Source organism: Rutidosis leptorrhynchoides, chromosome 7 (assembly GCF_046630445.1).
Source record: "Rutidosis leptorrhynchoides isolate AG116_Rl617_1_P2 chromosome 7, CSIRO_AGI_Rlap_v1, whole genome shotgun sequence".
In the NCBI taxonomy this organism is placed as follows: Eukaryota; Viridiplantae; Streptophyta; class Magnoliopsida; order Asterales; family Asteraceae; genus Rutidosis; species Rutidosis leptorrhynchoides.
This window is the reverse complement of record NC_092339.1, coordinates 109,217,047-109,289,135: the sequence shown is the minus strand read 5'-3', so window position 1 is coordinate 109,289,135 and position 72,089 is coordinate 109,217,047. Positions and strand designations below refer to the sequence as shown.

General features: G+C 33.9%; 4 protein-coding genes, 1 non-coding gene and 2 pseudogenes across 5 annotated transcripts; 6 read left to right on the top strand and 1 right to left on the bottom strand.

Annotated features, from left to right (window-relative positions):
• The first annotated feature begins 6,159 nt into the window (after nt 1-6,159).
• Nucleotides 6,160-9,710, top strand: LOC139858260 (monosaccharide-sensing protein 2-like). Its single transcript, XM_071847126.1, has 5 exons — nt 6,160-6,241; nt 6,319-6,885; nt 7,528-8,402; nt 8,501-8,688; nt 9,275-9,710. Exons 1-5 carry the CDS (start codon nt 6,160-6,162, stop codon nt 9,708-9,710), a joined length of 2,148 nt encoding a protein of 715 aa, XP_071703227.1.
• Nucleotides 9,711-12,693: 2,983 nt separating this feature from the next.
• On the top strand, nt 12,694-16,639 carry LOC139858261 (protein PIN-LIKES 7-like; annotated as a pseudogene).
• A 1,567-nt stretch (nt 16,640-18,206) lies between these two features.
• LOC139858641 (serine/threonine-protein kinase/endoribonuclease IRE1a) lies at nt 18,207-24,340 on the top strand. Its single transcript, XM_071847473.1, has 7 exons — nt 18,207-18,679; nt 19,335-19,566; nt 19,643-20,991; nt 21,092-21,264; nt 22,383-22,629; nt 23,617-23,920; nt 23,998-24,340. The coding sequence occupies exons 1-7, from the start codon at nt 18,540-18,542 to the stop codon at nt 24,139-24,141; spliced, it is 2,589 nt and encodes an 862-aa protein (XP_071703574.1). The 5' UTR covers nt 18,207-18,539; the 3' UTR covers nt 24,142-24,340.
• A 1,098-nt stretch (nt 24,341-25,438) lies between these two features.
• Nucleotides 25,439-48,696, bottom strand: LOC139859512 (uncharacterized). Its single transcript, XM_071848294.1, has 4 exons — nt 48,414-48,696; nt 26,101-26,271; nt 25,913-25,998; nt 25,439-25,852 (listed from the first exon to the last, which is right to left on the bottom strand). The coding sequence occupies exons 1-4, from the start codon at nt 48,694-48,696 to the stop codon at nt 25,439-25,441; spliced, it is 954 nt and encodes a 317-aa protein (XP_071704395.1).
• A 2,680-nt stretch (nt 48,697-51,376) lies between these two features.
• Nucleotides 51,377-52,481, top strand: LOC139858440 (uncharacterized). The gene is made up of 2 exons (XM_071847287.1): nt 51,377-51,491; nt 51,813-52,481. The coding sequence occupies exon 2, from the start codon at nt 51,842-51,844 to the stop codon at nt 52,307-52,309; it is 468 nt and encodes a 155-aa protein (XP_071703388.1). The 5' UTR covers nt 51,377-51,491; nt 51,813-51,841; the 3' UTR covers nt 52,310-52,481.
• A 1,854-nt stretch (nt 52,482-54,335) lies between these two features.
• LOC139860793 (U2 spliceosomal RNA) lies at nt 54,336-54,511 on the top strand (annotated as a pseudogene).
• Nucleotides 54,512-56,069: 1,558 nt separating this feature from the next.
• LOC139860792 (U2 spliceosomal RNA) lies at nt 56,070-56,269 on the top strand. The gene has a single exon (XR_011763410.1). It is a non-coding gene; the product is annotated as a U2 spliceosomal RNA (small nuclear RNA).
• The last annotated feature ends 15,820 nt before the right edge of the window (nt 56,270-72,089 follow it).

Here is a 72,089-nt window from a genome sequence, read left to right as displayed (position 1 = left end):
TTTTCAATAAAAAACTTTTTTTTCGATTTTTTTTTTTATTTTTTTGTTCAAAGAATAGGTGCATATAGTAGGTGCGTGTACATTAATATGTGAGTTCTCTAGGTTCTCTCCTTACCTAAGTTCTCCATGGATCCTGATCCTATATTAATATATGAATATGAATGAGAAAAATTAAATCGATATCATATAGATACTCGATAGGGATGCATATTACCATACTATCTATTAGACAAAACTTATGAATAGTGTCAGGGGTATTTTCGACTTTTCACCTCTCTTTTTTTCCCTTCTTTCTTTCAAGTAACACCACAAAAGCCACCCACACTTTGTTCAAAAATTAAAATCGGCCTCCACTACAAGGGGTTAAAGCGTCAAATCAAAATTTTCATAAAATATCTTAAATAAACTCCACTCAAATATTCAACAGGTCATATCTTCTCGCTCGCAACGAGTTAAATTTTTCCGACATCATCCTTAAACTCGAAATAATTTTATGAACACAATGTCACTAACTATACGCAAAACGGACACTTTTAAAAAAACGCTAAATATTTAGGGTACTTTTCATATAGGTTGATTTTTCACTCGCAGGCTCCGTAACTAAACACAATAAAATACATTAAAAATCGAACCCCGCCGCGAAGTGAGATTCGAAAACTAGTGTTATCCATTGCATAAAACATAATAGCATCCCTAAACTAAAGTTCCGTTTGATTCACGAAGTTGAATGAAATTTTGGTGAAATTAAAATTGAATTTGAACGACGCATGTGTAAATTTAATTTCATACTGCCGGAATCCAATCCGTGAGACAAAACGGGCGTAAAAAACAAACACCACCACCTAACTATATCATCATAAAACAATTTCTTCAACACTTTGTAAAAAATTAGGGTTTATATATATGAGTAAGAGTTTAAGCTGAATAAAATGATCAGGAATAATGTGATGAGAAGGTTCAACAATCTCAAACAATTTGCGATTATCGTCATACTCAATTGATGGAATAAACCTAGGGGCCGGAAGCAGAAATGACGTAGAAAGTAGTAGTTTTCTAGCTATAATGACGTCATGGATCGAAGGAAGTGGTGATGCTGTAGCGAAACGGAAGAAAAGAAGGCCGAAAAAGTATCCACCTGACCCGATGCTTCTTTGTTGCCGGAAACGATGTTTCATCCGGCTGCTGGACATTATTGGCTTATCGTCTCCGGTGACATTCTCTCCAGGGAAGAAACCTAGGGGTAGACCACCTGGTTCTTCGAATAAGCATCAGCATGCTGCTTCAGGTATCAAATTGATCACATACAGTATATGTTTATATAATTACTATATTACTATACATATTATTTAACTACTAACTACTCCGTATTATAATGATATACAATTGTTTAACCAGCTAGTTGAATTTGATTAATGTTAAAGAGGACTATTAGAGCACCAGGTGTCCGTGTTTAGTTGTCAAGGTCGATTTCGGTGTTAAAAATGGACATCGAAATCAATTAAAGCGGGGTGTCGTTCATAATTTAAAAAGAAAAAAAAACATGGAAAAAAAAAAACATAAACACACCGTCGCCCCGACGACATTGGGCAATGACGGCGGAATCGACTTCAATCGACGGTGGCGCGGTGTCCAGCTTCTCTGGCGTCAGTGAGATCGACGAGGTGGAACGGTGCAGATACCGTGAGCTCTTAGGGTTATGTTTTATCTCTAACAAGTCAAGTGGCTAAAACTATTGTTCTAATTTGCTAATAAGGAATTGGGTGAAATAGGTCGAAATTTGCTCAGAGTGTACCTGTAATGCATAAATCTCTTAAAACTATTTATCCAGAAAATCAAGAGTATCAGTTAAATTTGCTCAGATAGTAAAAATAAATTATTTTGAACAAATATGGTTTGGGTCAACTTGACCCATCGTTCGGCCCGTCACTCAACCTGTCTGTCCCTACATGCTATGGCCCCTTAAACATAGTTCAGTTCTTGTCAACAGTATGTACAGTGCTAAAGGCATATGTTTTTTAACCTAATCTTTCGGTAAGTAATACTCGGTAGTTATTTGAATTCTGCTAATGGTTCATTTAAGACTTCGGAGATGACTGGTCAACAAAGCAGAGCAGTTGGAAAAGTGTGGCGTTATCTGGTCGAGATGGTTATGTCTTAGGTTTCGGGTTTGTCTTCCCTGTTCGCTTTTCCAGTAAACGCTCTGAGAAGAAGTATCAGTTTGGATACATTTACTTTTGATGGTCAATTTGGGTTATTTATCATCTCTAACAAGCAAAATGGATAAAAATAAATCTTATTTAGCTAACAGGATTGAAAGTTTCTTTACCTCTTTGACCAAAACCAGCTTTATTCCGCGCTTGCTCATTAAACCACATGTACCTATGAAGTTATGATATAGTTCTAGAATGCTAATAATATACTTTTGCAGTGATTTTAATACACGTTGGGTTCAAAGTGTAGGCATGTATCTTCATTTCATTTGTAGGTAGTTATTTGTGGCTTTAACAAACAAGAAGAGTAGGTAATAACGAACCAGAAGTTGTGAATGCTCCGAAAAGTGAATCTTTAGGTGGAGGACTCGGGAGCCCTTTCGACCACAGCAACAACAACAATTCACAAGGTATGGCCAATATGCCGCGGAGATAAATCCCTCACTTTTTTTTTTCTTTTTTTTTTCTTTTTCTTTTGGGTAAGCAACAGAGCTTCTGTTAGGAACCTTTTCAAATAGTTTTTGAATTTTAATTACATAAGCGTGCTCGGCCAAAAATGGTTCCTCCTTTATTAGTTATGTGTATGAGACCTTATACATTGTATGCTTCTAATTTAAGCTTAAAAGATAGTTTAGATTCGAAATTTTGACGTTGACAGTGTTTCTATTTTGAAGGTACCAGTCATTAACTGTCTTCTACTTCTTATGGTGGTTCTTTAGGCATAGACCACACTCCAATTGTTTCAAGTTTTGAGCATGCTCAACTTTAGTTTTTCGCATCACGCTTTTGTGATGAGATGAGGAGCTCTTAATGAAATCACCAACAGTTCGTTATAATAAATGTGTAAACGGATAAGGTTATCGTGGGATAATGTCTGTAACTACTTTCTCCTCAGGGATATGAGGATGAGTTTGAATATTATGTTCCTTGCAACCGTGTATTTGATCAAGTCTTATATTTCAATAGTTTCATGTAAATCAATAAGGGGTTGTTTACTTTTTTTAATGTATTAAGTCTTGTTTTCGTATGGATCACTTTGGGAAGGGGTGGGTGTGTGATTCTATGTCTCCTAGAAAACACAGACCAATTTTCGGGTTAAATGATAAATTAATTGGGAAAGAAACAACAAACTTAGTTATTCAATTAAGAGCTATACGTAAACTTTATAACGCTTAATGATTTCATATGTGCAAACCCATGATTACTTTATTCAAAATTTCATAGTACAAAAACTTTATAACGTTTAGACAAAATTGCACCGGGGGTCCCTGTGGTATGTTCGAAATAACAAGTGGAGTCCAAAAGAATTTTTTCACTTTGGGGGGTCACTGTGGTTTGTAATAGTTTCACCGGGGGTCCAACACTCTAACGTCTGTCTAAATCTAACGTTTTTGAACCTCACGTGTTCATCTTTTTAATTCTTGTTACCCTTTTTAAGTCTTACCTGCACCATTTCTTTTTCTCTCTTTCCAAAACCCCACAAAATCTTCATCTCTTCTCCCCTCTCTCAAAATTGTTCCTCAATTCTTATTCTTATAAAATTAAAATTCATGTCTTATATGAAATATATATTATAAATATAAATATAAATTCAGTAACATGGGTAGGGTTATGAATCATATTGCAAATGGAGAGTCATACTCCAATACATCCTCAAAGATCCGTAACACAAATGAAATTAAATCAAAGATTATTGATGGCTGTTAGAAAACAATTTATTCTTCTTCCTTTTTCCCTCATTTGTAGTCTCTCTACTCGGTTACCATGAACCCCAAATTCAGAAATCAACTGTAACTCGGAAGGGAACCGTTAACGGAATTTGTGAACGATGCGTGTGAGACGGCGTTTAGCGGCGGCGACAGAAGCAGTGGAGGTGGAGCTCGGGTGATTTACGAACAGAGCTCAGATCTATTTGCGAACAGAGCTCGGGTGATTAAAGTTTGTTTTGTTTTGATAATTACTCACCGCCATTCATGATTGTGTGGAAAAAATCAATCTTTAGGTGAAGTATCAATCAAATCTATTTAGGTGAAGTATCAATCAGATTATAATGATTTTTACATTTAGATATTTGTATTCGTTGATGATGATGGAATTGTTGATTATTTTGTTATGTATTGTAGTTCATGTTTGTTAATGGTGTGCAATTTGTTTTGCAAAAGAAAATTAAAGAAAACAAAAGGTTTTGTTGCCATCTTCTCAATTAAATCTACTGATGCTTTATTTGTGTGTAAGAGAGATAGGTGAGGTGAAATTGTCACAAAAAATGGTGGTGTTGGGGTAATTAATTAAAATATTGCAGGTGATGTTATTAAAAGGAGAATGAAGAAGATGTGAACATGATTTGCAAGAAGATAGTTAAGCAGGTTAATTACCATTTGTAAAACATTAATTAAAATATTGCAGGTGATGTTATTAGTGCAAGATTTTTTTATTTTATTTTTTTTTGTTTTAAGTAGAGAAGGATAAAAAGACGAAATTACCCTCATGTGCAAGTCATGTGAGGTCCAAAAACGTTAGATTTAGACAGACGTTAGAGTGTTGGACCCCCGGTGAAACTATTGCAAACTACAGTGACCCCTCAAGGTGAAAAAATTCTTTTGGACTCCACTTGTTATTTCGAACATACCACAGGGACCCCCGGTGCAATTTTGTCTAACGTTTAATGCATACATTTAAAACCCCATGGGTTTGTACGTATGAAATCATGATCGATTTTATAATCAAGAAGATAAGTGGATTCGCTTGTCAAATAACGAGTTTTTGAGTACGTTTTAAAGCCTATACTTCTATAATATAGAGTTAAGATCATAAACGTCTTTGTCCAAAAAATCAAAATTTGTTGTAGATTTATGTTAGCCACAAAAATTCCTTTTTTACACTCCAAATGTCCTAATTACAAGGACCTAAAGAGTCATACCCACCCTAACCTAATAATTAAACCATGTGATTTATTGCAACAAACTTTAGGTACAAATCATAACGCCAAATTATAAATTGGAAGTTTGTTCTTAATTCCGTTTAGATATGTCCCATTTCCATGTTTATGGGAAAATATCATTAAATTTAGGATCTTGATGTTAAAACATAGGACCCATTAACCTCCATTGAGATCATATTCACCATTTGCATGCCATGTTCTTTGCTATCCACATGCAAACCCTCAAGAACTGGTATTCATTTTGACCCCCTTTTTTTCTCCCTCCATATTACTTTCTTTTCACTCTTAACAAATCACAAAATACTCTCAACTTTTATTGGTCTTCTCATGCATTATTACATTTTTCATGAATCTTTAAGATTATTTGTTTAATCAAATATGATTCTTTACAACATTGTTTAATGAAATTCATCATGAGGATGCTTTAAATACCTCATCTGTCCTTGAGGTATCCTTTATTTATCTTCAAGTAAATGGAAGAATTGTGTGTGTATATGTAATAGACATGGGAAAATGATTATTTTGTATGTGATTTTTTTTTTCTGTCACTTGAATTATATAACATTTGCAGGAAGAAAACTTTGATTTGTAAATTATGTCCATAAGGTATCCTTTATAAAAAAAATTTCTATATTTTATGTGATGTGATATTGTTTGATTCCACTCTGATTTATGTTTCATTACTAAAATTGGTGAGTTTAATGCATAAACAGGATATACAAAGATGGTATGTGTCTAGAAAAATTCTTTAAAAGAGATACAAAATAATACTAACTAATTCTGTTTTCATGTTTAATGCAATGCAAAAATAATGCAGTACAACAAGAAACAAAATGTTAGTATATGCACCTGATTCATACGGTAACCAAAGTGTCTGAACGCACATGTGGAATGGAAATTTTTTTTGACTCGTATTATGTTTAACTGTAATGATGAAGGTACAACGATTGGATTAAGTCGAAGAACTCTTATTGATATCAATACAATACTGAACTCAAGTCTCTGAAAATGGCGAAAGGAGCTGTGTATGTAGCCATTGTTGCGGCCATTGGCAACATGTTGCAAGGATGGGATAATGCTACAATTGCAGGTACAAAAAGGGTTCATATAACTTACACTATGTTATTTTTTTAGCTTAACAATATTTACCGTAATCTAATGGTACAGGAGCTGTTCTTTACATTAAAAAAGAATTCCATTTAGAAACGCAACCAACAATCGAAGGGCTAATAGTAGCCATGTCACTAATCGGTGCAACAGTGATCACTACATTTTCAGGATCTGTATCTGACGCAATAGGAAGGCGTCCAATGCTAGTAATTTCGTCGGTGTTTTATTTCGTTAGTGGTCTAGTAATGTGTTGGTCACCAAATGTTTATGTTTTGCTAGTAGCAAGATTACTTGATGGGTTCGGAATAGGTTTGGCTGTCACACTTGTCCCACTTTATATTTCCGAAACTGCCCCTTCGGATATTAGAGGATTGTTGAACACTCTTCCACAATTTACGGGTAGTATTGGAATGTGTTTAGCATACACTATGGTGTTCTTTATGTCGTTAAAATCGGATGCTAGTTGGAGAATGATGCTCGGGGTCTTATCGATACCTTCTATAGCGTACTTTTTATTGGCGGTTTTTTTCTTGCCTGAATCTCCAAGGTGGTTGGTTAGTAAAGGTAAGATGGACGAAGCTAAAATCGTTCTGCAAGCGCTTCGTGGTAAAGAAGATGTCTCAGGTTCGTTTCTTTAACTCAATCGTTACACCGTTGTAAAAAACCCAATTACTCGATTAATCCCCGATTACTCCTGTTTAAAAAATAGACTGATCCAATTTTTTAAAATCTGTGTTATTAGTTGGTCATTACACTCCTGACTACTCTCGATTAATCACCTACTCCTTTTTAAGAATAGACCGATTCGGTTTTCCAAAGTCTGTCAACATCAATTAATGGGTCAAAAAAAATCAGATTTGTTGGTCAAAGTCAAAATTGGTCAACATTTCAATATGAATTTAAATTAAAATTTTAGAGTTTTTGAACAAATGAACGATTATATTCATGTTTTTAGACATTTATGTTAAAGTTTATGTTTATGGTTTTCTTCGATATTTACACATATAACTTTGAAATTTATTATTTATAAGTATACAAAAATCCGATCCGATTAATCCCCGAGTTGCAGTCCTGACTACTTCCCGAGTAGCGAGTTTTGTAAACTTGGATTCAGACGAGAACCATTCAATCTTTATGTTATACAGAAAGCTGTGTTTGTTTTTTTTTGGTTATCAGATTATTATAACTAGTTATCTTATTCTCAATTTTTATTATTCACACATAAACTTTTGGATCAAGAATTTGTTAAGAAATCTTGTTTTACAGGTGAGATGGCATTACTAGTTGAAGGTCTAGAAGTGGGAGGTGAAACATCCGTCGAAGAGTATGTCATTAACGCAGACAACGAGCTTAGCGAAGATCACGTTGAAGAAAAAGATCAAATCAAGTTATACGGTGCAGAAGAAGGTCAATCATGGGTGGCTAAGCCAGTTCGGGGCCAAAGTTCGTTATTCGTAGCTTCACGCCAGGGAAGCATGGCGTCAAACATGATGAATCCGATGGTAACGTTATTTGGAAGTGTTCACGAGAAACAAAACGATATAGGAAGCATGAGAAGTATGATTTTTCCGAATTTCGGAAGCATACTTCATGAACAAAATCAACAACAAAATAAACCCGATAATTGGGATGTTGAAAGTAATCAAGATAAGGAGAATTTATCAGGAGACGAATCGGATGATAATAATTTAAAAAGTCCATTGTTATCGCGTAACTCAACGGGTGTAGATAAAGACATGATTGCACCAATTTCGAAAAGTAGTATGTTACAAAGTGAAACGACAAATGCGATGGGGATTGGTGGTGGGTGGCAGTTGGCGTATCGAAAAACGGACGACGGGAAAAAAGCGGGCGGGCTTAAGAGGATTTATTTGCATCAAGAGGGTGGTGCTGCTATTGAATCGAGACGTGGGTCTATTGCATCGTTACCTGGTGCAGGTGATGGTGATGCGGTTCGAGCGTCGGCTCTTGTGAGTAGGTCGGTTCTTTGTTTAGATGATGCAACGGGTCAGAACCCGATTCAGGGGGGTGTGATTAAGCCACCACCCTCTAGTAAACAAGGGACGAGTTGGGCTGATCTTGCTGAGCCTGGTATTAAACAAGCATTGATTGTTGGTGTTGGTATTCAAATACTTCAACAGGTGAATCGTTCGTTATACTTATCTACATACAACTCGTTTCGAAGTGTTTGTGTTTTAATTTTTGTTTATTTTAATTTTTGTTTATTTTATTGAAACAGTTTTCTGGTATAAATGGAGTTTTGTACTACACTCCTCAAATTCTTGAACAAGCAGGAGTAGGACTTCTTTTGGCTAACATGGGAATTGGTTCCGAATCGGCTTCTTTTCTCATTAGCGGCGTTACAACCTTATTAATGCTTCCTAGCATCGGTGTTGCCATGAAGCTTATTGATATAGCAGGCCGAAGGTAAACTGTTACATATTCATTAGGTGTCAAGATAGGCGGGTTGGGTAATACATCGAAACAGGTTCGCCTTGAAATGCATCCTTTTTCAATACGGGTCAAAATGGGTCATGGCGGGTTGGACTGGCCCACAAACATTTTTCCCAATTTCTGTAAAGATTTTGGTTCATAATTAATATATTATGAAATACTATGGGCTAAAATTGTTTGACCCATTTGACTCGTTCCTATCTAGCTACAATTTTTTATATCCTTGCAAAACGTCTTAGGTTCGAATCTTGTGATGGCTAGGGAAGAGTTGGAAATGGCCACGGAGTAATCCGGTTGGGCCGCGTACATTAGATTATGGGTTGGAATACTAGCCTTTCCGGATAACCCGAACAGGGAAACCTTATAACTTTAACTCATTAATAAGTAACTGGGTTGAAATTGCCACCTTTGAGCTTTTTCAACATTTAGGGTATATTTGGTTAGTATTTGGGTCATTAATTAGTATTTGGGTCCTCGGTTGATTATAGACTATACGAATGATAGACCTTAGTTCGTTACATCATGGTGCACTTGATGCTTTTTTCTTGATTATGCGCAGGGCATTGCTACTAGGTACGCTACCTATTCTTATCTTATCGCTCATTGTGCTAGTTTTGAGCAATACGATCCATATGGGGTCCGTTACCCATGCAGTCGTTTCAACCATAAGTGTTGTCGTTTATTTCTGCACGTTCGTGATGGGCTATGGACCGATTCCAAACACACTTTGCTCAGAGATATTTCCTACTCGCGTTAGAGGTCTTTGTATCGCTATTTGTGCGCTTACGTTTTGGGTCGGGGATATTATCGTAACTTACACACTTCCAGTGTTGCTCACTACTATTGGACTTGCGGGTGCGTTTGGTATCTACGCAGTCGTTTGTACCATTTCGTGGTTTTTCGTTTATTTCAGAGTGCCTGAAACAAAAGGCATGCCACTTGAAGTTATTACAGAGTTTTTCGCTATGGGTGCTGCTAATAAGAAGGCAAATTGATCAAGTTTACTAACCTTGAAATGGTATGATGGAGCTCAGGTCAAGAATATGTGCTAAGATGCCGGAAAAAAAAAATTAATAAACCTGTTATGTTTCTCATGGCTATCTGTAATTGTTTTTTTGCATTTAAGCTTCGTTTTTTCAATGTTGCAAACTTTGAATCATTATTAGTATTGCATATCTTCAAGAATTTTAATTGATTTATGCTCATTATTTCAGAAATATAATATGTTGTTTAGTTTCAATTATTGTTCATCTGTCAATTTGACATCCACAGTCCAAAAAGGTGTATGTTTGGCAGGGACGTTCCGACCTTGTGTTTTCTTTGGAAACCCGCCAGACCCACTTCGAAAGAGTCGGATGCTGGAAAATTACCTCCACCGGGTCTCCACACATGTGACGGGAGCAATCATCATCCCACTGCCACAAGAGTTGTAAATTCATGCCGCGAGTGAAGATTAAACATGCGTCTGTTTTAAGTCCAAGCTTCCACATGGTGGGTCCAGCTTCAAAGGTACTGGGTACCACTCAACTATTGGGTGACCCTTTTATAGGACAAAATATTCAAATTACATAATTGAGATGAGCTACTATTACAAAAGAAAGATAATGCAACACTATGAAATATGAAAAACGTAACTAAAAAACATTAAAAAACAATGGCTAGAGCTTGTGTTGAACACAATTTTCTTAAAACATATGCGAGCCTGTTTTCGAGGGTACGGTGGCCTAAAGCTGCGTACAGCCAGAGTAAACTACTCGCCTCAAAATGCGGAGGTTATAGAGAGTATTTGTTGTGGCCTTTTGTGTGTGTTCAATGGGTGAAGATTATGTCTATTTATACACCAAAATGAACCAAAATGAACCAAAATAAATCATGAATCACCTTGATTTCCTTACTAAAAATAAGACCCATGGAATTGATAGAGAGAAAATTCTGGATCAACCAAACCCACTTAAATTGATGGGTTATGTGTCAAATACAGCCCACGGGTCGGATGCAAAGTTAACCCAAATTAGCCACATTCTCTCTTCATTTCCAGCACTAACCACCTCACTTTGACACAATATATCTCATTCACCACTTCATAACTTTGGACACATAATATATCGTTGCAAAGCTCTTGTCAAGAGCTACGTAACCAAAGAAATTATCACTCGTAAATACGTCATATACATATACATATTTAGGTTCAAAGTTTGAAAAAAAAAATTCAAAAAACTTATATTTTTCCAACACCTTTTGTAACTGGAAAATGTTTAATCTTAACACTGCAACACAAAAAAAGATTGATTACAAATATTTTTATTTACGGCTAAATCGGATTATGTGTTGACCCTTTTGTAACTGGACTGTATTTATTTATTTATTTATTTATTTAAATACTAAAAGGCCAACTTTTAAAATATCTGAAGAGTTGGCTAGAGAGATACTGATTAACAAAGTCATGACTCATTTCCGGTCAATATTCACGTCTCCAAAATCTTTTTTAATCTTTATTTAATGTTTTTGACAAGATTCATAATTAATTAAAGACAAAATTGCTGAAATAGTCCCTGTGGTTTGTACTAAAATGTTGATTTAGTCCCTGTACTTTTTTTTCGACTGATTTCATCCTCGTGGTATGTCAATGTTGCTGATTTAGTCCCTATAACTGACGGTCGTTGATTATTGCCGTTAAGTCAAGTCACGTGCAAAACATGTGAGGGTAAAATTGTCATTTTAAGTTTTCTTCATCTTTTATCACCTCCATCTTGTTGTCCCTAAACTAAAACCTGATTTCTTTATCAGGTGACATTTTCACAAAATCCACCAAATCTACAGACTAAATCAAAACCCATTTATGTATAACCAAATCACAAACCCATTCATAACAAATTACAAAACCCTAACTCTTGAATTAAATCTCATTCATTAATCGATAACTACATGTAAAGAACCAAACAAAGAACAAGTTTAACCAAATTGACACCATCGTTAAACTCCAACAATTTGTTCACAATCTAACCATATACACATCTGTTCCTTATCTTTTTCAGTAACAATGAAATAAATTAGAAACATAACAATAACAACATCATGACCCTGTGGGCAATTCTAAATTAGAATAGCTGTAAAAACATAGAAACATAAGAATAGCAGCAGCAGAAACATATAAACATTAGAAACATAAATTAGAAATATGTGAAATAAACAAATTATAAACAAGTTTAACCACAAAATCGTTACTAACATCGTAACCCTAAATCGAGATGAAAAAACACAAAATCGCTATTGTTCAAACCCGATTGTTCTTCGCTTCAGATTCGATTCTTCAGATCCGATTCTTCAGACCCGATTTTTCAAACCCGATTGGTTCTCAATTTTGAATAGTCGGAGTTTTGAGTCTCACCGGAAATTACGCTGCTGTCTCTGTCTAATCTCGCCGAAATTACGTTTATAACGATGGTTCGCCGGAGTTCGTTTAGAAAAAAACCACCACATCAGATCTGTTGAAATCGATGGTCCCCGGTGAAACAAACCACCACCACCCAAGTTCGAAGGCCCCATCGTTGATTATATATCATTGATTTTTAGGTTTTATTTCAGTATTTATGGTTGAATGTGTTTATCATTAGATTCAGATGAGTTTTTAAAATGGTAAAGATAAAAGATCAGATGTGTTTATAGATGTGTTTATGCTCTACCTTCAGCATAGGTTTTTGAAAGGAGTAAGAATAAGAAAAGAAAATAATAAAAGAAATAAAAGGAAAAAAGATAAATAAGGATAAAATGACTAAATTACCCTCACATGTTTTGCACGTGACTGGGTTAACGGTAATATTTAGACGTCCGTCAGAAATAGGGACTAAATCAGCAACATTGACATACCACGAGGACGAAATCAGTCGAAAAAAAAGCACAGGGACTAAATCAGCATTTTGGTACAAACCACAGGGACCATTTCAGCAATTTTGTCTTAATTAAATCTCGAGGTAGTGAGTCTTCTTTCTGCTGCACACGAGATGTAGTAACATTTTAATTTAATTATACGATTATATATGATTTAATTATTTGGAAGAAGAAAAGAAAAAAAGACAGAGAAATGGGATTTTGGGGGCTGTTGGAGGTGGCATCGATGCCGGTACTGCAGCTATTGATGGTAAGCGCAATTGGAGCTTTCATGGCTACTGATTATCTCAATCTTCTTTCCGATCACACTCGCAAGTCCCTTAATCAGGTTCTTCTTAATTACCTATTTTTATTATTATTATTTTCATTTTCTACTGGTGGAATTATTATTATAAACTAGTTGTAATGGAAATGGAAATGAGTATAAATATTTGTTTATTTTTTTTAATGTTGAAATTATATTTCGTTAGATCTTTATCATTTGCAGATTGTGTTTGTGGTATTTACGCCCTCACTTATATTTGCAAGCCTTGTAGAGACTGTCACCTTTCAAGACATTATCTCATGGTATTGAAATGATATGATAACAACAGTGACCGTGTCAATTAATGGATATTTAGGCATGTTTTTAGGGCTATGTTTTTGGCATATACCAGTATAACATTGCTCGTATGTTTTTTTTTTTTTTTTTTTGAAAGGCAAGTTGTTGGCATCGAATACTCTCATTTGCCACGCACGCACGTACTTTCGGGCGGAAACCCGTACCGCATTACATAGATCCAAACCTTAAACTATCCCGAGGGGCAAGCGAGTCGGACCTGAGTCCTGAATACGGGTCGGTAAAACCTCCCCGGGGCAATCCGGTTTTTAGGAAATAAATCCCACGGATATTTTTAAGGGGAGGGACTCGAACTTTAGACCTCCTCACCTCCATCCCAATACACAAGTGTAAAGGGGGTGAACCACTGGACCACTAGGGTGGGTTCACATTATGTTAGTGAACCACTGAACCGCATTACATTGCTCGTATGTTAGTTATACGTGTCAAAATTATGTTAGGTTTTGTTTAAAAAACAGGAATCCTAAGCAAACAAATGATTAAAATGTCTGGGTATAGTAAAAAAATATATAACCTTAACCCTTTATAATGGCCAACTAATATTTCGTCTAAATTTAGTGTTCATGTGTATGTTGTATATCCCGTTAATGTGATAAGTTTTATATTATAGGTGGTTTATGCCAATAAATATTGGAATAACATTTTTATGTGGCGGAATATTGGGATGGGTGGCGGTGAAACTAATTAAACCAAAGCCTCATTTGGAAGGCCTCATAATAGCTATGTGTTCAACAGGTAACTCTGAGGGTGGTATCATTTAATCTAACCATTTCGCATCTTTTATTGTTTTAGTTGTTGTCTTTATTGCTCACTTGAATTGAATTTTATATGTTACTTTTAGGAAACTTTGCAAACCTTTTGTTAATAATGGTTCCTACAATGTGCACCGATGACGGAAAACCATTTGGAGATCGTAGTGTTTGTAAAGCTAAAGGACTCTCGTATGCATCCTTCTCCATGGCGGTAAGCTAAATATATATATGTTTTTTTTTTTATATTAGTCAAATGTTAAAATAGACTTCAACAGTTATTTTATGAATCTTACTACGAAATTTGAATTGTTTGTTATGTGGTTTTGCATAGTTGGGTAGTTTCTACACATGGACATGTACATACCAGATGATTCAAGGTTCGGCTTTGAGGTATAATGCAATGAAGGTTGAAAGTTTGTCAAACGAAGCATATAAGCATTTGGACGCAAATCAGCACACACATCTTCTATATCGAGAAGATAATGATCATATCGAAAGCATTGTGCCATCAACAAACTCAACTAGTGATGATACAGAAAACCAAAGTGTAAGCCCCTTTTTCATGTATATTGTAGAGTGTAACAGTAACTCGTCATCAGTATATACAGTCAATGTAAATTAGAGGGGACAATTTCAACCCATGTACTTGTTATTGTTATTTAATAATTATCTACACTTTGATTGTTTATAATATGTAAAAAAATTGACAATTAATGTTTCGTGTCAAGCTGACCCATTTTGACCCGTAATCTCCACATGACCCACTGCTGTTTGCCACCCCTAAGTTGTATATTTTTGCAAATCCGTCTTCATGACCCAAATCCTTGCCAAAAGCGATCTTATCGTCCTCCCTTTTGTTTGCAGATTTTAATCAAAGAATTGACGGGGAATAAAGAGAAAAATGATGAAGGGTCATTTTCGGATCAATAAGTGGATATAATAAAGAAAATATCAGAGCAACTACTTTCTCCCCCAACTCTTGGCTCTGTAAGTATAACATTCTTATAAGTGTCTTAGTTCAATAGTTAACTAGTGAGTTTATTGATTTGGTTTAAGGATTTACAATTGTACCAAAGATACTAAGAATGACAATTATAATACCTTTTTTTGGGTTTCTACTTCACATGGGCAGCAATTTTGACCCATTTACTTATGGGTTCATTTCATGTTATATTTATCTCTAACCAGTCATGAAACTGGCTAGAAAGAAACAGGTCAAACATGGTCACGTGTGTATTTTAATCATACAACCTCCTATCTTGTTATATCTAAACTTATATATCATTACTGAAATAAAGTATCTTGGGTAGTTTTAGTTAATGTGTATATACAATCTTATAAAGTATCAAACCGAGTTTTGAATTAAACAATATAGGAGGTTAGACAGTTTGAATATACTTACGACCGTTTGTCAATATGACATAACCCATATTGCAATACATTTTCATATAAATATGTTAAAATGAGCGCCTCAAGCATTATGAAAATATAATTATGATACTTCGATAACCTTTCATTAGTTTGCAGGGCTTGTGCTTGGGGCAATTCCTTGGGTAAAGAACCTTTTAATCGGTGAAAAAGCTCCTCTACGAGCAGTTCAAAGCTCCCTTACATTACTCGGGTACCCATAATTGTTTTGTACATTACAATATTACATTAAGCCTAAACAGCCAGGGAGTAATCCTGCTGGGCTGCATACGTCTGAGTATGGGTCCGGATTACTCGCCCTCCCGGGTAGCCCGAACAGGGAAAACCTTCTACCTTTCATATTACATTAAGCCTCTACCAATATGATCTTTAAAATATTTGATTTGCGTGTTGCTGCAATAGGGACGGAACCATACCTTGTCTCACTCTTATACTTGGAGGCAACCTCACACAAGGTACAAAAAAGGCACACTTCAAAAGTAAATCGTTTTCGAGTGCTGGATTCTAACTGTTAGATCTTTGATAGGTTTAAGAAAGGCAAGTTTGGGTCCCACAATCATCGTCACGGTTATGATTGTACGTTACTTGATTCTTCCCATCATTGGCATAAGTGTGATCAACATGGCAGAATTTCTAGGATTGCTTCCAGTGGATCCGCTCTTCAAATTCGTATTGTTGATTATGTTTGCTCTGCCCCCTGGTGTAAATATCAGTAAGCATTTATGACTTCGACTTTTGAAAGTCAAACAAACTAGTATTAGACTCATAAGTTGGAGGATTTGTAGTAGTTACAAAAATTTATTGGATGTATGATATGTTAAATGTAGGTACAATGGCACAGTTGTTTAATGTTGGGCAAGAGGAGTGTGCAATGCTTATGATGTGGACTTACCTGGTTGCTGCTTTTGCACTAACAGCTTGGTCAACCATCTACATGTGGATTTTGTCATGAAACTTTTGTTACCTCAACCTATACCACATTTATGTGTCATGTGCTATATTTTAGTTACCTTGCATTTGTGGATTTGTACATTGTTTCGAATTTTGTCCCAGACAAATATTTAGTGGTGGTCAAGGATGGGTTGAAAACAGCCAACGAGTAATCCTGTTGGGCTGCGTAGATTAGAGTCCAGAGTCGGATTATTTGTCTTCCCGGTAGCACGAACAGAGAAAACCTGGTGCCTTTTACATTATTGTTGTTGGTGTGATATATTTTTGTTGTATTATCATAATTTTAAATGTCAAATCAGCTTTGTTTTAAAATTGATCATAATCATAATAGTAAGTCATGTCTATAGATGAGATGTCAACATTGCCATGGTTTCCAACTGGAAAGTGGAAACTAATTATATTCAAACAATGTGAGCTCCAACTTTATATTTTTAGCCCTTAAAAAATAATAATACAAATTTACACTTTTAACTTTTGTCCATCAACAAATATGTTAACCTTTTTCTTTGGAATTGATATCGATATAAACTGGAGTAGTTTTTCTTATAGTCCGCACTTCGAGAATGGGGTATGTAAGCGCGTGGAGCTCGGCTTGTTTAAAATGTGATGAGCTCGATCTCCACTCGTTTGAATATAAATATATAAATATAAATATAAATATAAATATAAATATAATTATTATAGTATATTTATTGAATAACAGATATTATATAGTATCAAATTGATTTTATCAAGTAAGGTTTTAAAAAAAATTGATTACATTCATCATAGTAGAGATTAGAAGATTAGATATATATCTATCTATATACATTATTATAAAGTGCGTGCCAATAATCCTACGTGTCAGTCTGTTATTAATTCTGGTTAAATTTGCTTATGTGGCGACTTGTGATCAACTTATAATATAAAAGACCAAATCGTATACGGATTATTTATTGTTTATTACTTTTTTATAAACATATACTTAAATTAATTAATTAATTAATTAATTAATTAATTAATTATGCTTATATATGTTTAAACTACAATTTAAGTTTTTACTATGAATATGTTTGCCCAGTAATATATAAGTATGTTGTTCTGTCATTGCCATCGGTTAATAGATAAAAATAACTGTTTACGGGCTCATGTTTGATATTTTATCAATCATTTGTTAATTGAAGTTAAAATGATTATTTAGTAATTCCAGAGCCGTCCCATTAAGTTTTTGGGCTATGTTCAAGTAAAAGGTTGGCCTTTCCTCTATTCATTTTTTTCCAACCGCATGCATTAATTTTAACAAAATTTTGTAAACTGACGAGCAACACATGAGCTCAAATATCTGTATTAGTGTTTTATATTATCTTGAAATTCTATTTTAAAGTATGGTTTTCCCCATTTTATTTACGTTTCCACAATCTTATTTATAATCTACGTTTGACCGATCAAATGTCTTTAAATCGTCAATAATAACAATTGGTAAAAGCAATTTTCGTCCAATGGACGAGCTCATAAAAATTTAATTTTTGTGTTATCAAATATTAGCTCTAAAAATACTCCGTAATTGTTTAATAAACTCCATTGATTTTGCACGGTTATTTACTCACCCGTGCAGGGCTCTAAAACCTAGTAGATAATATATAGAGAGATATATAGATAGATATAGATTTATAGATATATAGATATATACATAGAATAGAATATAGAAATAATAATTATCACGTATAAATTATAAATTTTAAATTATTATATTATATCATAAATTATATTTTCAATGTCTCTATATATGAAAGATTCGTTTATATATTGTTAAACCAACGAGCTTTTGATGCCTTAAAGTAAACCAGGCATCGGATATGAATAAAACAATAATCAGAGGGTCCGAAGTGAAAATAGACACAGAACGCCTCTCCGGTGACGTGTGATGGTCCCTTTTCTATGGTTCCTCCGGTTGACTGCAATCAAGACCAATACAACAACGATCAAAACACGGCTCTGAAAGATGCTTGATTTGTTTGCACATCAAAACTTCGAATCTCTCTCGTAATAACTTACCTAATCTTCAAACATCAAGTTATCTTTCATCTCCCTAAATTATAACTATAATTTGTTATTATGATTAGCAATTTCTGCTAGCAAATTGAGGGAGTTCAGTTCACAATCAGTCATCTCAATTTGCTAGCAGCCATTAATTCATCCAGAATTAAATGAATCATCACACTTTATTTGCCAATTTCTCGCTGATATTATTGTTGCTGTTCTTCGGATCGAGTCAAAGTGTTCATAATTTGGATATCGCTAAGGTCAATCAACCGCCAGCTAGACGCTCTCTTTTATCCTTTCCGGAGTAAGTTTTAATTTCTATTTTGTATCAATTATTATTTTTATTTTGTAGTTTCAGACATAAACCCTAGTTTTATAAAAGTGAATTAATTGTGTATCGTATATTGGTCCTCACTACTGCTGCTTGGTATATTAGGGTTTTATACATTAATGTTAGTTTAGAAATATGTAGTTATCAGATCTCTACCAAAAAAATCAAATAAAAAATCACTTGTTAGAATGCATAAAGTATGCTAGCGTAAGCGCAATTGTACGATATCGAATGATTATGTTGTAATAGATGTATATATGATGATTAGAATTTCGTAATCTGACTTATTCTGTTTGGATTATCACAAGTTGAATGGTTAATTTGCAACAAAACTACACGTACATTGGTTTAAATGTTCGTCCACCACCATTTTTGATTAAGGTTGACCGCCAGATAGTAGTTTATGATCCAACATACGGTTAACAGTATGGTAATTGCAGAACTCTACAAATTATGTGCAATTTAATGATATCACAATATTGTCTAAAGGCTTGATCGGGTCTGGTATGATCAAACATCATGATTTATTTGAGTCACTAGGTATACATAAATGTTACTTTCAAGTGTGTTGATCTGTAATCTATACATAATTGTTTTTATACACTCATTAACTGGTTTTTTTAACCAGTAATCATGACACTGTTCTTGTGGCTGCCTTGGATGGTACAATCCATTTGGTGTATCGGGATTCTGGGAAGATTATTTGGTCATTTGCATCAGGAGCCCCAATTTACTCTTCATATCAGGCTCCAATAAACCATGATGACAATAAGGACGGGGCGTTTGTATCTGGAGGTAGCTTTTATATAGACTGTGATGATGATTGGAAGTTATTTGCACATGCAGGTCCCAATATAGAGGTAAATTTCTTACAGTTTTATACAAGTTAATTTACCTTTTTTCCCTGCAACTAAATACTTGTACCGTCTCTTGCAGCCTAAGCATATTAGTATGGAGCAATTCATTAGGGACATGCCACATGTATCAGAGGATGGAGGAGTTCTTCTCGGGTCCAAAAAGACAACTGCGTTTGTGGTTGATGCTAATACAGGCAAATTAATACGAGTTCATCATAGCTCGCCTGATATAAGACATAAATCATCAACTAATGAAACCTCAAATCCTATCGTTAAAAAAATAAAAAACGAGAAGTCTGTTAAGCAGTTATCGTTCACTAGAACAGATTATTTGCTGACATCAATTGCTGGCAACTCAGACAAAGTTTTATGGAATTTGACAGTATCAGACATTGATGTTGCTTTGTTTTGTCAAGAAAATCCAAAATCAGTTAACAGTCCATCTTTGTCTCTGCATAACGATCTTCGTTCCAAATCTGGCGATAGTTTTAATTTGCCCTTGAAGTGTGAATCGAAAGAAGCTGTTTATCGGCTGCGTACCCCTCTTATATTGGAATCTCTTAAAATGCTTAATAGGCAAGTTGAACACAGAATTCCATTGCAGTTACTCCCTTCAAACGAGCCTTTACCACCCAATATTAAGACCCGAACCGTGTTTTCTTTGCCTAACAATGAACAGAACCCTGATATCCCGGGCCCACAAGATGTAACAAAGCCTAAAGTGAGTGTACTTACTGAAAGACGAATAGCATTCATCATAATATCAGTTCTTGTTATTGCCATTGGTGTTCTTATGTATCGCCATCATACGCTTAAGGTTGCAATGTTAAATAAGCAAACTGATGTGTTAAGTGTAAAATCTTCATCTTCTAGAAGAAGAAGAAACCGTAAATCAGTTAAGAATTATGGAAACGAGGAGGGAAATACAGAAGTTGAAATTGAAAAACGTTTGCCCTTAAGTTTTAATCACTTAATTGAATGTGATATGGAAGGGCGTTCAATAGGTAAACTATTTGTTTCTACCAAAGAAATTGCAAAAGGAAGTAACGGGACAATTGTTCTAGAAGGAATTTATGAAGGTCGTAAGGTGGCGGTTAAACGTCTTGTTAGGGCACATCACGATGTTGCGTTTAAAGAAATTCAAAATCTTATTGCTTCTGATCATCATCCAAATATCGTTCGGTGGTACGGGGTGGAATATGATCATGACTTTGTTTATCTTTCACTTGAACGTTGTGCTTGTAGCCTATACGATCTAATTCAGATATATTCAGAGTCTTTTCAAAAAGTGGGATGTACAGATGCTCAAGTTGTACGGGCTATGGCAGATTATAAAGTAAGCTTAGATTTGATAAATGGTGTCATGCATGGTAATCATTTGTGGAGGCCAAATGGCTACCCTTCACCTATCATGTTAAAATTGCTGAGGTGTGTTCAAGAATTATTGCTAAAGTAAAAAGTTTGAATCTTTTTTGGTCATGTAAGATGTATGGATGATTTTTTTTGTTGATTTGTAATTCTGTAATAGGGATATTGTATCGGGGCTTGTTCATTTGCATGAGTTGGGGATTATTCATCGGGACTTGAAGCCTCACAATGTGTTGATAGTTCAAGAAAAATCATTATGTGCGAAGCTTTCGGATATGGGCATAAGCAGGCGCCTTGTTGGGGACAGGTCATCATTGGGACATCATGCTACTGGTATGTACTATCATTCACTCGGGCTTTAGTTGATGACTTTAGGTTAATATGATCTACACTTTGATCTTGTTTAAGAATCATTTAGTGAATTTTTAAGGGAATTTATTTATTTGTTTGAGCTTGAATTGACATCTTCATCTAATAAAGTTTAAATGTCAATGTCTTCATCTTTAATGTTAATGTGACAAACATTCTGATATAAATTGGAAATTTTTATTTAGTAATCTCCATTCATTAAAATTTTAATGACTCACATTTTGGTACGTCTCATAGGAATTACATCATTTACATTTTTGGTAGATTTTCAGTTTAGTATTAGTAAATACCTAACTTTTAAGCATAATGCTATAGGGCTAATCCATTTATCATTAGGGTTTTTTTTTTCCATCTCTTAATTTCCACTTAACAATCACCCCAAGTAGCCCGGTGGTTGGGATCCTGATATCCTCACAAGAGGTTAGGTTTTAGGTTCAAACCTCAGTAGCAACATATCTGGGGGTGGCTAGGTAAACGGGTCGGAAACGGGTCGAAAACGGTCACAAGATAACCCAGTTAGGCTGCGTACATGTATAAAAAATATTCACCTGGGCAGCCTTAACAGGGAAAACCTTATCCGTGTACCCTTATAATTTCCCCCTAATGTTTTATTAACCAATCAATGTTTTATTAACAGGGAAAACATTTGGTATGTCCCATAGGAATTACATCATATACTTTTTTTTCTGATTTTCAGTTTAGAATTTGTAATTTATCTATCCTTTTATGAGTTATTATACTACATATATACATATACATATAGTATATATAAACCTAATAATATACAAGTTAAAGCAGGCCTAATATATTTATCATCAAATTCTTTATCCCTCTCTTAACCACCTACATTTTACTGCAGTAACTTATTAAATTTTTAGGTCTCTTTTAGGCTTACAACTCTATGTAATTTTCATTTCTTATTGTTGCATAATACACACAGGCTCTGTAATTATTTTCCATCCGAAAATTTGTATATATTACATTATCGGAGGATTAATTCATTTGGTAAAAACTGAATAATTGGTTTAAACATGCATAGTCAAATTACTTATCTAAAAACAATGAGTTTGTGTATACATCAGGTTCTGGAAGTTCAGGATGGCAAGCACCTGAGCAACTTCTTGTTGGACGGCAAACACGAGCCGTGGATATGTTTAGTCTTGGTTGTGTCCTGTTTTTCTGTATCACTTGTGGCCGACATCCATTTGGTGAACCTCTTGAACGTGATGTCAACGTCGCCAAAAACCAAGTCAACCTTTTCTTGGTCGAACACATTCCCGAAGCCATTGATCTCTTCACCCAATTGTTAAACCCTAATTCTGAACTCAGGTAAACACTTTCCCTTGTATGTCTATTACTTCTGCAATTGCCTCTCAAAAGTATACCGATTATTATACCTTGTAATTGAGACCCATACTCTCAAATGTGGGTCAAGACTCAAGATTTCGGGTCAGTTGGGTCTTGAGAATAATTAGGTATGTCAATGTAAACCAAAAAAAAATATATATATGTCCAATGAGATTTTCTTCAACTTATTGAGCCTTATACAATATTTAAAGAACAGGTCAAATGGGTATCAAATTTTAAAGTTCAATAAATAGAGACAGGTCTAATGGGTCTTGTGAATGGGTCAAATGGGTGGAGGATAACAAGATTCATTCGTCAATGGTTTATGAAAGCATTAATGGTCATATCATTTATTATGTATATTAATATTTTCTTATATATATAATGTAAATATAAATATTAATAAAAACTAATTCAATATAATAAATGTAAAAAATCAAATGTAAAAGTATGACCCGTTTGGACGTATTTGACCCATTTGACCCATTACCCGTTTTGACTTGTTACCCAAACCGACCCAACCTGACCCGTTTAGACCCGTGTAAATTTTTTACCCATTTGACTCATGACCCATTTCAACCCAAAATCGTTTTGACCCGTTATCCAAACCGACCCAACCTCACCCGTTTGTCAGGTATATCGATTATACGTATTTCTTCAATAATTTCTTTGTTCAAAGGGAATCATATATGGGTCCAAGGTTGCAAAATTCGCTACTCGGGAGTACTCGGTCGCGACTTTTTAGGGAGTACTCGGATGTTGACCAAGTTTTACTTTGACTGATTTGTTGAGTAATCTCGAGTTTTGACTGATTTTCCGGATAATCCCGAGTTTTGGCCATTTTGACCAAGTTTGACTGAGTTTGACCAAGTTTGTCTAAGTACTCCCCGAGTAATTCTGAGTTCTGCAACACTGAATTGGGGTCGTATGAATTTACCTACTACTGTTATCTGGTATTAATTGTGTCAGGCCAAAAGCGTCAGAAGTGTTACACCATCCTTTGTTTTGGGACGCTGAAACACGAATGTCGTTTTTGAGAGACTCGAGTGATAGGGTTGAATTGGAAGACAGAGAAGTTGATTCCATTATTCTCAGAGCATTAGAAAACACAGCTCCAATAGCTTTAGGTGGAAAATGGGATGAAAAATTGGAACCTGCATTTATCACCAATATCGGACATTACAGACGTTACAAATACAACAGCGTTCGAGACCTGCTACGTGTTATTCGAAATAAATTGAATCACTATAGAGAACTACCCGTAGAAATTCAGGTTTGCTTTTTAACAAACTTTATATACTCAATTTGGCTGCGTTTATTTTGACATGTTTGTGTTTGAATTGAACCCAGGCGTTGTTGGGATCTGTACCTGAGGGCTTTAATGACTACTTTGCCAGTAGGTTTCCGAAACTTTTGATGGAGGTATACAATGTTATGTATTATTACTGCAAGGAAGAAGAATGGTTCCATAAGTACTTGGTTTTAAATATATAATAATAATAACAACTCTTAAGGAAGAAGAAGAATGGTTCAGAAAATTAATGTAGATCCCGCTATAAGGTGTTAATATTGTCACCTACATATATATCGTAGGGTTGTGTTCATGTAAATATGTTATGTAATCTATCTATAATTTTATGATATCTATAGTTTCTATTATATTGCTAAAATGGTGATGTCATTATTAGGCTAATTCCTTTTGTTAAGAAAAAATCAAAAAGAAAAAGAAAAAAAAATCTAAGGATAATTTTGAATTAAAATTAAATCATATTAATTAATTATTATTATTATTATTAAATCTTATTAATAATTAGTTTAATTATTAAAATTAAATAATTTTAAATTATTGTACTTAATTATTTCAAATTGAGTACGAGAAGGTATAAAAGTCAGGCAGAAGGAAATCAATTTTATATTTATATTTTTAATTTATACTTTTAAAATAAAATGACAATCAATATTATCTCTTATGATTAGATGATGATTGTTTAATATGCATTTTATGTGTTTGATGAAATGTTCAGCTGACAGTTTCTTAATCGGACTATGTGGTTCCACGGGTCATTAAACTAAATAACTTTAGCATTTACATTCACTTAATACTTAAAACATATCATTAAAATGTTTCGTTTATACGTGATTCCACATTTCATTTCACTAGTATAATCTATAAAGTCAATATTTATATTTATGTTTATGTTTATAATAGTTAATGGTAATGTACGAGTTCTGTTCTTAAATATCTCAGCTGTGGAATGAACACCAATATTAAACATATCTTCAGTAACTATACCTAGTTTCTAGTTTTTAACTACCTTGAGGATAATTAGAGAAACTCGTGTCGAATTTTAAAGTTGAAAATGATGATTCAAGTAGACCGAAAAGTAGAAGTTGCAAACTACAGTAGTGTAATATCAACTAATTAAACTTCTTAGGACTCATTAATGAAAAATTTGTAATACCATTTTTAACCCTGAAGGGCGTGTTGGCGTGTTGCTGGGTGAGGGTGGGGTGTTTGATGAGTGTGCTGCCAGACTGCTGTGTAATGGGTGGCGTGCTGAGTGGCGTGTTGGAGGTATTTTTTTATTTCTTTTTCATATTTCATGTAGTTATTTTATTTTATTTAATTAGTTATATTAGTATTATAACAAATTGATTTAATAAAACACACTAAAATTAATAATAAAAATATGATTACATTTAAAAAGTCCTAAAAATATAAAATTACAATACAATAATTAAAAGATTACAATACGATAATTAAAAAAACATTACAATAACTAAACATTACTTAAATGGCACGACGGTAGTTTAATGGAAGATTCCAAATATGCTCGGTTAAGTCCGCACGAAGTGCATTATGCACATCTTTGTCGCGTATTTCCTTTTCTCTTGCAGCTCGAGTAGTATTTCGATTCCTAACAAAAACTGGTCGGTTTTCTGGCTCTCTTAGATACTCTTCGTCAAGTGACGTTATAGCAAAACCATTATCCTCTTGGATCATATTGTGCAATAGAACACAACAATATAATATGCGGTGCATTTTTTTAGCTCTCCAAGCTCGTCCAGGCACACGTAATATATTGAATCTACCTTGAAGGACACCAAATGTTCGCTCGACATCTTTTCGTGCACTTTCTTGAAAACGTGTAAACTTTGCAGATGGCTCGTCGGTTGGGGATGAATATGCTTTGATAAGTGTAGCCTAATCCGGATAAATACCGTCCGCGAGATAATAACCATGTGTGTAGTCATGACCATTTACTGTAAATGGTGAAGGTGGAGCGGAACCGTTCTTAATAGAATCAAACAATGGGGGACGGTTTAACACAATGATGTCATTGTTGGAACCTGCAACACCAAAATATGTATGCCATATCCACATATCATACGAAGCTACAGCTTCGAAAATAAGAGATGGTTTTTTTATGCCCACTTGTGTATTGACCTTGCCATGCAACAGGACAATTCTTCCATTCCCAATGCATGCAATCGATGCTCCCAAGCATCCCCCTAAACCATGCCTTGTTTTGTGCGTTTCGTATATTCGTTGAATATCACGTGCAGTTCGTTTACGTAGATATTCGTCTTGGTACAAATCACTAACACACAAACAAAAGTTGTCTAAACAGTTTAATGATGTTGCTCACTCATATACAAATATTCGTCCCACATATCACCCGTGTGACAACCCGGAAATTTCCAACCAAATTTAAACTTTAATCTTTATATGTTTCCGACACGATAAGCAATATTTGTTAAGTTAAATTGCAAGAATTTTAAACTATGTTCATACATTCATTCAACCTCGACCAAGTTCCAACGATTCACGAACCATTAAACGAATATGATTATATATGTATATGTGTATATATATTATAACTTGAAACGTAAACAAAATATTAGATTAAATACTTTATATGATTGTATATGTTTCAAAATGTTTATCAATGGAATTAGAAGATAAGATCAAATGATTGAATTATCAGATATATTGAATTATGATTACAAGTCTCTGTTGAAAGGCCCACGTTGATTTGAGAAATCTTTCCATTTTAACAATATTCAGAAAATGGTAAAGTGATTTATAAATAAGAACAAATTGTCAATCATTGAGAACTAGACAAAGGATAGTGGAAGATTGAATCTCATAAAGACTCGATTGATCTATTTAGTTTCAAACGTACAAAAACGTTTTCAGTTTAAAAAGAACTTTATTATTAAAACGTATATAACTTTTATAAATATCTAGAACCACTTTTGACAACTCATTACTTAACTAGTATGATAAAGATAACGATATTTATATTTTATTTTATTAAATATATATAACGATTTAAATTAATATTATATATATTTATACGCGTATTATACGTACATAGTTTTATAATTTTACTATACTTAAACTTTACCTTTACTTTATTTTTACTTTACTTTAACTTTAATAATTCACTTTAATAATTCATACTTTAATAATTCACTTTAATAATTCATACTTTAATAATTCACTTTAATAATTCATACGTTAATAATTCACTTTAATAATTCAAAAATCTATTATAAATAGAATTCAATAGGTTTCATTATTTCATAGAAACTTGAAAATATTTTTCTCTAAACTCTCTCAATCGATTTACATATATATTTACTCCGCATTATTTCAAGATATTATTAGTATACATAAAATATTACGACGGAGTGCTGTCCGAGTGATTTCGAAATTGTTTTTCGAGTAGGATAGGATTAAGGAAATTATGAGTTATAGCTATAGAGGTGATTGAGTATGGTTCATGGGTATGCTCGTGAGGTCAATATAGTGTTTATCATTGCCGTTGCGTCTACGTACCTTTTCTGCAATATTGAATCTCAATGTTGATACGTGAGTACTCATAATTTAACTTTTACATATTAATAGTGTATCCCTGACTAGTGCTCGAGTATTTAGGATTATGCATGCTTGTACTTTTGATATTGCCCTTAGACAGGTTAGGTTGAATATTGAATTAGTTACACTTGCGGTTGATATAAGGTATAAGATATGCATGTCCTTGGAAAGCTAGCGAAAAATTAAGAACTTTTCCTTTAGATATCGAATGGTTTCGATGAACGGATTAGAAGTTATAATCAATTGAATTTTCGATATTTTTATTAAAAATGATTATTATTATCGTCATTTTTTATCGTCGTTCTAGTTTTATCTTATTATTATCATTATTATTATCTTTATCAATAAAAAGGATTTATCATTAAAAATTGTTATTTTTTTTATTATTACTATCGTTATTATCGTTAAAGTTATAATTAGTATTATTATTACTATCCAATTATTATTATTATTATTATTATTATTATTATTATTATTAGTATTATTATTATTATTATCATTATTAATATATATATATCATTATTTAAAAATGGTTATTGTTATTGTTATTATTATTATTACTATATTATCATTAAGATAATTATTAGTATTATCGTTAATAATGTTATAGTAACTATCATTATTAATATAAGTGTAATTAAAACAAATATTTGTAACACCTAATTATTTTGATTACTATTATTATCATTATTATGAACACGATATAAAAGACGATTAAAAGCTATTAAACGAAACGATTAGGAAATAATGAGTAAGAGTATCATGATGAAATTAAAATATTATAAGATATTGATTTAGATAAAATTATCGTTCTTATTATTTTTATCATTACTATTATTATTAAAAGTATCGTTAGTATTAAAACTATCATTTTAATAAAAATTATCATTTTAATAGAAATGTCATTGTTACTATAAAATATCATTATTATTATTATTTTAAATAGAATTATTATTTTAAAGATAATATTAAAAATTATCGTAAATATTAAAGTTATCATAATTAGAATTATCGTTTTATCATAATGTCATCTTAGTAATTATAAATATTGATATTTTTATAATAATAATTATTATTACAAAATAATACAACTTTTACTTACTATCATTATAGATATTATTTTATCAAATAAATATGTGATACAAACATATTTTACTACGTGTAATAACTTACTTTAATAATACCTATCATATTATCTTTATGATATTAAATGAACCCTATAAATTTGATTACTTAATATATATAAAAGTATATTTTATTACATAAATTTAATATAAAATTTTATTTATTAATAAATAAATTATATTATTACTCTAATAAATCTTTTAAAAATATTTAAAAATATAAAACGACGATATTTAAACTATATATTAATCATGTATAGATTTTTGGAAATTATTTTGAGTCAAATTTACTTTTGTTGACTTTTGCATATTAGTCTCGAGCATTAGGATTGTGGTACACTATGACTTGACCTAATTTGTTAGACAAATATTGAACAACACATAATTATATATAATTAATTTAGGTTCGTGAATCCGAGGCCAACCTTGCACTTGTTCAATGACATTATATGTATTTTTACTACGAAATACAGTATGGTGAGTTTCATTTGCCTTTTTACCCTTTATATTTTTGGGACTGAGAATACATGCGCTTTTATAAATGTTTGACGAAAAAGACACAAGTAATTGAAACTACATTCTATGGTTGAATTATCGAAATCGAATATGCCCCTTTTTATTAAAGTCTGGTAATCTAAGAATTAGGGAACAGACACCCTAATTGACGCGAATCCTAAAGATAGATCTATTGGGCCTAACAAACCCCATCCGAAGTACCGGATGCTTTAGTACTTCGAAATTTATATCATGTCCGAAGGAGGATCCCGGAATGATAGGGGATATTCTTATATGTATCTAGTTAATGTCGGTTACCAGGTGTTCACCATATGAATGATTATTTTTGTCTCTATGCATGGGACGTATATTTATGAGAACTGGAAATGAAATTCTTGTGGTCTATTAAAATGATGGAAATAAATGATTATGATAAACTAATGAACTCACCAACCTTTTGGTTGACACTTTAAAGCATGTTTATTCTCAGGTGTTAAAGAAATCTTCCCCTGTGCATTTGCTCATTTTAAAGATATTACTTGGAGTCTTTTATAGCATATTTAGAAGAACGTTGCATTCGAGTCATTGAGTTTATCAAAGATTATTATTAAATCAATTTATAGTTGGATAGTGGATATTATGAAATGGTATGCATGCCTGTCAATTTTCAATGTAAAGAAAGTTTGTCTTTTAAAAACGAATGCAATGTTTGTAAAATGTATCATATAGAGGTCAAATACCTCGCAATGTAATCAACTATTGTGAATCGTTTATAATGTATATGAACGGGTCCTTTCAGTTGGTATCAGAGCGGTGGTCTTAGCGAACCATGTCTGCATTAGTGTGTCTAACTGATAAGTCGTTAGGATGCATTAGTGAGTCTGGACTTCGACCGTGTCTGCATGTCAAAAGTTTTGCTTATCATTTTTAGTCGGAAAGCATCTGCTTATCATTCTTAGAAAATTACCTGCTTATCATTACTAGTCTAGACACGTCTTGCTATATTAATTGCATGAGTAGTGTATAGACAAAATTCATATCTTAGCGTATTTGCTAAATCATATCTTATCGTATCTGTTACTTTAAACTTTACCTGACATATCCCGCAAATTCCTCCGTAATCTACGAAATCTTTTGTTCTATATCTATGGATATTCTATGTAATTAGAATACCATCCGATAACCGAAAATCATTTCATATCGAAAAAAATCCTTATTCAATCGTACGAAATGGAATTCATCATTAATTCAAGTTCCTCGAATTCTGAAATGGAATCCCACTCCAGCTCTGAAAGCAGTGTGACCGGTATGGATCAACCAATCAGCCATCATCTATTCTGGATGAATTGGGGATGGGTTCGTAGCCTCCTCAATCATTGGAGACAAGAAGAAGGTGATTCCTTCCATCCACCCCATTGCCCTCTTAACGAAGAACCTGAAGCACTTACCGGCGAACCAATCCGAAACACCATTTTCTCTCTCATTTCCAGAGTATCTCGTCACGATTATATACTACATCAAATTCTAGATTATATTTATCCGCTCGTCCGAACCGACAATCACCCCGGTATAATAGAAGAAGTCAACGAGCTTCGCGCTCGGGTAGTGATTTTTGAGAATATGGTGCAAAGATTACAAACACCAGCAGCAGCACCAGTAGCATAACCAGTACCACCATCATCAACGCCAACAGTACCATTACCACCTCCAACCACAACCGCGTCGTAAACCTCAACTTCACAATTTGTCCCACGAGCATCAACGTCATACGCACCGTAGATACCAAGGAGTACCAACAACAATAACTGACGAAGTATTAGTTCATAACTTCATTGGAGAAACATTCCGCGGCGATTATGTAATCTCTAAAGTCTTAGAGATTATCTAATCTAGCCCTAACCATAAATCAGTTAAACGAACCAAAATGATAGAAGGAAGAGTAGAAACCCTGACAAAAATGGTGTGTGATTAACAAGCTAAACTTGCTTTACCAACAACATCAACAGTACCGCCAGCGTTACCAGCATCGTCAGTACAGTCAACATCCGAATCAACAACACCGATAACATCACAAACTCCGTCAGTTCAAGAATCACTGTGGACATCATTACGAATCAATAACGTGTATATTGTATCAACGAGTTATGAAGAATTAACTCATTCTCTCTGAAGAAATTATATGTATATTATATATATATATATATTTTGATATAAATCTTTCCGTGCTAAGCTATTGTATGTGAATCTTAACTACTCGGTTAATTCATATTACAAATATGCAATAATGTACGTCCTTCGGCCGCAACTTAACCAGCGTTAACTACAATCTCTGTCGCAATTCAACAAATTCCAATTCATAATAAATCAAGTATATATTTGATTTTACAATTTCATTATCGATGTACCCGAAAATTTTCAGATAACATCATTCGTACTTTGCGAAATTCACAAGAATTCCACGAACCGAACATCATACATCAACAAATAACGAAGTATTGATTCATAATTTCAATGTCATTAAAGAAATACTGCGTAAAAGTTATGTACTTTTTAAAGCCTTTAGGGATTATTCAATTCTAGTTTCAACCGTAAATCAAATGAGTTTAATTTAACATTAACTCATTAAATCTATGTTACATTTGAAGAAAATATACATATATATATTTTCATAAAGACTGTAATAAAATTCTTTTGTACAAAATATTAATTGTGAATTTTTTCTAACGGGTAGGTAATACCCGAGAGATATATAAATTCACAATTAATATGTTACATTCTTCGAATCTGATTCAGCAAATCATCCATTATACTCCCTACTTTCACAACAATATATATTCTTTTATAGAAATCAAAACAACTATACTCTGTAGCGACCCCGACAAATCGTCAAATGACGGCGTCATCTACGTATGGTCCCATTACATGGTCGTAAGTCTTTATAACAAAGTTTGACCGAAAAGTATGTCGCATTCATTTCATAAATAAGGGTGTTTCAAAGTTTACAAAAGTAGTTTCCATAACAAGTACATAACAATGTTTAAAGTTTGTATGAAACACGTGCGACACGATTAAAAGTAGTCAAAAAGACGCTCCACGTATGCAAGTATACTCGACATCCAATGCAAGTATCAAAAGTATGAGCGGAAGCATATATCACCTAAGTTCAAGGACCTGAGAAAAACATAGAGAATCTGTCAACGAAAACGTTGGTGAAATCACAGGTTTAAATAAGTAAGTGAGTAAAAGTAAGTTGAACCACAAGATTTGCAACATCGATAAAGTCATAGTACATTCTAAAAGTTAATATTCACGAGCACTCAATTATCAAAGCTTAACATTCCGTCCGTTGAACCCCGTAATAATAGTGTTAGAACATACACTGTTTCCCGAAAATATATTTCACCCGTAGACGGTAGCGAACCGTCCGAAGTGAGGGTTTGTCAAACCCATATGGCCATATAACATAAGTTCTCGCTTACACCATCTGATGTAACTAATGATAATCGAATTGAGGATTTGTGTTCAAACTCGTATGTAGAATGTTTGTTTTCCCTGTACTTGTGTTCACGTAGTTTAAAAGAACGTTTATGTTTTCTCATCCCAAAAGTAAGTTCAAAAAGAGTAAAAGTGGGACTATGATCTCACCTTGTATGCACGAACAAAAAGTACTTCGACAAGTAACGTGTGCAAAGAACAATGCTAGTCTTGACCTAAACAATTAGGTTGTATCAATATCGATAGTCACGAAAGGTCAAAGATGTTCAATTAGTCCTATGGCTCAATACGACTCGATTAATATAGCATGTGAAGCAAATTGTCAAGTTTCATGCACGTTACAAGTAGTTAAACATGTTAGAACGATTGTATAATTGTTTGGTTAAGTTTGACTAAAGTCAAACTTGGTCAAAGTCAAAGTCAACGGGGTCGGGTCGGGTGTCCGACAATTTTCTCATGATGAGAAATCATATATGAGCATAATAGTCAAGTCTCATGGTAAACAGGATTATAGTTAAGCGGGAACATTTTGTGATATGAAAAACAAAGACAAAAATGAGCTGGACCAAATGCGCGGCGCGCTGTGGGTTGCGCGGCGCGCATCCAAGTGTAAATCCTGGTCAGAAATTAACCAAGAAGGCAGACATCTGGGATTTTTGATTATGCGCGGCGCGCAGGTATGTGCGCGGCGCGCACTACCTGGGAAACATGTTGTTTGCAGAAAATTGGTCTAAGTCACGACCCAAAACACAATTTAACACATTTCATGCACCGAAAACATTTAAAACGCATATCATATATCATTAGAAAGGTAATTTGACAAGGAAGATAACTAAATGCATTTACTCAATCAAAACCAAACAAACTCATATCAAAATCACCATTAATGCTCACATTTATTACTTCCAAGTTCATAAATGCAATTTAATGATTCGGAAATTTAATACACCCATTTAATACGCCGTTGTGTAGATAATCACGCATACAATGTATCTAAACACTTACAAACAACATTACATGTCATTCAAAGCATTACAAAACCATTTCAAGTTCATGAAACCCTAACCCATATTCACCAAATTTCATAATCAAGTTTATGAACTAATCCATGTCAACCTACATACCAATTTGAAGCTAGTGATGTTAGGAACACAATTAAAACATGATCTTTCATCTTTAAACAACATATGAACACCTAAAACTCAAGATTAAGCAAGCATTCTTTCAATATGAATTAGTTACACCAAACTAGCAAGAACAAGCATACAAAACACATAATCATACTAGACTTGAGCCATAGACACTAATTAACAACCTTTTTAACTCAAAAACTCAAGAACACATAAAATTAGTGATTTTAGAAAGTTACCCAAATTTGATGAGATCGGTATGGAATCGAAGAGGAGATCACGAGGAGTTCAAATATGTAATTTGTTTGGCCCGAAGCTTGATCGATTTAATATGGATGATGAATTCTTGAATTGGATAATTGAAGGAAAATGAGAAAGTAGAGAAAGAAAAGATAAAATGAAAATGAAAATGAGAAGAGGTGGGGTTGACTAGTCACATGCTAGTCACCTCTTTAGTGTATTGGCGAAACTAGTCCCTCAAGTTGCAATCGGGTGCGTTAGATTACCTAAAACAAGATAATTGTAACGCGTATTAACGAGAGATGTTATAAACATATAACGGAACTTAAATAGTTAAACGGAAAAGTAAACGGAAAAAGGCGGGATGTTACATTACCTACACCTTAAAAGAAATTTCGTCCCGAAATTTAAGCAGGCGTAGTAATCGTTGTTTCCTCCTCGGAATCCGACGATTCCGGAACCGGGAATAGATGAGGGTGTTTCTTTCGCATTTGATCTTCCCTTTCCCAAGTAAACTCGGGTCCTCTTTTGGTGTTCCATCGGACCTTAACAATCGGGATCCGGCTTTGTTTCAATTCCTTCTCGACGTAGTCCACAATTTCAACCGGTTCCTCCACAAAATGGAGTTTGTCATTAATAGTAAGTTCCTCGAGAGGAACGACGATATCGGGCTCGGCAAGACATTTCTTCAAATTAGATACATGAAAAGTAGGATGGACGGAGCTTAGTTGAGGCGGAAGATCCAAACGATACGCAACGGTTCCAACACGCTCTAAGATTTCGAAAGGACCAACGTACCGCGGATTTAGTTTTCCACGTTTCCCAAAACGGATGACACCTTTCCAAGGTGCGACTTTTAACATGACGCGGTCACCGACTTGAAATTCGAGGTCCTTGCGTCTTTTGTCGGTATAGCAATTTTGACGACTCCGGGCCGTCCGAAGCTTATCTCGGATTTGAAGAATCTTCTCGGTTGTTTCGTGAATGAGTTCGGGCCCGGAAATTTGCACGTCACCCACTTCGGCCCAACAAAGAGGAGAGCGACATTTTCGGCCATATAATGCTTCAAAAGGTGCGGCCTTAATACTCGCGTGATAACTATTGTTATATGAGAACTCGGCGAGAGGTAAGTGCTTGTCCCAAGCTTTTCCAAAATCAACAACGCAAGCTCGTAACATATCCTCCAAGGTTTGTACCGTACGTTCACTTTGCCCATCGGTTTGAGGATGATATGCGGTACTCATGTCTAAACGCGTTCCCAACGCTTCTTGCAACGTACGCCAAAATCTAGAAACGAAACGGCCATCTCGGTCGGAGATAATCGATAAAGGTACGCCATGTCGGGCTACAATCTCCTTAATGTAAAGTCGTGCAAGTTTCTCCATTTTGTCGGTTTCTTTCATGGCGAGAAAGTGCGCGGATTTGGTGAGGCGATCGACAATGACCCAAATAGTATCATAACCGCCCGACGTTTTCGGTAATTTGGTGATAAAATCCATCGTGATCCTTTCCCACTTCCATTGCAGGATCTCGGGTTGTTGGAGTAACCCAGACGGTCTTTGGTGTTCGGCTTTGACTTTAGCGCAAGTCAAACATTTGGCGACGTATCTAGCAACTTCCTTTTTGATGTTCGGCCACCAATATTGTTCCTTAAGGTCATGGTACATCTTATTGGCACCGGGATGAATCGAGTGTCGTGATTTGTGGGCTTCGTCTAGGATGAGGTTTCGTAAGTCGCCATATCTAGGCACCCAAATTCTTCCGGCGTAATATCGAAGTCCGTTCTCCTTAACTTCGAATCGAGAGACAAGGATGTTTAAAAGTTCACGTCCGATGTGATTGTCCTTAAGAGCCTCCTCTTGGGCTACGCGAATTTGGCTATTAAGGTTGGAGTGGATAGTGATGTTTAAAGCTCGGACACGAAGAGGTACCGCTCTTTCCTTTCTACTTAAGGCATCGGCCACTACATTTGCCTTCCCGGGGTGGTAACGAAGCTCGCAATTATAATCGTTCAAGGTTTCAATCCACCTTCGTTGTCTCATGTTTAGTTGCTTTTGATCGAAGATGTGTTGGAGACTTTTGTGATCGGTAAAGATAGTACTTTTGGTACCAAGAAGATGATGTCTCCATAACTTAAGTGCAAAGATGACGGCACCGAGTTCAAGATCATGTGTCGTGTAGTTTCGTTCGTGAACTTTGAGTTGTCGAGAGGCATAAGCAATGACTTTCTTTCGTTGCATTAATACGCATCCATAACCGTTTTTCGAGGCATCACAATATATAACAAAATCATCATTGCCTTCAGAAAGTGACAAGATAGGAGCGGTGGTTAGTTTAGTTTTCAAGATTTGGAAAGCGGTTTCTTGTTCGGATGTCCAAACGAATTTTCGTTCCTTGTGAGTTAACGCGGTTAAAGGACGAGCGATTAGGGAGAAATCCTTGATGAATTTACGATAGTATCCGGCGAGACCCAAGAATTGATGAATTTGAGTAGGAGTAGTAGGAGTCTCCCATTTACTAATGGCTTCGATTTTTGCGGGATCGACTTTAATGCCTTGATCACTTACAACGTGACCGAGGAATTGAACTTCCTTCAACCAAAATTCACACTTGGAGAACTTGGCATAGAGTTGTTCTTTCCTCAAGAGTTCAAGCACGAGTCGGAGATGTTCTTTGTGTTCCTCTTCGCTTTTAGAATAGACCAAAATATCGTCAATGAACACGATAACGAATTTGTCGAGGTAAGGTTTGCAAACGCGGTTCATGAGATCCATGAACACCGCCGGTGCGTTAGTGAGACCAAAAGGCATGACAAGGAATTCGTAACTACCGTAACGAGTCCGGAAAGCGGTTTTGGAGACATCTTCCCCCTTAACCCTTAGTTGATGATAACCCGAACGGAGATCGATTTTTGAATATACACAAGACCCTTGTAGTTGATCAAAGAGGTCATTGATGCGAGGAAGAGGATATCGGTTCTTAACCGTCAATTTGTTTAGTTCACGATAATCAATGCACATTCGTAGGGATCCGTCTTTCTTCTTGACGAACAAAATCGGAGCGCCCCATGGTGAATGGCTAGGTTGGATAAAACCACGGTCAAGTAGTTCTTGGAGTTGACTTTGCAATTTTTGCAACTCGGGTGGAGCGAGTCTATATGGTGCACGCGCTACGGGTGCGGCTCCCGGAATAAGATCGATTTGAAATTCAACCGGTCGATGAGGTGGAAGACCCGGTAATTCGTCGGGAAATACATCGGAAAAGTCACTAACAATTGGCACATCATCGATGCGCTTTTCGTCGGCCTCGACTTTCTTAACGTGAGCAAGAATCGCGAAACAACCCTTACGGAGTAGCTTTCGAACTTTAAGGCACGAAACGAGATTGAGTCCGGTGCAATTTTTGTCGCCATAGACAATCAATGGTTCACCGTTCTCGATAGGAATTCGGATTGCGTGAAGATCGCAAAGAATGTGAGATTTATTTTTGACCATCCAATTCATACCGATTATTACATCAAAACTTCCTAGTTCCATGGGTATTAAGTCAATTTCAAATTCATTACCCAAAATGTTCAAAGTACACCCCCGGTAGTATGTGTCGGCACTTAAAAGTTTTCCGTCGGCCACTTCGATGGAATAAGTAGTATCTAAAGGGTGTGGTGGAGTGCAAAGAGTAGGAGCCAAAGTCTTAGACACAAAACATTTATCGGCACCCGAATCGAATAAGCAAGTAACATAAGTGTTGTTGAGAAGAAACGTACCCGTGACTAGTTCATTGTCATCTCGGGCTTCCTCGGTGTTGATGTTAAAGGCTCGGCCTCGGTTGTTGGGGTTGGCTTTCTTTTTCAGGCATTCGTTCTTATAATGGCCCGTTTGGCCACATTCGTAACAAGTGACCGTTTTTGGAGGATTGGACCCCTTTCGAGCAACGGGGGTGGCGCTTGTGCAATTGTTGGCCCTATGACCAACACCTTGGCAACGGTGACAAACTAGCTTGTTACATTCGCCGTGATGATGCTTGTGGCATTTGTTGCAAAAAGGTAAGTTTCCGACATAACCCTTATTGCCGTCGTTGTTGAAAGGCTTTTTGGTGAAGGTGTTGTTGTTGTAGTTGGTTGATGGAGTGGCTTCCCATTTCCTTTTGTTGCCACCCGACTTGTCCTCGGCCTTAGGAGCCGGCACTACGATTTCGTCAACCGTTTTTCAATTAGTTGGCGAGCCATGTTCATAGCGGCTTGATGAGTAGTGGGTTTGGATGACATCACCCCTTGTTTGATGCTTTTTGGAAGACCGAGCATGTAGAGCTCAATCCTTTGAGATTCGGGGTTAACAAGATTAGGACACATCAAGGATAGTTCGGCGAAGCGTTGATTATAAGCTTTAAGATCGTTTCCGACCGCTTTCAAAGCTCTTAGTTCTTCCTCAAGCTTTCGGGTTTCTTCGCGCGGAAAATATTCAACAATCATCTTTTCTCTTAGATCGGCCCAAGAGAGGGCATGAGCTTCATCGGTACCCACCGATTGAACATAGGTGTTCCACCATGTTAGAGCAATTCCGGAGAAAGTGTGGGTGGAGTATTTGACCTTGTCTTGATCCCGACAACCGCTTATGCTAAAGACGGCCTCGGTTTGTTCAAACCAACGAGTAAGCACAACCGGTCCCCCGGTTCCATCATAGGTGTGAGGTTTGCACCCCATGAAAGCTTTGTAGGAGCACCCTTCGCTAGAGTTACCGGCTCCTTGGTTGTTGTTGTTGTTATTATTGTTGTTGTTGGACGAGTGACCGGCCATGGCCGCATCCACGGCGGTGGCTATCATGCGTTGCAAAGCTTGTTCGGGAGTTTCGGGAGGGGCGCGTCGACGAGCCATTGTTCCTTCAAAACACAAGAATACCGTTGGTTAGTATTCTAAATAATACTAACCGTGATATGGAATAAAGATAAAGAGGAAATTATCCTTGACTCGCCTTAAATTCTTTATGTCATAATGTCGGTATGTTCATATGAGTCACCGTAATATAATTTCCGGGAATTATATTACCCTAATTCATATGTGCATTCGACATCACCACATATAGTCAAGGTGGCGTGTCAATTAAATTATACAACGCAAGAGTAAGATAGAATAAGAGTAGATATGAGTAAGAGAGTTCGAGTATAAATGCACAAATAGTCAAGTAATTCCTATGTCAAGTCTATATGCCGGTTGTAGTCTAGACTCACCAATGTACCCTAAGACTCGGGGTTGACACCAATGAACTCTAAATCCCTACAACCAAAGCTCTGATACCACTTGTAGCGACCCCGAAAAATCGTCAAATGACGGCGTCATCTACGTATGGTCCCATTACATGGTCGTAAGTCTTTATAACAAAGTTTGACCGAAAAGTATGTCGCATTCATTTCATAAATAAGGGTGTTTCAAAGTTTACAAAAGTAGTTTCCATAACAAGTACATAACAATGTTTAAAGTTTGTATGAAACACGTGCGACACGATTAAAAGTAGTCAAAAAGACGCTCCACGTATGCAAGTATACTCGACATCCAATGCAAGTATCAAAAGTATGAGCGGAAGCATATATCACCTAAGTTCAAGGACCTGAGAAAAACATAGAGAATCTGTCAACGAAAACGTTGATGAAATCACAGGTTTAAATAAGTAAGTGAGTAAAAGTAAGTTGAACCACAAGATTTGCAACATCGATAAAGTCATAGTACATTCTAAAAGTTAATATTCACGAGCACTCAATTATCAAAGCTTAACATTCCGTCCGTTGAACCCCGTAATAATAGTGTTAGAACATACACTGTTTCCCGAAAATATATTTCACCCGTAGACGGTAGCGAACCGTCCGAAGTGAGGGTTTGTCAAACCCATATGGCCATATAACATAAGTTCTCGCTTACACCATCTGATGTAACTAATGATAATCGAATTGAGGATTTGTGTTCAAACTCGTATGTAGAATGTTTGTTTTCCCTGTACTTGTGTTCACGTAGTTTAAAAGAACGTTTATGTTTTCTCATCCCAAAAGTAAGTTCAAAAAGAGTAAAAGTGGGACTATGATCTCACCTTGTATGCACGAACAAAAAGTACTTCAACAAGTAACGTGTGCAAAGAACAATGCTAGTCTTGACCTAAACAATTAGGTTGTATCAATATCGATAGTCACGAAAGGTCAAAGATGTTCAATTAGTCCTATAGCTCAATACGACTCGATTAATATAGCATGTGAAGCAAATTGTCAAGTTTCATGCACGTTACAAGTAGTTAAACATGTTAGAACGATTGTATAATTGTTTGGTTAAGTTTGACTAAAGTCAAACTTGGTCAAAGTCAAAGTCAACGGGGTCGGGTCGGGTGTCCGACAATTTTCTCATGATGAGAAATCATATATGAGCATAATAGTCAAGTCTCATGGTAAACAGGATTATAGTTAAGCGGGAACATTTTGTGATATGAAAAACAAAGACAAAAATGAGCTGGACCAAATGCGCGGCGCGCTGTGGGTTGCGCGGCGCGCATCCAAGTGTAAATCCTGGTCAGAAATTAACCAAGAAGGCAGACATCTGGGATTTTTGATTATGCGCGGCGCGCAGGTATGTGCGCGGCGCGCACTACCTGGGAAACATGTTGTTTGCAGAAAATTGGTCTAAGTCACGACCCAAAACACAATTTAACACATTTCATGCACCGAAAACATTTAAAACGCATATCATATATCATTAGAAAGGTAATTTGACAAGGAAGATAACTAAATGCATTTACTCAATCAAAACCAAACAAACTCATATCAAAATCACCATTAATGCTCACATTTATTACTTCCAAGTTCATAAATGCAATTTAATGATTCGGAAATTTAATACACCCATTTAATACGCCGTTGTGTAGATAATCACGCATACAATGTATCTAAACACTTACAAACAACATTACATGTCATTCAAAGCATTACAAAACCATTTCAAGTTCATGAAACCCTAACCCATATTCACCAAATTTCATAATCAAGTTTATGAACTAATCCATGTCAACCTACATACCAATTTGAAGCTAGTGATGTTAGGAACACAATTAAAACATGATCTTTCATCTTTAAACAACATATGAACACCTAAAACTCAAGATTAAGCAAGCATTCTTTCAATATGAATTAGTTACACCAAACTAGCAAGAACAAGCATACAAAACACATAATCATACTAGACTTGAGCCATAGACACTAATTAACAACCTTTTTAACTCAAAAACTCAAGAACACATAAAATTAGTGATTTTAGAAAGTTACCCAAATTTGATGAGATCGGTATGGAATCGAAGAGGAGATCACGAGGAGTTCAAATATGTAATTTGTTTGGCCCGAAGCTTGATCGATTTAATATGGATGATGAATTCTTGAATTGGATAATTGAAGGAAAATGAGAAAGTAGAGAAAGAAAAGATAAAATGAAAATGAAAATGAGAAGAGGTGGGGTTGACTAGTCACATGCTAGTCACCTCTTTAGTGTATTGGCGAAACTAGTCCCTCAAGTTGCAATCGGGTGCGTTAGATTACCTAAAACAAGATAATTGTAACGCGTATTAACGGGAGATGTTATAAACATATAACGGAACTTAAATAGTTAAACGGAAAAGTAAACGGAAAAAGGCGGGATGTTACATACTCATTCAAAATTTAATTACATATTCTGATTTTGAAATCTCAAAATTCAACTTGAGATATGACCAAAATCATCACTCTTAGATCCTTACATCTTTCACAAGCTATATTTTGACTTCAAAACTGTGTTAGAACATCAAATGTATGTTAACGATTACAATCTGTGTTCAAACCCTTCGAAAATTTCTGAAGACACTTCGAATGATGAGCAATCGAGATGATGATCCAACCACATGTTACCCACAGTTATGTACCCGAAAAACTCTTGAAACCAAAGTAAAAGTTTAAACAACGTATCCGCGTCAGATTCTTTGGCATTTATTACCAAAAATAACTTTGCGACTCCTATTTAAAGTAGCCAGTTTTGTCACAGCTCCAGCAAGTCAACTTCGACTTTTCAGTCAGACTAACCTTATTATAACCTTGAGATATACACCATCGTTACCAGGGAACCTTTTACATTTCACCACATTATTAGCAGATGTACCAACAACTTCATTACCCTTTGACTTTAGCCTCTCCAAAAAGTCATTATAATTATTCATTGAAACCCCATCATTTACTCATTCGCATCTTGTAATGAGAATTGCCATACGAATCATTGGGAATTAGCAATCAGTATTTTGAAATCTCGCAGGATGTCTACGCCAACAGTTATATGTGTATATATAACGTCTATCTTTTGGACTTAATTTGAATGTGAAGTTTCTGAAAAACACTCCGAACTACGAATTGGTTCTCCGAAAATGAAAAAAAAAAAAAAATGCTGATGAAGCAGCGAAAACTATAAACGACTTTAAACGGTAAAATCTGGATTATAATGATGAAGTGTGCTGGCAAAGCGCAGAAAAAGAGAAGTTTTGGAACTGGAAAACGGATTGAGCAAAGTAGGAAGGAGGCTGTGGACAAATTACAAAGACTGAACCTGACTTCAAAGGATCCAAATGATTCAGTACCTGCTGAAGTCATTAACGAATACCTTGCTCCTGACTCTAAACCCCTGCGGACAATGTTCTTCATCATCCTCTGATATTAGAAATTCTAAAATATCATCATATCTTTCATTATAAATATCCTCCATATTTCTGAAGATATTTTCTTAATTTTTCTTATTTGAAATCATTTACCTCTTCGCGCTATCTGTATTACATCATAAAAGAAACTATTTTAGTTTCTAAATTCTGAAACATTCAAGTTTAAAATAGGAATATTTTGAAGTAATGTTGGGAACTGAAGCATGAATTAGTATAATATAATGACACTTGATCAATGTGATTATATTACAGTAAGTCATGCTGAGTTTCTAAATGGAACGTGATGATTCACAGATCATAACATCATCATGTGCCATGTTATACGACTCTTGTATTCTATTTAACCTCTAAAATATCAAGAAAATATTTCTTGATGATTCGGCCTTTTCCAAGGTATTCTAGTAATTTGACAAGTCAAGATCGTGCCATCACAATTTCCTTCCTAGAACATTAACAATGTTCATTCCGAAATTCATATCTGTGAATTCTGGACCATTACAAGCGGTGCTTAATCGCAAGAAGAAGAAACGAAAGGACAAAACTCCGAAATAGAAATTGGGGTATAAATTGCAGTAAATAAAAGAGAGCATTAACTGTGAATGATAATGATTATAGAAGACAGAAGCATAGACTTTGAAATATAAAGGAACATATAAATCCCAACGACAAACCAGAAATTATAAACCATATATATCGATGCATATAGCAATATGAAGACACAGGAGAACTAGAAACACTATAAACCCAAGAGTATAGTAGAAGTAAATAGATTCTTCCGGCGGTAGATAAAAAAGAAGAATGACCGATATGAAAGTTAGAAGTATATCGAGAATCAGAACTGGATGGAGCATATTGATGAATATTTTAAAATATGAGTTGAGGGGAAAAGAATAGAAGGTGATGAAACATGACTAGGAACTTAGAAATCAACAGATTTAACTCACACAATGGCGGAATAAGTGAATCAAACCATCTAGTGAATAGGTTAAGTTTTTTTTTTTGATTAATTTAGTCAAACCACAACTAAATCAAGTGTGATTAGATCAACACCTAGAGCTATTATTCACCACCTGGGTGATTTGGACTGAGAGAGAATCAGAGGAGCTCACTAGATCTGAGTGTGTGTAACAAATGAGAGGCTTAACTTAAAATGAAGAACATAAGACTTTATATACCCCTGCTATTGACTCACCCATACGATTCATTCATCACACGTACGAGTTGGCTTCATCAGCCGTACGGGTGATCACTCACTCGTATCTTCTCATTTAGGTTGTAATTGTGACTTAGCTCAGCATCAACCATGCGTATGAGCCTGTCAGCCGTACTAGTGAGGCTTCACTCGTACGTCTGACTAAGTCTAACATAGTCAAACATCTAAATCTTGTTCCTGCAGTTCCTGTAACCACATACAAACACAGATAGGATAATAACGAGCAATCATGGTGGCCTGTAAACTGTTGTACCTGCAATGGACGTGGGTAGATGTCTAGGGAGTTGCATAAAATTCATCAACAGAAGGTGTGAGTTGTAAGGAAACGAAGGAGGTGAATTTATAAGAAAATCTCTGACAGAACAATTAAAATGGACGATAGTATTTAAAGCGGATCCTAATTCCCTTGATTACCGGAGAGTCAAATCTTATTAAGAAGATTTTCTTCAAATCCCTTGAAATCTGGGAATCAATCATATCTACGTAAAATGATAAGATGAATCTACACTTACTCATTTTACTCTTCTATGTTAGCTTCATTCGTACTCTTCATATAAATGAATTGTTTATCCAAATTATTCGCTGATAATAAAACTCTAATTTTCAGCCCGTATGCATCATGAAAACATACTTATTATCATTCACGACCTTTCCACTCAAATTTCGGGACGAAATTTCTTTAACGGGTAGGTACTGTGACAACCCGGAAATTTCCAACCAAATTTAAACTTTAATCTTTATATGTTTCCGACACGATAAGCAATATTTGTTAAGTTAAATTGCAAGAATTTTAAACTATGTTCATACATTCATTCAACCTCGACCAAGTTCCAACGATTCACGAACCATTAAACGAATATGATTATATATGTATATGTGTATATATATTATAACTTGAAACGTAAACAAAATATTAGATTAAATACTTTATATGATTGTATATGTTTCAAAATGTTTATCAATGGAATTAGAAGATAAGATCAAATGATTGAATTATCAGATATATTGAATTATGATTACAAGTCTCTGTTGAAAGGCCCACGTTGATTTGAGAAATCTTTCTATTTTAACAATATTCAGAAAATGGTAAAGTGATTTATAAATAAGAACAAATTGTCAATCATTGAGAACTAGACAAAGGATAATGGAAGATTGAATCTCATAAAGACTCGATTGATCTATTTAGTTTCAAACGTACAAAAACGTTTTCAGTTTAAAAAGAACTTTATTATTAAAACGTATATAACTTTTATAAATATCTAGAACCACTTTTGACAACTCATTGCTTAACTAGTATGATAAAGATAACGATATTTATATTTTATTTTATTAAATATATATAACGATTTAAATTAATATTATATATATTTATACGCGTATTATACGTACATAGTTTTATAATTTTACTATACTTAAACTTTACCTTTACTTTATTTTTACTTTACTTTAACTTTAATAATTCACTTTAATAATTCACTTTAATAATTCACTTTAATAATTCATACTTTAATAATTCACTTTAATAATTCATACTTTAATAATTCACTTTAATAATTCATACTTTAATAATTCACTTTAATAATTCAAAAATCTATTATAAATAGAATTCAATAGGTTTCATTATTTCATAGAAACTTGAAAATATTTTTCTCTAAACTCTCTCAATCGATTTACATATATATTTACTCCGCATTATTTCAAGATATTATTAGTATACATAAAATATTACGACGGAGTGCTGTCCGAGTGATTTCGAAATTGTTTTTCGAGTAGGATAGGATTAAGGAAATTATGAGTTATAGCTATGGAGGTGATTGAGTATGGTTCATGAGTATGCTCGTGAGGTCAATATAGTGTTTATCATTGTCGTTGCGTCTACGTACCTTTTCTGCAATATTGAATCTCAATGTTGATACGTGAGTACTCATAATTTAACTTTTACATATTAATAGTATATCCCTGATTAGTGCTCGAGTATTTAGGATTATGCATGCTTGTACTTTTGATATTGCCCTTAGACAGGTTAGGTTGAATATTGAATTAGTTACACTTGCGGTTGATATAAGGTATAAGATATGCATGTCCTTGGAAAGCTAGCGAAAAATTAAGAACTTTTCCTTTAGATATCGAATGGTTTCGATGAACGGATTAGAAGTTATAATCAATTGAATTTTCGATATTTTTATTAAAAATGATTATTATTATCGTCGTTTTTTATCGTCGTTCTAGGTTTATCTTATTATTATCATTATTATTATCTTTATTAATAAAAAGGATTTATCATTAAAAATTGTTATTTTTTTTATTATTACTATCGTTATTATTGTTAAAGTTATAATTAGTATTATTATTACTATCCAATTATTATTATTATTATTATTATTATTATTATTATTATTATTAGTATTATTATTATTATTATCATTATTAATATATATATATCATTATTTAAAAATGGTTATTGTTATTGTTATTATTATTATTACTATATTATCATTAAGATAATTATTAGTATTATCATTAATAATGTTATAGTAACTATCATTATTAATATAAGTGTAATTAAAACAAATATTTGTAACACCTAATTATTTTGATTACTATTATTATCATTATTATGAACACGATATAAAAGACGATTAAAAGCTATTAAACGAAACGATTAGGAAATAATGAGTAAGAGTATCATGATGAAATTAAAATATTATAAGATATTGATTTAGATAAAATTATCGTTCTTATTATTTTTATCATTACTATTATTATTAAAAGTATCGTTAGTATTAAAACTATCATTTTAATAAAAATTATCATTTTAATAGAAATGTCATTGTTACTATAAAATATCATTATTATTATTATTTTAAATAGAATTATTATTTTAAAGATAATATTAAAAATTATCGTAAATATTAAAGTTATCATAATTAGAATTATCGTTTTATCATAATGTCATCTTAGCAATTATAAATATTGATATTTTTATAATAATAATTATTATTACAAAATAATACAACTTTTACTTACTATCATTATAGATATTATTTTATCAAATAAATATGTGATACAAACATATTTTACTACGTGTAATAACTTACTTTAATAATACCTATCATATTATCTTTATGATATTAAATGAACCCTATAAATTTTATTACTTAATATATATAAAAGTATATTTTATTACATAAATTTAATATAAAATTTTATTTATTAATAAATAAATTATATTATTACTCTAATAAATCTTTTAAAAATATTTAAAAATATAAAACTACGATATTTAAACTATATATTAATCATGTATAGATTTTTGGAAATTATTTTGAGTCAAATTTACTTTTGTTGACTTTTGTATATTAGTCTCGAGCATTAGGATTGTGGTACACTATGACTTGACCTAATTTGTTAGACAAATATTGAACAACACATAATTATATATAATTAATTTAGGTTCGTGAATCCGAGGCCAACCTTGCACTTGTTCAATGACGTTATATGTATTTTTACTACGAAATACAGTATGGTGAGTTTCATTTGCCTTTTTACCCTTTATATTTTTGGGACTGAGAATACATGCGCTTTTATAAATGTTTGACGAAATAGACACAAGTAATTGAAACTACATTCTATGGTTGAATTATCGAAATCGAATATGCCCCTTTTTATTAAAGTCTGGTAATCTAAGAATTAGGGAACAGACACCCTAATTGACGCGAATCCTAAAGATAGATCTATTGGGCCTAACAAACCCCATCCGAAGTACCGGATGCTTTAGTACTTCAAAATTTATATCATGTCCGAAGGAGGATCCCGGAATGATAGGGGATATTCTTATATGTATCTAGTTAATTTCGGTTACCAGGTGTTCACCATATGAATGATTATTTTTGTCTCTATGCATGGGACGTATATTTATGAGAACTGGAAATGAAATTCTTGTGGTCTATTAAAATGATGGAAATAAATGATTATGATAAACTAATGAACTCACCAACCTTTTGGTTGACACTTTAAAGCATGTTTATTCTCAGGTGTTAAAGAAATCTTCCGCTGTTCATTTGCTCATTTTAAAGATATTACTTGGAGTCTTTTATAGCATATTTCGAAGAACGTTGCATTCGAGTCATTGAGTTTACCAAAGATTATTATTAAATCAATTTATAGTTGGATAGTGGATATTATGAAATGGTATGCATGCCTGTCAATTTTCAATGTAAAGAAAGTTTGTATTTTAAAAACGAATGCAATGTTTGTAAAATGTATCATATAGAGGTCAAATACCTCGCAATGTAATCAACTATTGTGAATCGTTTATAATGTATATGAACGGGTCCTTTCAACCCGCCGTACCGTAGGCCAACTGTCGTATTGCATATTTGCACTTTTGATATATATTAAAACTTTGATGACCAATAGCGTCGTATGCGTGCCTAAAATATGCAAAGTGTGCGGGTAAAGAATTAATAGTGCAGTCGCGTATACCTGCTACGATACGCTCGAATAATTGCGGTTGCATCCGATAACGTCTTTTAAATTTGTAATCGGAAAATGTAGGTTGTTCAGCAAAATAGTCTCTATGTATACGTTCAGCCGCACCTTCGCGATCCCTACGAATATAGATTCGGGCTCGTGGAGGTCGTCGAGGCCCCTGACTTGAGCCCTCACCAGCTTCTCGGTCTAGCTCTTCGGCGCACGAACGCATAACACTTAATAACATTTCATCGTCCGAAGAATCATCGTCGACGAGCTTTAAATATGTATCCATTTTGAGTAATGATTTTATAGAGAAATTGAAATTGTTTTAGATGAGAGAAATGAAAGTGTGTTTGAAATTGTATTTGATATTGTATATATAGATAAAAAGTAAGTTTTTTAATTATTTAAAATATGAATATATGTATATATCTGTTGCAAATTTGAAAGGTATATAACCTCCCACGTCACCAATTCGATCAACACGCAGACAATTGTTCATGTGTTGGGTTGAAGCACGTCGGCCTCCCCCCCCCCCCCCCCCCCACAACACGTCGCGCTAACCCGTGCCCGGCGGCGTGTTGGTTCCAAAACCGGCCAAGCACGCCGGCGTTAAAGAAGGTCTAAGGATGCATTATGTTGGATGTAGTAATGTTTAGCGAGGCTTCAAAGGTAATGCATTTTTTTTACATCAGTTTGAGATCACCATGGGGATTTAACCACCCACGTGTTCATCTCCCGTAGTTGCATAATCCGCCCCTAACTACTGTCCTGGAAGAAAACCGGACCAATCTGAGGGCATGGCCGGTAAAAAAAAAAACCCCTCCCTGCTGCCCCCACACTAAAGCGAAAGGCGGCATGGGTGGATACTTCAGGTCATGAATAACATTGAGTGCAATGTTGCAGCCCAGCGGAGTCGAACTCCTGACCTCTCGCTAAGAAAGACATGACATTACCAGCTGAGTACAACTCAATGTTATAGGTGACGCATTTAGGTTAGTTTCTCGTTATATATTAATTATTAAATCTATAAATTGAGGAGTTGACGATCATCAAACATTAACAAATATACAACAACAACAAAACTCAATCCAACATAAGTGGGGTATGAGGGAGGTAAGATGTCGACAGTTTTTCCCCTATCACAAAATAGAGAGAAATCATTTCTCTACTCAGAATGAAACACCCCAAGAGTGAAGAAAGTCTTCTCTCTCGATGTTGGACCTCCGGCTAATAAGTAGGTTAAAAATTAAAAATAAAATTGTGAGACGACATGAAAATGGGAGAATCAAATTTTCATGAGTTGAACCTGTCTGAAGTTCAATTTAGGCTCTAAGCGACGGTCAAGTCGTCAATAAATCGACGCTTGTTGTTGACTCAATTAATAAAGCCTCCATTAACAAATATAATCTTATCTTATTAAACCTAAGGCTCCATTTAGTTGGAAGAATGTTTTCAAGGGAATGGAATGTGTCATATGAATTGGATTCCGAATAAACTGGAATTGATAAATTCTATGAAATGTGAAAACATGTGTTTTTTTATTGACATAAAATTGAATTCCATTTTATAAAATAACTAAAAAGTTGTACAAAAAAATTTAACGTTTTCGTTTTTCGTATTAATTTCCGAGTCACGTTTAGATTTTTCAAGTTATATTTTCTAATTCGCGTTTCAGTTTTCAGATTCATTAATCGTAAATGTGAACTGTAAATGCGAAACGAAAACGCAAAACAAAAACGCGAATCGAAAACACGACCCGATACGTGAATCTTAAACTCGAAATGAAAACGCGAATCGGAAACGTGAATCTTAAACTCGAAAGGTAATGGGAATCTTAAACTCGAAATGAAAACGTGAAACGTTAGCGCAAAACATAAACGTGAAACGTAATCGTAAAATTCACCCCTTAAACGTAACGCGAAATTTAAATTCGGAATGTAAACTTCATTTTTAAATGTTGAAAGTAAGAACGAAATTAAATTCCATCAAATTTTTGAAGGAATGACAATTCTGTTGAATAGTGGAATGTTAAGATTCCAACGGAATCTTATTTTTTTGATTTTGTGAACACACCATACGTTGGAATTGAATTCCAATTCGGTTGGAATACTATGGGATTCGGTCAACTAAACGGACCCTAAAAAAACATCTGCACTCTACTTTTTCCCGGAAAAATTAAATTTTTAAACTGGTACTCAAATTTAAACAATCATGTTGGGCAAACGAAAGTCATTTTGGGCCTACAATAACTTTTATTATGAAATTGGCTCAAATACACTTTTTTTTAAGTTTTATTTCAAAATACACTTTTTGTAAAAAAATTGTCTTTTTATACCATTGGGTAGACTAAAGTGTTGGTCGACCACCATATACCTTGGTCGACCACCTCATTTTTCAAGGTGGTCGATCAAGCTTCATTGAGGTCTCGGTCGACTACTGTGTATTCATGGTCGACTACCTCCCATATTTTCATGGTCGACTACCCCCACAAAAAATAACGCGGGCGACCCAAATGGTGGTCGACTACCCATTTAAGACTTTTTTATTATTATTATGAGAGGTAGTCGACCCAAAATATGAAGCTTGGGTAGTTGACCATTTAAGACTTTTTTATTATTATTATGAGAGGTAGTCAACCCAAAATATGAAGCTTGGGTAGTCGACCACCATTTGGGTCGCCCGCGTTATTTTTTGTGGGGTAGTCGACCATGAAAATATGAGAGGTAGTCGACCATGAATACACAGTTGTCGACCGAGACCTCAATGAAGCTTGGTCGACCACCTTGAAAAATGAGGTGGTCGACCAAGGTATATGGTGGTCGACTAACACTTTGGTCTACCCAATGGTGTAAAAAGACAATTTTTTTTACAAAAAGTGTATTTTGAAATAAAACTTTAAAAAAAAGTGTATTTGAGCCAATTCCCCAATTTTATTTAGAGGCCTAAATCATCTAAAGTGACCCAATGGGCCAAAATTAAAATATTATCCGATCATTACACCTAAAACTCTAAAGCTAGGACTCAGATCGATACGCCGCCGATCAGCTTTTTGGCTCGAACATCTTCATCCTTCTTTGCTCAAAGGTATTATCCATCCAATCACTGATTTAAATTCCTTCATATATCTATGCATCTATGTATTAATGTATATTGTTTATATGTAACTGTTAGGTATGAGTTTCAATTCGTAATCTAGGGTTTCGTTCATTTCACAGCTCCAATTTTAATCATAGATGATAATTATTATGCTATTTTTTTTTATACATTAAATCATTTAGCTACCTGTTTCAGTTTTGATAAGTTTCTGTCTTATGTTTATGATGCTTTTGAACTAATTAAGTTATTGTTTACTGCCATAAGTATTTGATTGATTTAAATATTAAATTAAATATAAATGTTATACAGATTAAAGCCAATTAATACAAACAAGGAAAATGGCATCACTAAAGGAAGTTCTAACACGGAAGCCAGTGCTTGCAACGGTACGGTTAACCATTCCAGCCGGTGGTGCAAAACCTGGCCCACCAGTAGGTCCTGCAGTTGGTCAATACAAGGTTAACCTAATGGCATTCTGCAAAGACTTTAACGCACGGACACAAAAGTACAAGCCGGATGCTCCTATTTCTGCAACTGTTACGGTGTTTAAGGACAACACGTTTGAGCTTAATCTTCGTTCGCCTTCAGTCACTTGGTATTTGAAAAAGGCGGCTGGAATTGAGTTAGGGAGTGGGCGGGCAGGGCATGTTGTGGCATCAACGCTGACTCCAAAACATATTTATGATATAGCAAAGGTGAAGCAATCGGATCCGTATTGTCAGTATATGTCATTGGAGGCGATATCGAAGTCGATTATAGGTACGGCTAACTCTATGGGGATTAAAGTTGAGAAGGAGTTGAAATGATTAATCTTGATTTGTTATAATGTTATGTTTTGTAGACTAGTGTATTTCAGATGAAATGTCTGGATTTGAGTGTTATGGGTTGCTAGTATTAAACACTTAATATCTTCATTTATGAAGTTATATGATGTTTCTTGTGATGACAATTGAAAAGCAAGTTCCTTTTCTATTGCTTTATAAATAATTTTAAGTGTTGATTATGACACTCTTTACGGTTTAGGCTTTTACTTATTTGGTTGTCTGTCCCATTTAATAGTTTAGTTTGTTGCTCGTTCTGTGCTGCAAATATGTTTGTTGTGGCTTTTCTACTGTTATCTATTGAACCTTATTTGGAGCTCGTTTACTGCATAACTGTTGGGAACCTTATAATATATCTTTAGCTGTCTACTCTTTCGTTCCTATTTTTTCGAGATTTATGTTAATAGGATGTGTCTTACGTTTATACTATGGGAGGTGATCCTCACACCATTTTTTAGTCCGTACATACCTTTTATCATTAACTTACTATTATACCATTACTTAAAATAGTGTAAGTTCAACTTGCTAGAGTAACCTAGGGGATAAATTGTAAAGTTTATGATAAAAAATGTGTATGGATATGGTGTGTGAGAATCACTCTCGTTATATTATAGTTGAATCTCTTTACACCCTTTAAAAAAAAGGTTTTGTTTCAGAAACCTAAGTTGGGCCGAGTCACATTCCCATGTTCAACACATGAGAGGTGAACGAGCTGACATGGCGCTAAGACAACATTGTTTTTGGGAACATAATCGAATCCTTTATTTCATAGGTCCTATGCTCTTACGAGCCAACATCCAGGTTAAATGCTTGGGGACTACTTACGCTCGTTAGTTATATATCTTCGTTCTTTAAATAAAGCTTTCTTGAAAAGTGAACCGTAACTGCAATTTTTTAGTGAATATCTGAATGTGTAACTCCATCTTCATCCAACTTCCCTTGTACAGTACAAGATCTATTGTTAATTGTTGAACATGACACCATGATTTTTTGAGTTCCGGTCAAAAGGCCTAATTTAAGCTGTTAATTACATATTGTGCGTGTATCTATATAAATTTCCATTCATTCAAAATCATAACTTGATCATAACATATGTAAACTGATGTGTTGCAATGAAATATGAAATGATAATGATCTAACAGGTGACCAGTGATCAAACATCAACTTGCTGAAAAGCTTTCTTACTTTAGGAGTTTGGGTGTAAGCGAAAATTCCTATCGAAAGGCTGCCATTGTTCTTCCATCTTTGGATACTTAATCCTTCTTTAATTTATAGATGTGATATCACAAATTGATCATAATCATAAAGACATAAGAGATATAAACTGAAGTGTTGCTATGATGAGTTACAGGTGTCTAGATATCACACAGACTTGCTGAAAAGCTTCATCGTTTGAGGTTGAATCGAAAAGCTGCCATCTTTAATCAGGGTTGGTAGCACATAACTCTAACCATAGTTTCAAATAAGACAAGGTCCTATGAATATTGGTCAGCCCCATATGAAGTCAGCGTCTTGAGTTGGGAGTCTAGACCAACTCGCTATTGACATATATATTTATTTTGGTCATGAAGCACAACATTATCATCTTTTTCTACTTCTAAATAGCCAGTGTTGAATTTAGGCCGTCTTTATCCATCTTTGCTAGCACGTCATCAATTTTACTAGCAGCATACCAACTACGATCTGATTGCATCTACCCTTAATACTATAAGAGCTGGTCGAGGGCAAGCCCGCCCATTTTTAAGACGTATAGCTTGGTTTTGTAATGATCATGACGACAAGACGTTAAGAAATGAATCCCCTTTCTATTTTTCGAAAGGCGGCAAAAATTATGTTTCTTATCCTATGTTGACAATAAGTACTGGGGTAATATCAGAAATTCAGAATCCGGAATCAGGTTAAGTTGGAAACCAAAATGACATTAGTGTTCCCAGTCCCACATTGGCCGAGTGTAGATTACAAAGAGGAGGTACATGCCTTATATAAACAGAGACCAACCAAGTTACAAATCATACATTTCTCTGCCTTTTGGCTAAGATCAAGTGTAGTATCTGTTTTTATCAGTTTAATATCTGATATGTGAGCCATCGGTTCACTCGATATTAATCTTATTTTTCATGGCAAAGGTCCACCACAATAGCTTGCTATTACGCCTTAGTGTTGCACTATTGCTTTGGCTTACCCCTCCAATTCTCAATTTCAAATCTTGTTATCAAGTTGTTAAGTGCAAATACATTTCAGCATTCAAATACATTATATACTTAGTGCCCTGTATGAGTGTATGTTTTTATTCTTTTTTTTTTTCCTGTTAAATATTACATGAATTGGACATCCTAATCTATGTTGGCCACAAAATACAACATTATGACCTTGTTCTAGGTCTAAAATCAAATTTATCTAGTTAGATAATAGATAAAAGTTGGTTACATATGGTTAATAAAACGTGTTTCATAAATAAGAGTTGTTAAATATGATTACAAAACTATATTTCATATAGAGAAATTGATGTAAGCTATGTTTATTCTTAGATATGATGTTATCATTTAGATAATGTAAGCACTTGATTTGGTTATATACCCGCACCATTAGTTGAGGATACGATCCAGTTACCAACGAGTAAACAACTGTTGGGACAAATCACGTTAATCATCGATCACACCCTTAGACTTCGCTTCTACAAACATTGACACACTGTTCATTAAAGTATATCGCAATCCTGCCATCTCGATCTTCTTTAAATCGCTCATCGAACGGGTAAAATGCAACCAACGCCTAGATGAAAGGCTCCTCCATCACTTTCGTATTAAAAATTTATCGACACCATTGGGCCGATTGAAATACATGCATCGTTATGTGCTGCAAATATGCTTCGTGTAGGTTGTATCTCATTTTAGCATTATTAGTGTGTTGTAAAACTTGGAAATAATGATTACTCGGTTTTTGGAGTGGTCCGAACCGATTAATCAAAATCTGTTAAAAATCAGTAACTGCAAGTTTTATGTGAATACCTGAATGTGTAACTCCATCTTCAACCAACTTCGCTTGTACAGTACAAGATCTATTGTTGAATGTTGACCATGACAGCATGATTTTTTGACTTCCGGTCAAAAGGCCTAATATTAGTGGAGTAATACATATTGTACGCGCATATATACTAAAATTAGCATTCATTCAAAATCGCAACTTGATCATAACAGATGTAAACTAATGTGTTGCAATGAAATATAAAATGAAAATGATCTAACAGGTGACCAGTTATCACACATGAACTTGCTGAAAAGCTTTATCACTTGAGGTGGAAACGAAAGCGCAGCTGAAAGGCTGCCATCGTTAATCAGTCTTGACTTTTGGTAGCACATAATTCTAGCCTTCGTTTTAAATAAGACAGGGTCACATGAATATAGGTTGGCCCCATATAACTACGGTCTGATTGTATCTCGCCTGTTACTGCTACTATGAGAAGCTGGTCAAAGACAAACCTGCCCATTGTTTAAGATGTACAGCTTGCTTTTCTGATGATCATGACAACAAGACATGTCACAAATGATGAAATCTTCGGTTAAATGCCATCGAAAATTATGAATCCTATCCTATCCTATGATAATAATAACAGTCTGACAGTCTTTACTTATGTTAAGTTAGGATCCAAAATAGCACTGGTTTTTAGATTCCCACATTGGCTGAGTGCAGATTACAAAGAAGAGGTAGAAGCCTATATAAACAGAGCCCAGCTAAGTTCCAAATCATACCTTTCTCGGCCTTTTGGCTAAGATCAAGTGTAGTATCTGTTCTTATCAGTTTAATATCAGTTTAATATCTGATATGTGAGCCAACTCGATATTAATCTTATTTTTCATGGGGTATGACCCACCACAATAGCTTGCTATTGGAGTCTTTATGAGTCGCCTTAGTTTTGCACTATTGCTTTGGCCTGGCTCACCTCTCCAATTCTCAGTTTCAAATGTTATTTCAAATCTGTATGTGTCTTTTTATTCATTTATTTTTCCCTCTAAACATAATGATATTGAAGTTGGCACATCTTGTTCTCTTTTATCCATCAGAAAAGATTGCTCATCAGACTAATTCAAGATTTGTACAACCAGATCTAATTTTGTGCCCATGAAACGGAACATTAAGGGTGGTTCTAGTTCTAAGTAGTCGAGTTAATTATGCTGCCATGTTTCTTCCATTTATTTCTGAGCATGATGAGGTAGTCTCTGATGATATTCAAAACAAATACAGTTACCGTTTCATCAAACGAGGATTTGAGCGACGACTTCATTGTTGGAGGGGCTTGATATTCGACGTGCTTGAGAATGGGTTGTGCTGGGTCCCGGGTGCGGTAGAGGGTCTCTAGTTAGATTTAGATAATATATCAAAGTAGGTTATATATGGTTAAAATGAACAGTGTAAGAATAATTTCATAAATAAGAGTTATTGTTAAATATGATTACAAAACCTTATACATTTACGAAACCTTATATATCATATCTTATAATTGTAGATCATGTATTTCGTTAGTTCATGGCGATGCTCGGGTTTCGTTAGCTTTATGTCGGTTTCGTTGATTGGCTAGTTTACTGCTTTCGAGCCTCGTCCGTGCTCCTTTTTGTATCTTTGTTTTTTTTTTCTGATTCCGAGATAAAGATTCATTATAAAGTTTTCATTTTTTTTTTTTTTTTTTGCCAAAAATAAAAAATTAAAGAGATTGATGTAAGCTATGTTTATTGGATAGATATATATAGATATGACGTTATCATCATTTAGATAATGCATTTGAAAGCAGTTGTATGGTTATATACGTGCACCACCAGTAGAGGATACGATCCAGTTACTAGCGAACAATCAACTGTTAAGAAAAGTCAACATAATCGTCGATCACATCATTAGACTCCGCTTCTACAAACATGACGCCTTGTTCATTACAATCTATCGCAATCCTGCCATCTCGAAATTTCCTTAAATCACTCATCGAACGGGTAGCTAGAATGCGACCAACGCCTTGCTGAAAGGCTCCTTCATCACTTTCGTGTTAAAAGAGTTGTCAGCACCTTTGGGCCGACTAACATACACGGTTCTTGAGTGAACATTCATCTTCACCATTCACAGTGGCGAGTTTAAGTGTAGGACTACGGGTTCCCGTGACACTACTAGTTTTTCGAAATTTATCACAATTTTTTTTTTTTTACAGGACCCCACTAAATTTAGTAATGGGACCCCATATATTTTTAAAATTTGTAATTTAATATTTTGGACTAGTAAAATATTCGAAATTAGCACACTTATGATTTTATACGGGCTTTAATATTTAAACAAAAAATTAAACATAGTGTTATAATAATAATAATAATATAGATATGGATAGTCAATTTTGGTGTATACATATAGTCAATTTTGGTACACAAAGTATGTATTTTTATATTGAGATTTTAGGCTATAAATACTCATGAATGCAAGCATTAAACTTGCACCATTTCACACACTTACAAAGTGTTTCTTTCTTTCTCCATTATCATCTTTGTTCTTACACTTCATTATTAGTATTCTTAATCAAGAATCAAATCACTAAAGGTAGTTATAAGCCTACTGAATTATAACATCAAGAATCAAACCACTAAAGGTAGTTATAAGCCTACTGAATTATAACACGTTATCAGCACGATAATCTTAATACTAAATATGGTTGGCTCTGCCACCAAAATGATATATGGTCGGTTATACCACCAAAATGATATATGGTCGGTTATACCACCAAAATGATATATGGTCGGTTATACCACCAGAATGATATAGGTCGGTTATACCACCTGAAAAAATATATGGTCGACACTGTCGCCAAATTTTCATTTATGTTTACTAATATTTATATTTTTGTTATATAACATTTATTTATGATTGCTTACACATGGTCGACACTGTCACCTACTTATCATTTATGTTATATTAAATTTATGTTTAATGTTTATATACTTATGAATATAAATTGACTCTAATTTATCATGATGTTTGTTTTAATTTTTGATAATAGAAAATGTCGAATCTGGAAAAGCTTAAATTTACTCCTTTAGAATCAACTGGAAACAACTACATGCCATGGGTTATAAAAGTAAAAATGCATCTTAAATCAATGGGCATTCTTGAAACCATAAATGAAAACAACACTTGTTCTGAAAAAGAACAAGCTACGGCATGTTGCTTTATTCATCAACATATTGATGAATGCTTACAAAATAATTATGTGACTGTAGAAGATCCCCATGTTTTATGGGAAGGTCTCAAAAGCAGATTCAATAATCAAAGAGAAATTTTACTTCCAGCTGCAATGGAACAATGGAGAACATTAAGGTTCCAAGACTTTAAGAAAGTAAATGAATACAGCTCAGCTCTGTATAATACATGTTCACAACTTAAATTCTGTGGACATGAAATTAGTGATGCAGACATGATGGAGAAAACTTTCTCCACAATGAATGCTGCAAACATCACAGTGCAAAGAAATTTGAGAATGCTAAAGTTCAAAACATATCCTGAACTTAATTCATATCTCTTAGTTGCAGAGCAAAATGATGAGCTATTAATGAAAAATCAGCAATCCCGTCCTACTGGTACACTTGCAATCCCTGAAGCAAATACTGCAAATAATTATAAACAGGGACAAGGACGCGGGCAAGGTCGTGGTTATAATAACCATCACCATCATCATGCCAAAAGCCATAACTATGGTAGAAACCATCCTTATGGTAATGGTAATGGGCGTGGACGTGGTCGTGGTCGTGGCCGTGGTGGTCAAAGAAATAGTAATCCACGAAAATATAAATATCAACCACAAAACAAGCCCATTAAACAAGATGTTGAAGAAAATTCTTCTAAAAATTCTGAAGAATCTTGCTACAGATGTGGTAGAATGGGCCACTGGGCTAATACTTGCCGAACATCTAAACATCTTGTTAAGATGTATCAGGATTCGCTGAAAGATAAAGAAAAGGAAGTAAACTTTGTGGATAACGTCGATCCAACAGTCACTGAGAAACCATCTGATTTATATGAAGATTTCTTGAATGTTTAAGTTGTGTGTCTTTCGAAAAATAAACGATTTAATATCGTCTGTCTTTGTCATTATGTTTGCTAAATGTTTCAGTACTATCTATTTGCGTTTAAAATATTGTGTAATATTAATGTACTCACTATTTATTTCTTATATATGAAGTTCAATATGAATTTTGCTGGAATACAACATCAATCAAGTGGTGGAGATCTCTGTATAGCAGACAGTGGAACTACACACACTATACTTAAATTCGAGAAATATTTTATTGATCTAAAACCAACGGAAGGAACTATACATACAATATCAGGACCTGCTAACTTGATAAAAGGGATAGGAAAGGCAAATTTCATACTACCAAATGGTACAAAATTTTTAATAAATGATGCCTTATTTTCTCCCAAGTCAAGCAGAAATTTATTGAGTTTCTCCGACATATACCTTAACGGGTATGATTATCAGTCAGTGACAACAGAAAATGAGAAATATTTAAGTATCACTGACAAGAGTCATGTGGTTGAAAAACTGCCAAGACTTAGTTCTGGATTACATTATACACATATAAATGTACCAGAAATACATATGGTAGTTAACGAAAAATATATTGATCCTGGTGTATTCAGTTTATGGCATAACAGATTAGGCCATCCAGGATCAACAATGATGAAAAGGATTATTGAATGTACTCATGGACATCCACTAAAGGATAGAAAAATCCATCATGATACAATGGTTCCATGTACATCTTGCTCTCTTGGAAAATTGATAACTAGACCCTCACCACTTAAGGTTGAGAAAGAATCACCAATGTTTCTTGAAAGAATTCAAGGTGATATATGTGGACCAATTCATCCACCATGTGGACCATTTAGATATTTCATGGTTCTAATAGACGCATCTAGCAGATGGTCTCATGTTTGTCTGTTATCAAGCCGTAATGTGGCATTTGCAAAATTTCTTGCCCAAATTATTAAATTGAGAGCTCATTTTCCTGATTACACCATTAAAAGGGTGAGACTTGATAATGCTGGTGAATTTACATCTCAAGCATTTAATGACTATTGCATGTCTATAGGAATTGTTGTTGAACATTCTGTTGCTCATGTGCATACACAAAATGGTTTAGCCGAGTCATTGATTAAACGTTTACAGTTAATCGCTAGACCATTGATAATGAGAACAAAACTCCCTGTATCTATATGGGGTCATGCAATTTTACATGCTGCTGCATTGATTCGCATCAGACCAAGTGCAAGTCATAAATATTCCCCCCTACAACTTGCTTTTGGTCAAGAGCCAAATATTTCCCATCTTAGAACATTTGGTTGTGCAGTGTATGTTCCAATTGCGACACCACAACGTACAAAAATGGGTCCTCAAAGGAGGTTGGGAATATATGTTGGATATGAAACATCTTCAATATTAAGGTATATTGAACCTATGACAGGTGACGTTTTTACAGCACGTTTTGCTGATTGTCATTTTAATGAAACATTGTTCCCTAGATTAGGGGGAGAAATGAAAAATAAAGAAAATGATGTTTCATGGTGTGAACCTCAATTAAAGTATCTTGATCCTCGCACAAAAGAATGCGAGACAGAAGTTCAAAAGATAATGCATATACAAGAACTTGCAAATCAATTGCCTGATGCATTTACAGATACAAAAACGGTGACAAAATCATATATACCAGCAGTAAATACTCCAGCTCGAATTGAAATTCCAAAAGCTGGCAATAACGTCACTCATGAATCTTTGCCACGTCAGAAACGTGGAAGACCAATCGGTTCAAAGGATAAAAATCCTCGAAAAAGAAAATCAGCTGATAATGAAGTAAAAGAAAGTGTTCAAGAAGAACCACAAATCAGTACTCCTACTGCAGAGGAGATTGATGATGTCAATACAGAAATTGCAATCAATTATGCATATTCAAAAATATTATGGAACCGAAATGAAATGAAAAATCTTGATGAGAAATTTTCATTTAATGTTGCATATGACATCATGAATAATGATGATGATCCAGAACCAACATCTATGGTTGAATGTCAAAATAGACATGATTGGGCTCAATGGAAAGAAGCAATACGAGCTGAATTAGAATCACTCAATAAAAGAAAAGTTTTCGGATCCATCATTCTCACTCCTAAAGATGTGAAACCTGTAGGATACAGATGGATTTTTGTCCGAAAAAGAAATGAGAAAAATGAAGTTACAAGGTATAAAGCTAGACTTGTAGCTCAAGGTTTTTCTCAAAGACCGGGAATTGATTATGAAGAAACTTATTCTCCTGTTATGGATGCAATTACTTTTAGGTACTTAATCAGTCTGGCAGTTTCTAAAAATTTAGAAATGCATCTCATGGATGTTGTGACTGCTTATCTATATGGATCACTTGATAGTGATATATATATGAAGTTACCTGAAGGATTTAAGGTACCAGAAGCATCAAATGCAAAACCCAAAGAAATGTATTCGATTAAATTACAAAGATCTTTATATGGGTTAAAACAATCGGGACGTATGTGGTATAACCGATTAAGTGATTACTTGATAAGCAAAGGGTATACAAATAACCTTACTTGCCCTTGTGTTTTCATTAAGAAAACAACATCCGGATATGTGATCATAGCTGTTTATGTTGATGATCTTAACATCATAGGTACAAATAAAGAGATCTATGAAGCCATTCAACTTCTAAAGAAAGAATTTGAAATGAAAGATCTCGGAAAAACCAAGTATTGCCTTGGTTTACAAATTGAGCATATGCCTAATGGTTTACTTGTACATCAAACAACATATACTGAAAAGATTTTGAAACGTTTCAATATGGACAAGGCAAAACCATTAAGTACTCCTATGGTTGTTAGATCACTCAATGTTGAAACTGATCCATTTCGTCCATGTGAAGATCAAGAAGACATTCTTGGACCAGAAGTACCATATCTTAGTGCAATTGGAGCTCTTATGTATCTTACAAATTGTACAAGACCTGACATTTCTTTTGCAGTTAATTTGTTGGCAAGGTTCAGCTCTGCTCCTACCAAAAGACACTGGAATGGGATCAAACACATATTTCGATACCTTCGAGGAACTACTGATTTAGGATTATTTTATTCTAACGAATCAAAACAAGATTTGGTTGGTTATGCAGATGCAGGTTATTTATCTGATCCACATAAAGCTAAATCTCAAACTGGATATGTATTCCTAAATGGAGGTACTGCAATATCATGGCGTTCTCAAAAACAAACACTTGTTGCTACATCGTCAAATCATGCCGAAGTGATTGCATTACATGAAGCTACTCGAGAATGTTTTTGGTTGAGATCAATGACACAACTCATTACTGATTCTTGTGGACTAGAACGCGATAAAAGTCCAACAACTATCTATGAAGATAATGCAGCTTGCATAGCACAGATGAAAGAAGGGTATATCAAAAGTGACCGAACAAAACACATACCACCTAGATTCTTCTCATACACTCAAAATCTCATTAAGGACAACCAGATTGAAATGAGATATGTGCAATCTAGCAAAAACTCTGCTGATCTTTTCACGAAAGCACTTCCAACTGCTATTTTCAGAACACACGTTCATAACATTGGCATGAGACATGTTCAAAAGATGTAACAGCTGAAGCGATGTCTACTTGAGGGGGAGTCAACTCCATGCTGCACTCTTTTTCCCTTAGCTAAAGTTTTTTCCCACTGGGTTTTCTTTAGCAAGGTTTTTAACGAGGCAGTAATTTATAGTTGATCTTCAACAAAATAAAATTGCTATCCAAGGGGGAGTGTTATAATAATAATAATAATATAGATATGGATAGTCAATTTTGGTGTATACATATAGTCAATTTTGGTACACAAAGTATGTATTTTTATATTGAGATTTTAGGCTATAAATACTCATGAATGCAAGCATTAAACTTGCACCATTTCACACACTTACAAAGTGTTTCTTTCTTTCTCCATTATCATCTTTGTTCTTACACTTCATTATTAGTATTCTTAATCAAGAATCAAATCACTAAAGGTAGTTATAAGCCTACTGAATTATAACATCAAGAATCAAACCACTAAAGGTAGTTATAAGCCTACTGAATTATAACACATAGCCCCTTTTCAATTTCTTTTGCTCATTCCTTCGACTCACAGCTACCAGCGGACTAGCGGAGCGACTCAGCTACCATCTTAACTTCATCAATCAATCAATCATCCTTCAATCTTCATGCTAGTGACTAGTCGTCCTTCAACCAGTCATCAATTATCTTTCGGTTATGCAATTCTAGGAGCCTGGTAAGTAGTTAATGATTTGTTATTAGGGTTTTTGTTATTTATTTAAAATTGTGAGATTCCAAGAATTCTAGTTCAAGTGTTCTACACTTCCGATTTGTAATTGTCTAGGTGATGTTTGCTCAACAATCAAAAGAATTTTAAATTGTTTAATGGTTGGAACATATACAAAGAGAGTAATTAGCATACTTAAATATTTTATTTTAAAGGCAAACTCTGTTCAAAACATTAGATGTTTAAATTAGAAAGAAAAAAAACAACAATGCTTGTGTTAGCTAATACTAAAACAGAATGAGGGTCAAAGGTCGACAAATGTAAAAGCTTGTGAATATATGATCTTTTGTATAGGGGTAATGTTTGTAAAAATATCAATTCCCTTTTTATATAAATGATACTCTTTTGTATGATAATTTTTGTAATGACGATAGTAATGAATATGAACAACCTTATAATTTGTAATGTATTATTTAAGTTTATGTTTTTTAATTCGGATGCGACCCGACCCGACCCGATTTGACCCGACACATTCAATATTTTGTGCAAGAAAATTATCGAATAAATTTTTGTGACCTCATTGGGTTTTAATCCTAGAATCGCCACTGACCATTCACCACGTCAAAGTGCATAGATTTATCAATGGTGTCTCCTCTGCAGGTTTCACCATGGTCGATTTTCTTACAACATTCTCCATTTCATCACAGCTTAACTAAATGCAAATATTTATGAATATCATTTTACGTTTTGGTCCTTGGGAAAATGTCAAAATGATGAATCCTATGATAATGATAAGGGTTAAAGCCAAGTTATATACTTTCAGATTTATTCCGAAACTTTTTCTCTTAGGGCTCTCTTTCCGTATAGTTTTAAAATAATCAATCAAGTTTGAACCCGTGCAATTTATAGGCCTCCCTCAAAAGAACCAGTCCAGACAATCATCTGACTCCCAAGAGATGGTAGCTTCTTTTACTATTGCTTCTGAGTTCGTATCGCTACATTAGAAAAGGAAATTTCATTGATGCATAACTCGTATGTAGTCACTAAACCGCACCGCTCGATTCTAGTGCTTAATATGTCCCTCCCGATGTAGGTTATATATCTTAAAAATTACCATTGTATGTCATAAACTTTCAAAATGTGCGTTAATGTAAATAAAATGTGAACAGTTATCTGCTTGATCGGTAAAACTTGTCATTTTACTTGGAATTTTTTAAGAGTTAAAGTTAAAAATCAATCATATACTTTTATATTTGTTCGGATATATCCTGAATATATAAAAAATACCGTGTGAGTTGAAAATTATTGTTGATATGTCAAACTTAATGTTAAAAATATTATAATATTAATAAAGTTTGATAATTGAATTTAAGAAAATAGTGTGTTAAATAAATACTTTATTTTTTAATTTCAAGTGGGCAACAAAGTTCTACCAAGATGTCACGTATGTGTTAAGTCATTGTTGTGTAAACGTGCTTAGAATTTATTAGATTAAAACTTTATATGTGCTGATAATGCAATGTAAATTATAAGGTGCCTACACCGGTATTTTTTATTATATATCTTACATTAGAACACAAATAAAAGTATATGACTAATTTGTAGTTTTAATCATAATAATAAAAATTGTGATGATGATGATAATAATAATAATAATGATGATGATGATGATGATGATGATGATGATGATGATAATAATAATAATAATAACAATAATAAATATTAAATATAATAATAATAATACTCCGTAATAATAATTATAATACTCCGTAATAATAATAATAATAATAATAATAATAATAATAATAATAATTAGTGATGATGATGATGATGATGATGATGATGTTGTCAAGTCTTGAAAGTGTTGTTATCAAGTCTTAAAACTTTTAAGACTTGACAACAACACTTTCAAGACTTGACATTCAAACACATTGTACACATATTGTTGTGTGTTTGTTTGTATTCATATAAGCTCTGTTTATTGTTAGTAGATACTTTTATCAAAAAGAATACGTGTTTTTTCCATCAAAATATATAAGCCACATATTATTAACATAGAAAATAATATAAGAGGGATTTTTGATTATCCTATCCTAATATCTCGCATAGCATCCAGAATTTTATATATCCACAATTTAATTAACCACTCCAAAGTTATAGCAAATGTTCTTTTTTATTTATCAAATTTGCTAAAACAAAAACTCAACCTCATCTGTTCAGGGCCGGTCCAATGCTTTATAATGTCCCGGGCGAGTCACAAAAAAATTGCCCTTATAAAAAATACTATTTTTTTAGGGTTCTGAAACCTAATTAATTTAGGCGGTGAATCCTTGCATCAATTTCTAGTATTAAATAAAAATTTTGCAATCACGAATTATAAGTTCATACATAATCTAAAACGATATTTTTATGCATACGTTGAAGCAAAATCATCCATAATTTTGTTATACTTAATATCATCTAAAAATCATCTAATGAGATTTCTCGTTAATTTTCTATGATCGTCTTTAACTTGCAAGTCATAACAAAAATATAAATTTAATGCCCTAATGACGTATGACTTATATATATTTTACTAGTGAAATAACCCGTGTAATCACGAGTTTGTTTAAACGAAACAGTTTAATGATATGTTTTAGGTATTAAATGAACGTAAATGCTAAAGTCATTTAGTATAATGACCCGGGGAACCACAGATTCAAGGATTGAGTGCAATGAGGGGGTATAATGGATGTCGATTATGGTTTTGGGACCTTATTGTCATATTTCGTTAAGTGCTAAACGATCAACAACCATGTCCCGATCTTCGTAAATTACCTTAACCAAACAATGATCAAGTCTCGGGCAAAGTCACGAGAGAGATCAATATGGCTAGAGCAATTCTTCCAGAATCAACAACCTATAAATGAGAGGCCAAGCTCCCTATTTATAGGATTCAGAATATTCGCGGTGTGCGGATCGCAGATTATCGCGGATTATTGTGGATCATCACGGATTATCACGGATCATTGCACACTTGTGCTAAAACTTAGTGCAAGGTAGTGCTATACGCACTATCAAGTCCCCCAAGTTCGGTATTATATGTTGAAGATATATAATGACGAACTTGTAAGTATGCAATCAGAGGGAATATAGCAATATATACACTATCAAGTCCCCCCAGTTAGATATTATAAACTGAAAGTATATGATGTCGAACTCTAAGTGTACAATATGCTTTGTTCGTGAAGTTATGCGCAACTCATGGCGCTTCCTTATTGAAGAGAATATCATGTTGCAACGTTTATTTATATAGCGCTTTGTTATATATTCATAATTTCTAGACTTGTCCTTTGCAATTTCCATATTCGTTATTGTGCACATAACAAACACGTACTTATGCGAAACAATCTTTTATATATTATGAATCTTCTAAGTCCGCCGAAACGATCCTTAGGAAAAATATGTGTTTTTTGCGAAGCATCTAAGCATGGCTAGATCAAATACTTCGGAAAAATGTCACAAGTTCCAACTTTTCGCAAACACTTGTAATTTTATGTTATTCATCCAAGCGGGCTTTCTTCAACGCTTAGGCATTCATTGCGTTTTTGCACGCCGAGTGGTTTTCACTTGAAAAATCAAAGTACGCGTTCGCACTTGATAAAATTTGACCACGATTTGACACTTTTTTGCATAGTATAATATTCTTGAGAAATTTGCCCGAAGCATATATGAAGCAAGTAAATTGAAGCTTATGTTAATATAACATATAGCACATGACATATTTTAAGCCTATGTTGCCAATGTGCATTTTTATTATAAGAACATATGGTTTTAGCCTTCATGACCTCATGCATCGTGTGCAAAATCAATCAATAATTCGGCCATGCTTTTAAGCAATGTAACCACGTGCTTTTTGAAGCGACCCGTCCTAATCCATCCGGACGAAGTCCATATTGATTACAAACAATTCATAATAGTTGGTTACATCGCGAGGTACTTGACCTCTATATGATACAATTTTACAAACATTGCATTCGTTTTTAAAAGACAAACTTTCATTACATCGAAAGTTGACGGCATGCATACCATTTCCTAATACGTCCAACTATAATTGACTTAATAATAATCTTGATGAACTCAACGACTCGAATGCAACGTCTTTTGAAATATGTCATGAATGACTCCAAGTAATATCTCTAAAATGAGCAAATGCACAGCAGAAGATTTCTTTCATACCTGAGAATAAACATGCTTTAAAGTGTCAACCAAAAGGTTGGTGAGTTCACTAGTTTATCATAAATAATCATTTCATAATTTTAATAGACCACAAGATTTCATATTTCCATTTCTCATAAACATACGTCCCATACATAGAGACAAAAATAATCATTCATATGGTGAACACCTGGTAACCGACATTAACAAGATGCATATAAGAATATCCCCTATCATTTCGGGAAATCCTTCGGACATGATAAAAACAACATCGAAGTACTAAAGCATCCGCTCCAACGGATGGGGTTCGTTAGGCCCAATAGATCTATCTTTAGGATTCGCGTCAATTAGTAGATCGGTTTACTAATTCTTAGGTTACCAAGAAAAAGGGGCATATTCGGCTTCGATCATTCAACCATATAATGTAGTTTCGATTACTTGTGTCTATTTCGTAAAACATTTATAAAAAATTTCGCATGTATTCTCAGCCCAAAAATATAGAGGGTAAAAAGGCAAATGAAACTCACCATACTGTATTTTGTAGTAAAAATACATATAACGTCATTGAACAAGTATATGGCTGGCCTCGGATTCACGAACCTATATTGTTCATATATATATTAAAACACATACTCGTAGTCGAACAATTTCACATATTATAACTTTATATATTATATATTTAATTTGTATATATATATATATTTGAAAATGATTATTGTTTGTATAGTTTTATATCTATATATTTTTAAAATACCTGATTGATTATATATATGAATATTTATTTAAAGATTGTTAATATAATTTATTTATATGTAATGTTACTTATAAATATATTTTTACATTAATAGTAATAAAAGTTATGTTTGATTATAATGATAATATCAATAATAATAATAATACTGATGATAATAATAATTATAGTAGTAATAATAATAGTGATAAAAATAGCAATAATGTCTAAAAAATAATACTAATAATAATAATAATAATAATAATAATAATAATAATAATAATAATAATAATAATAATAATAATAATAATAATAATCATCCTAATATTAATTGAAATAATAATTTTTATAAAAATGTTATTTGTAATAATAATATTAGTAATCTTAATAAATATAGTACTTTACTAAAAAGATACTTTTTATAATAATTTTAGTAATAATAATAATAATAATAATGGGAGTTATACCTCAAAGAAAATCGGACTAAAAAGAATGACACCAGTCAGGATCGAACCTGAGACCTCTCGCAAACACACAAACACCCCTAACCATCCAAGCTATAACGTATTTCTATTTTAATTTGCTATCCGAATTCATTTAACCCGTTTTGTGTCTTTTTCCCTTTCTTCTTCCAAAATCAAAACCCACATAACATTTACATCATCATAATCAATGTCTAAAACCAAAAAAGGGAACGCAATAACAGCGGGTTTAGCAATCGTTATCAACATCATACTCGTAATCAGAATCAAAAATTATAATCATAATCCTAAATCATAATATAATCCTCAATTCATTATCTACCATTACTGAAATGTCCCGTTCATATTGATTATAAACGTTCCATATTAATTGATTTCGTTGCGAGGTTTTGACCTCTATATGAGACGTTTTTCAAAGACTGCATTCATTTTTAAAACAACCATAACCTTTATTTTATCAATAAAGGTTTTAAAAACATTACGTAGATTATCAAATAATGATAATCTAAAATATACTGTTTACACACGACCATTACATAATGGTTTACAATATAAATATATTACATCGACATATGTTTCTTGAATGCAGTTTTTACACAATATCATACAAACATGGACTCCAAATCTTGTCCTTATTTTAGTATGCAACAGCCGAAGCTCTTAGTATTCACCTGAGAATAAACATGCTTTAAACGTCAACAAAAATGTTGGTGAGTTATAGGTTTAACCTATATATATCAAATCGTAACAATAGACCCCAAGATTTCATATTTCAATACACATCCCATACATAGAGATAAAAATCATTCATATGGTGAACACCTGGTAACCGACATTAACAAGATGCATATATAAGAATATCCCCATCATTCCGGGACACCCTTCGGATATGATATAAATTTCGAAGTACTAAAGCATCAGGTACTTTGGATGGGGTTTGTTAGGCTCAATAGATCTATCTTTAGGATTCGCGTCAATTAGGTTATCTGTTCCCTAATTCTTAGATTACCAGACTTAATAAAAAGAGGCATATTCGATTTCGATAATTCAACCATAGAATGTAGTTTCACGTACTTGTGTCTATTTTGTAAATCATTTATAAAACCTGCATGTATTCTCATCCCAAAAATATTAGATTTTAAAAGTGGGACTATAACTCACTTTTACAGATATTTCCTTCCTCGGAAATAAGACTTGGCCACGGATCGATTCACGAACCTATACAAATATGTACATATATATCAAAGTATGATCAAAATATAATTACAACCATTTTAATTATGTTTTAAAGATTTGAGTGTATTAAGTCAGCTGTCCTCGTTAGTAACCTACAACTAGTTGTCCACCAGTTAGATGTAGAGAAATAAATCGATATATATTATCTTGAATCAATCCACGACCCAGTGTATACACGTCTTAGGCTAAATCACAACTCAAAGTATATATATTTTTGGAATCAACCTCAACCCTGTATAGCTAACTCCAACATTACTGCATATAGAGTGTTTATGGTTGTTCCAAATAATATATATACATGGGTCGATATGATATGTCAAAACATTTGCATACGTGTCTATGGTATCCCAAGATTACATAATATATTAGAATACATGTATAATACAATATAAGTTAGCTAGGATATGATTTGTATAGATTTGTTAAACATTTTCCGTAGCTAAAAAGATCAAAAATATCTAATCTTGTTTAACCCATAACTTCTTCATTTTAAATCCGTTTTGAGTGAATCAAATTGCTATGGTTTCATATTGAACTCTAATTTAAGAATCCAAACAGAAAAAGTATAGGTTTATAGTCGTAAATTTAAGTGACAAGTCGTTTTTGTAAGAGGTAGTCATTTCAGTCGAAAGAACGACGTCTTGATGACCATTTTGAAAAACATACTTCCACTTTGAGTTTAATCAAGATTTTTGGATATAGTTTCATGTTCATATGAAAAATCATTTTCCCAGAATAACAACTTTTAAATCAAAGTTTATCATAGTTTTTAACTATCCAAACCAAAACAGCCCCCGGTTTCACTACGACGGCGTATATCCGATTTTATGGTGTTCATTGTGTTTTCAGGTTTTAAATCATTAAGTTAGTATATCATATAGATATATAACATGTGTTTAGTTGATTTTAAAAGTCAAGTTAGAAGGGTTAACTTTTGTTTGCGAACAAGTTTAGAATTAACTAAACTATGTTCTAGTGATTACAAGTTTAAACCTTCGAATAAGATAGCTTTATATGTATGAATCGAATGATGTTATGAACATCATTACTACCTCAAGTTTTCTGAATAAAACCACTGGAAATGAGAAAAATGGATCTAGCTTCAAAGGATCCTTGGATGGCTTGAAAGTTCTTGAAGCTGAATCATGACACGAAAACAGTTCAAGTAAGATTTTCACTCGAAATAAGATTGTTATAGTTGTAGAAATTGAATCAAAGTTTGAATATGAATATTACCTTGAATTAGAAAGATAACCTACTATAAATAACAAAGGTTCCTTGATCTTAGATGATTACTTGGAATGGATTAGAAAGCTTGGAAGTAGACTTGCAAACTTGGAAGTATTCTTGATTTTTATGAAACTATACTTATGGAATTTATGAAGAACACTTAGAACTTGAAGATGGAACTTGACAGAGATCAATTAGATGAAGAAAATTGAAGAATGAAAGTGTTTGTAGGTGTTTTTGGTCGTTGGTATATGGATTAGATATAAAGGATATGTAATTTTGTTTTCATGTAAATAAGTCATGAATGATTACTAATATTTTTGTAATTTTATGAGATATTTCATGCTAGTTGCCAAATGATGGTTCCCACATGTGTTAGGTGACTCACATGGGCTGCTAAGAGCTGATCATTGGAGTGTATATACCAATAGTACATACATCTAAAAGCTGTGTATTGTACGAGTACGAATACGGGTGCATACGAGTAGAATTGTTGATGAAACTGAACGAGGATGTAATTGTAAGCATTTTTGTTAAGTAGAAGTATTTTGAT

Excerpts from the sequence above, each read along its gene's own strand:
- LOC139858260 (XM_071847126.1), top strand. The coding sequence starts at position 6,160 with ATGGCGAAAGGAGCTGTGTATGTAGCCATTGTTGCGGCCATTGGCAAC. Across the intron at positions 6,242-6,318 it reads GGATAATGCTACAATTGCAG|GAGCTGTTCTTTACATTAAA; the intron begins GTACAAAAAGGG and ends CTAATGGTACAG. Across the intron at positions 8,689-9,274 it reads ATTGATATAGCAGGCCGAAG|GGCATTGCTACTAGGTACGC; the intron begins GTAAACTGTTAC and ends GATTATGCGCAG.
- LOC139858641 (XM_071847473.1), top strand. The coding sequence starts at position 18,540 with ATGAATCATCACACTTTATTTGCCAATTTCTCGCTGATATTATTGTTG. Across the intron at positions 20,992-21,091 it reads ATCATGTTAAAATTGCTGAG|GGATATTGTATCGGGGCTTG; the intron begins GTGTGTTCAAGA and ends ATTCTGTAATAG. Across the intron at positions 22,630-23,616 it reads AACCCTAATTCTGAACTCAG|GCCAAAAGCGTCAGAAGTGT; the intron begins GTAAACACTTTC and ends TAATTGTGTCAG.
- LOC139859512 (XM_071848294.1), bottom strand. The coding sequence starts at position 48,696 with ATGGATACATATTTAAAGCTCGTCGACGATGATTCTTCGGACGATGAA. Across the intron at positions 26,272-48,413 it reads ATTCGAGCGTATCGTAGCAG|ACAACTTTTGTTTGTGTGTT; the intron begins GTATACGCGACT and ends TAAACTGTTTAG. Across the intron at positions 25,853-25,912 it reads CTCCACCTTCACCATTTACA|GCTACACTTATCAAAGCATA; the intron begins GTAAATGGTCAT and ends TATCCGGATTAG.
- LOC139858440 (XM_071847287.1), top strand. The coding sequence starts at position 51,842 with ATGGCATCACTAAAGGAAGTTCTAACACGGAAGCCAGTGCTTGCAACG.